General features: G+C 37.7%; 3 protein-coding genes across 3 annotated transcripts; 2 read left to right on the forward strand and 1 right to left on the reverse strand.

Annotated features, from left to right (window-relative positions):
- LOC109834620 lies at window positions 19,778-36,325 on the forward strand. Its single transcript, XM_020402655.1, has 5 exons — window positions 19,778-19,826; window positions 21,096-22,167; window positions 30,188-30,495; window positions 32,446-32,782; window positions 35,904-36,325. Exons 1-4 carry the CDS (start codon window positions 19,778-19,780, stop codon window positions 32,757-32,759), a joined length of 1,743 nt encoding a protein of 580 aa, XP_020258244.1. The 3' UTR covers window positions 32,760-32,782; window positions 35,904-36,325.
- Window positions 37,632-41,103, forward strand: LOC109832975 (FRIGIDA-like protein 4a). The gene is made up of 3 exons (XM_020400496.1): window positions 37,632-38,577; window positions 39,897-40,072; window positions 40,283-41,103. The coding sequence occupies exons 1-3, from the start codon at window positions 37,716-37,718 to the stop codon at window positions 40,814-40,816; spliced, it is 1,572 nt and encodes a 523-aa protein (XP_020256085.1). The 5' UTR covers window positions 37,632-37,715; the 3' UTR covers window positions 40,817-41,103.
- Window positions 42,640-45,720, reverse strand: LOC109832976. The gene is made up of 4 exons (XM_020400498.1): window positions 45,525-45,720; window positions 45,211-45,444; window positions 45,056-45,131; window positions 42,640-42,948 (listed from the first exon to the last, which is right to left on the reverse strand). Exons 1-4 carry the CDS (start codon window positions 45,612-45,614, stop codon window positions 42,911-42,913), a joined length of 438 nt encoding a protein of 145 aa, XP_020256087.1. The 5' UTR covers window positions 45,615-45,720; the 3' UTR covers window positions 42,640-42,910.

Here is a 72,089-nt window from a genome sequence, read left to right on the forward strand (position 1 = left end):
TAAAGGGCCCAAATCCGGGTTGGAGACACCCTAGGGTGTCTCCCAAAATCCAAGACACCCTAGGGTGTCTCCCAAAATCCGAGATACCCTAGGGTGTCTCCCAAAAGGCATAAATGATAGCTCAAGGTCCGAAAGAAGTCTCGGGGATGACAGAGCCCAACAGCAATCTCAACCTTATGGCGGGAAAGCAGACCATGAAAGAGGACGATGACCCGAGAGAGCAACTCTTTGTTCTTAAGTTGCAAGTGAAGACCAGTTTGGTTGATGCCATTGTTGATTCGGGTAGCGAGAAGAATTTGATATCTTGGCATTGGTGCAGAAGCTGGGTCTGAAGACGGTCAAGCATCCAAAGCCCTATCCATTGGGGTGGATTCAGAAGGAGGAGAAACTGAGTGTAGTTGATCAATGCACTGTCAGATTTGCCCTCCATGAGTCGTATATTGACGAGGTTACGTGCGACGTCGTTCCATTGGATGTTTGTCAGATTATACTGGGTAATCCTTACTTATGGGATAGATATGCGATCTACGAGAGGCGGGCTCAGAAGTACACCTTCACTAAGGATGGTGTAAAGTTCATATTTCGTTCGGCATCTCTTCCGAAGGAGACAAGTTTGGGGACGGTGGCGCGAGCGAAGAGACTAGTGAATGCAAGCAAGAAGTTTGTCTCGCTGTGCATTAGACTTCCAGAAAAGCCATCGACAAAGAATTACAACTTAGAGCGAACGGTGGCTATGATGAGGCGGGAAACGAAGGAGTCATTTCTCATTGGACGTCAAGGTCAGGTTCCTAGCAAGGCAAAGTGGTTCAACAGAGAAGGAGAGGTTCGCGAGTTCCCTCAGCTGAAGTTCTAACTTGAACGGGACTTCAAGTTCCTAAAGGGGGAACCCATGATATGGGTATATCTTCTCTTCGGGAGCTTAGCAATCCTCATGGGAGCTTGAGGATAGGTGATTCTCATGGTATCTTGAGAATAGTATAGAGGACTCGGGGACAGAGTTGTTGGAAGCAGCGAAGTCGAAGGATTCGTCGGAACACGAGAAAAACAGTTTTACTGTTTCACGATCGACCGCGAGTGTCACGGCGGTCGACCGCGAACGTGCACAGCTCTGAGGATTCGGTTGAACTGAGTCACGGTCGGTCGACCGCCAAAACCCTGTAACCCAGACTGCTCTCTGTCGTTGGTTACGGTCGACCGCGATGGGTTCGGTGGTCGACCGCCAAAACCATGTAACTTATTTAAGTCTCGGGTGTTGGCCGCGGTCGACCGCGCCTGGCTCTGCGGTCGACCGCGAGTCGGGTTTTGGGCCTGGGCTGGTTTTCCTGCACTGTTTAGAATTTCTATTTTGTATAAATAGAAACACGACTTTTCTAGGGAAAAAAGGGTAGATTACTCAGATTGTAATAAAAAAAGAGATCAGGGAGGTTGTTCTTTAATCTAGAGAGATTGTGAGAGAGAGAATTGTAATCCAATTGATTCTCATAATCTAGAGAAGATATTTTTCTTCGCCCAAATTATTATATTGTGTTCTTCTGTCGTTTTCTTCTCAACCCACTCTTGATAATTATGCGATCAAGAGTGCTCGTTCGGCGACTCGTACCAGCTTTGATCGTCAATCTGACTTGAGCGGTGCAAGTAGTGGGGACATATGTCCGTTGTTGGCAAATGGTCGTACTTTGGCCACTAAAAACATCGTAACACATTCCCATAGAAGACTCGGACGCCACTCTTCTCAAGTCCCTAAGGGCATGTTTGTTTGTACGGAAGTAACTGTGAAATAGCAGAAGTAGAGGAAGTAGAGGCTACTTCTGCTACTTCTTGGCAAAAATATATGTTTGTTTCTCTGTAAAAACTACTTCCGCTACTTCCTTAAATGATGATGTGGCGTCTACGTGGCACCTCTACTTCCTTGATATTTTTTCGTCTTCGAATGCACTGAAATACGGCGGAAGTTTATGTAAAGTGGGGTCCACGAGGAAAAAAAGATTCTCAAATATATAATTAGGAAGTGATTATTCTCATAACTGACTCCCTCACAACGGAGTATAACCCACATGATCTTTAATGTTCAGTCCCAGTGTCTCTATATTTGCTAAAACATTTAATGTTCAGTGCTTGCCTCAAATATATAAACGAATATTTTCAAATCAGAACTTTTTAACGATTTGGACACATTGATTGCCATTGTTAGTCAAATCCTTGCTTGTGTAGTTAGATATAAACAAATATGTTCAGTCCTCGTGTTTCTTTTACATTGTCCTGCTTTTGAATTATTTATGTTGTTTTACTCTTGATGTAAGCTTTCTAACTTTTAAGCACATCAACCCTCGAGCCATGTGGTGTGTTATAATACTTCCATTTACATTTCTATTTCAATGACAATCCAAACAAGAATAAAATAAAAGTAACATGAATTAATTAATTCCTAGTAATATTATCCAAACAAAAAAAAAATGAAGAGGAAAAAGTTTTACTTCCATTACTTTTAAAATATATGAAACAAACAAACAAAATGTTATTTCTGCTACTTTCTATTTCATAGTTTTGAAAGTTACTTCTGTAACCTATTTCTTATTTCCAATACATCCATTATCCAAACGAGCCCTAAGCTTCGTTGGCTCGATTGATGGAGTGCACTAACAAACAAGCGAGGGGGCATATCATGGCTAAAGCCCCAGTGACGCTCAAGTAAAAAGATTGAAATTGAAAGAACAAGCCGCCGTGGTAAGAGATTTTCGAGTTTGGTCATGAGTGACTCACAAATGATAGAGGTAAAAGTAGAACCATTCATCTCAATTGAGGCGTTATTATTATCTTCTTTTTTAGTATCCTTGTGTATATAACATATTAGCTTTGGGGAAAGGATTTGTATGCTGGATTGGACGTAGCAACTATTCAAAACATACTAGAGGGGAACAGTCGCTCCCCGATACTTCTTGCCGAGCGATCTTTCCTCCACGGTAATGATGATAATGTAAGGGCATGTGTTTATCAATTAACGTCGCGTGTCTGTAGGACATTGGACACGCTGAGAGTGTGATCGAGCGCCGCATGGATGAGAGCCATCGGGCTTTTAGGCGGAGGTCTCTAGGTTGCTTACTTGTGGACAATAATCAGAAAGAAATATTATCCATTGATCAATCGGTTATTCTTTGGTCGTCCTCTTGTACTCATTCGAAATTTGATTGTATAAATAAATTTGTTAACTTTGCGATTTAAAAGAGAGAAGAATCTACAATATACTTATAAAAGAGGATACGGTGATTTGAACTCTCACAATTATCGATGTCATATTATCACGTCATCTGTCGTCCCTTCGATTTTAGTTTAAGAGAGAAAATCATTACGATTAGTTGAGTCCATTGATCATGTTGAAAGACCAAAGTGTCCTTAGTAGGGCCCACCAATGTATTTGGTTGATCTTTATTATACCATACTCCCTTTAAAAAAGCACGAGTTCGGGAAACAATGGTTATAATTAAACAACTTATAACCATAATATAGAATGTATATTATGGTTGAACAATGGTTATAAAGAAATTTCCCCCCTTGTGAGCATAATATAGAATGTATGATATTGAAAAAGTTCAGGTTTTTGGTTCTTTGAAGGGAACGGTCTGAACATGGTTTTGTAACACAACAAACACGAGTAGAATTTCTTTTGATTAGTACATCGAAAAGGTTCACGTTGTTTGTTCTTTGAAGGGAATGGTCTCAGCATGGCTTTGCAACACAACAAACATGAGTAGAAATTCTTCCCACTTTTTTTATAGAATTCAGTTATAGATTAATACAACATAACTATAAAGAAATTTCACTTATGAGTTTAAATGTAATTTTTAATAATCTCAGTCTTTGGGGGGGAGGTAAATATCTATTTAGCCAAATAAAATATCTTCTTAACTAAATAGTTTAATATCCATAAATTATAGAATACTAATTAAATAAATATATTTGACAAATATTAATGAGCGCGTGAAGAGTCAATTTCAGATCTAGGCAATACACAAATTTTTTTTAGTGCGGGATTCTGCCAAAAAATATAGGTATTGAACCTTCGATGCTATTCTGTGCAATATAAGTTGTATGAATCACAATAATTTACAATTAACCAAAATAAGATAGATTGATCATCTATTATACCTCAAGACTTAAAAGCAAAAAGATGAGAACTTGTATAGAGGTTATTTGCAAAACTCCAACTCATATACATAATGCAATAGTATATGGTCAATATTTAGTTCGTATAGTTATGTGAGATTTAACAAAAATAAAATTATAACAAATAAAAAACATAAAATAATAGTTTTTTGATTTGTAACAAAGAAAGTTTTCTATAAGGGGTTGTTTGGTTCGTTTCCTTGATATAGAGAAATGCAATTCCATGTAAAGAAACACAAGTTTTGAGTTTTCCAAACTTTTCCAAGAAATAGATTGTTTTGCTTTGGTTCGCACATAAAAAATGGTAGGAAACCTATATATTTATTTTTCTTGTGTTTGGTTCGCATAGGAAAAAAATAAAAACTTTTGTAAACAAAGCAGAGAAGGAAACAAATCTGACGTGGCAGAGTTTTCATCAATTTCACTTGGTTGGGGAAGAAAAACGGAGAGGGAAAAAAATCTTACTTGGCGACGATTTCAGTAGAGTTTTTCATCTTCCATTCGAGCGAACCAAAGCGGCACAAAGAAATGGACGGAAACAAAAAAGCTGACGTGGAGGGCTAAAAATCTGACGTGGAGAGGTTTTCTGAGTTTTCCACCCCTTATAATAGCGAACCAAACAGCCCCTAAATATCTTTTTCATCCCAAAAAAGTGAGTGGTAATTTAGGAAAACGTGCGTAAATGTTACAAATAAAGTGTAGACATATAACGTGGCCTACATGTAAGGAGCTAAGTTTCCAAATCAATAAAGGAAAGAATATAAAATTATATTATCTCTGAATAAATCTTGTTGCTAAAATGCTTCTTAATATAATATCAGCAAGTTCCCAAATTTATTTATTACAAAATCAATCAGTTTCTAATTTCCTTCTCTAATCATAATTCCTCTTTTTCTCTCTTCTGCCACTCATTATCATGAAAAGCAATATTAAAAAGAAGAAGAAGAAAGGTATATGTTTTCTATTTCTGTTCAATCAAATAAACCCAAATTAAAATAATATCAAATATGAAGATTTACCTTGATAGACGGGAGAACCTGCATCAATCAAATCCTTAACCCTCTAAATACTACATAAAACTGAAGAAATTTAAAAAAAATCAATTTCCATAAAAACTAATTACGGTGCAAAACAAGTATCACCATTAAATCAAATACACAATATTTCTAAAGAATAATCATAAAAATAAAAAAGGAACATACATGTTGAAGGAGATGAAGTAACTATGAAAATTGTGTAATTTATTGGTTTATATATAGGCATGAGGTGTTGCGTGTGATAGGATAACAGTCATAATTAGAGTTCTCTTTGTACAAATATTTAAAATTTAAAAATTAGAATTTGATTAGGATTGTGTTTTATTGTTTATTTTGAATTTAGAGATGTTTATCAAGGTATGCATAAATATCCTTAGGGGGGGTTAGTCATCTAGAACTTAAAACTGGAACTGGGATAATTTGTGGGATAAATTTTTAAGGTGTAAGTCACATAGAACTGGGAAATGTGATATTTTTTTATAGTGTTAGTCAAGTAGAACTTTTGTAGAACTAGAACTGTATTATTTTTTTGGTGCGTTAGTCAAGTAGAATTCTACTAGAATTAGAATTGAGTTAATTGGTCATAATTATCCCACAAATTATACTACCTATATATATAACCATAAGTTCTCCTCTCTCAAATTATCCCACACATCGGAAAGAATACAATTGGGGAAAAAAGTGAAACGTCGTCTCCCTCCCTCTTGGTTAAAATTTCTCTGCCATGAAGTCAATCATCCGTTCATTTTTCTGTCTTTACTTTGTTTTTGTGATGATTAGATCTTTTATTATTATCTTCAAGATGTATTACTTTATTGATAACTTTTTGACGTTTAAATTACTTTATTATTATTTGTTTGCTCTAAGTTTTCTCTCCACAACAGTGGTTTAGGTTAAGAATATAGTGTTGGTGGGTTAGTGCTAAAAATATGCGGGCTATTTATGTTTTTTTTCTATAAGTTAGAAAGCAACTTTGCGATCACATTGATGATTAGATGTTGAATGGTTAATGGTGATATCCATTATTATTAAATCGGCTCAGTAAATTAATTGGGATATTTATAGTTCATCTGTCGATCATCTATTTAGCGGCCACGGATGATTCCTGTGTACATTTCATTTATTTGCTGATTTGGTTTCATCGATCATGATGAGATTGGTCCAAAGGGTTAATGGCTGAAAAATGTTTATTTTTCTTTCTTTATGATGTTATGAGATTTGAACTTTGATATTTATGATCCTCCACTAGAAGCTCCAGGAAATGTTGCTGATGTAGACGATGACTCCGATAAAGAAGACGAGTTACAGACTCAACGAACAGCCGTAGGAGTTTGAAGAAATTCTATGACAGATACCATGTGGGATAATAGAAGCCATGTGGGATGATGGAAGTCGAGTCACTCTAGGGATTTAGATTTTTATTTATTTATAAATTATTTTATTATTTGAGATGAATAGTGATGCTTTATTGTATTATATTTTATAGTTATCACTAGAATTTGCTTATCAATATTATATTATTTTTAATATACAATTATTAACAATAGTAATTTATACCCACCATTACCCCCACCAAATTATCCTACCAAATTATGCAACTTCATAATATTATCCATCATTATCCCACCAAATTATCCTACCAAATTATCCCACTTTAAGAATTACCCATCATTGTTCCACTAAATTATCCCAGTGTTAAAAAATTATCTCACTTTACCAATTATCCCAGTTCTACTTAAAAAGTTCTAGGTGACTATTCCCCCTTAATGATAAAAAACGTGGACTAATGAATAGTATATAACCACCATAATTCCCATAATTCTAATTGATCAAAAACTATAATACTAAAAATTATAATAATTATCTTTTTGTATTAACACCAAAAACGTGGCCTTATGAATAGTATATAACAACCATAACAAACTCAGGCGGACCAAACTAAAAATTATTAGAATTTGATTATGACTATGGTAGTTATATAATTTAAAAGTTAGAATTTGATTAGGATTAGGATAGTTCAAAGTTTGTAGTTATTTGATTAGGATTAGAATAAATCATTAAACACGATTTAAAAATTAGAATTTGATTAGTGATATGGTAGTTCAAACTCTATAGGGGTATTTTTGTCTACCAAAAGATTATCCCGAACTCGTGCTTTTAAATGGAGTATGATATGATATTATATGATTGGTGTTGTTGAAAATTCTTTTATGACTTCAATCTCGTAAGAATGCTTATCTCGTATTGTGGCCGAGTTGGTCAAGTTATCGTGCTGCTTACCTGTAATAAATAAAAGGGAGTAATTTATCTTTTAATTTTTGGGAGTATAGAAAGCAAATGAATGGCTCTAGTGCGCATAATCTTATTGCGACTTTCATAATTTTAAATTTGATCTAAATTTATTTTTATTTTTTTTATTTTTACATATACGCCTTTTGAACAAATGAATAAAATAAACCATGATTCATTATTTCCATTACCTTTATTGAAATTCAAGGACAAGATTTGGCGAGTTTTTTTTTATTCATCAACTTTTGATTCTATATATTGTACCGCTCTCATTATGTTGATAAATGGTTAGACATTTAGCATCTTAAAATATTTGTAAAATCCACTCCTTGGATTAATCTAAAAAATATATATCACATTGGAAAAAATCATTTGACATGAACTAAGGAATTTTAAGGTGTCGGTCCATTAAAAATTAGGCCTTCCAATCACTTAAGTTGTTGTTAGGCCTTTCAAATTACGAGGGTTATTGCAATTTGCTCCCCCTCTCAGTATCTTGTTTAATTTTACTAGTTGGATTGCACGTGCAATGCACGTAATAAATTTTTTTATTTATTATAACATGGTTATAAAAATTTGCAGTGAGGGGACGATAAACGTTCATGTGGTTGTATCCGGCAACTACTGTTCTTGCTACAATCTCCTTTTATGCAGCGAGGGGACGATAAATGTTTTGCTTTGCGTTTAGTATTTTTAGAGATAGTTGAGAAACCACAACAAAAGAGTAGGATTAGTTGAGAGTTTTTCTTGTTGCTGAAATAACCATTTCTTATGTAACCCAATGTTTTGATGCAAGGATTAAAGAGAACCTTTGTTGTTTCGTTCATTATTGATCATTGCACAGAGCTCAATACGTGCAGTGTTTTTTCTCCTGATTTGGCCCATGTTGCATCACATGGGAATGTAAAGCAAACTCTGAACAATCAGATTTGTTCAATAAGTAGACTGAAAGTTACAGTATATAACACATGCTTCTAAGAGTTTCGGATATCAAAATGAATACAACCTTTGATATAATACTTCTCTCTCCTGAATAAAAAAAAACATTAATTTGCCTGCATGAACCAATCGGATATCTTGAAGGAAAACCTAGGGTCGAAGTATTTTGACAATATGATTTCAATAGCATAACAAAAAGCAATAAATATGATTTGGCTTCTCATGTTTCTTACATTATTTCAGTCTATTTATAGGACAATGTAAGCTGACTGCACCGAGAAGATGCATACAAATATTTACACCATAATCATACTTAAATATTCTTTACAAAGGAATTGAGGTCTCATCAGCTAGGGTAGTCTAGATGATAAAGATCTCGCAATACATGACCTTGATCCCCTTTGTCAGTGTCTCTTCTTATCAAAGAATTTGCACAATGTCATGCGAAATTATAAATGCCATGAGAAATTATAAATAGCAAAAAAAAACTCGAGGAAGAGCGCAAAGCATCAAGGAAGTGTCCTTTGCTCAGGATGTTGTCGTCGATGGCATTTATTGTCAACAACGGAAGGAACTACATCAGAGACCTAGAATTGCCATCTAGGAATTTGACAATCCCAAGTAGAGCTCACAAGCATAGGGTAGTATGGATGCCAGCTACAGACTCTAATCACAGCGTTATGAAAGGCGAGTTTTGCAACTTGGTTTCCAGTCACCTGAAATAGTGTCAAGATAAACAAATGCCAAACATCATCTCATAACATTCTCATATATCATCACGTTGGTAGTCTATGAAGCTTAACAACTGCGTAACGTTTCCTTACCCACAATCTGAACTGGCTAACTTCTTAAACCCACATCAGTTCTTAATTACAGATTGGCCTCCAGTGCCATCACTCAATTACAGACAGACCCCATTGTAGTTGTATGGTTGAGGATAGACCCCCTTGTACTATCACTGAACTGTGGATAGACCCCTGAGTGAATTCTTTTTTACCCTCAGGAGGAATAGTTGTCACATAAAAAAAACAAATTTCTCTTATCTGATGGTAAAAGAGTAAAAAAGTCACTCAGAGGACCTATCTCCAATAATAGAACTACAAGGGATCTATGCGCAATTGGGCAATGGTACATTGTGTCTATCCATAATTAACCCAAAACAACATATCGTCTCAATATTAGTTTTTAGTATTAAAAAATTATAATAAAAGATACTAACTACGTTTAGTGAATCATAGTGTGAAGTTTTGGTAGTGTAACGAAATTTACCACATTTCAATACTTGGGAAAAGATTATCAACAGATTATCTGTGGAAGCCCAATCTCAATACACTTGGCAGCCTGGGCAAACAGAAGTATCAGCCAACTGTAACATATCTTCTACCACATCTTATGTAAATGATACAATAAACAATCTCAAAAGGTTCATAGAACAAACTTGTGAACAACAATGACAAGTTTGCAAATAGAAAAATAAGTTTCAAAAAACAAAATGATGCTTATACTGAGAAAGCCTAACTCATACAGGCCAAATCCGGATAAGGCAACTAAAGGAACTGCTGATAGTGGACTCACAAACCTGAATTGTACAAAAATAAACAAATAAATAAATGTCTATAAACAGAAAAATTGTAGGTTGGTATAAATGGAATGCATGCTAGAGATTCATAACTAACCTAGTGACATCACGCCAAAGGCCACTGAAGCCTACAATAATATGAAGTGTTGAAGCTACAATTAGAGCACCTTGTGTTCCTCGCATTATACGAAAGAATTTGTAGTACAAAATTAAATATATAATTTATCTTCAAAATATTAACATAACTCTCACTTCCTTTCATTAATTTAACAAAGTACAGAAGTACATACCACATCATAAATATAAACATGCTTGTCATGGGATCCCGTGTAAATATATCTCTGGCCAGTGCTGAAACATTAATGAAGATAAATACATAAATAATGCAAATTAAACGCACATCCTTCAGCTATAAAGTAATCAGTGTCTTTAAATCAGAGAAACATGCTCTATTGCTCCTTTACGTTCAAACTCAAACTTATAGCTGAATTATCACCATAAACCAAACTAACAAAAAACTACAGTCTGATTCCTCCTCAAATAATAATCTGTGTCCCCCCTCCCCCTAATCCACAAAACAAAATAAAACTGTAAACAGTGCAATGCTCAGAGCCGAGAACATAAAATTTACTGAACCCTAACAACGAATTTACTAACTCTTCCTTATGACTGATAATCAAATCTAATATCGACCATCTATGAGTGATGTTAACCAAGTGACAAGAAACATAAAAAAAATTTAAAGAGCCTAATACCTGTGCACAAGCTCAAAAATCTCTTCAAGTTTCTGCAAAACTAAAATATCAGTATCTTTGTTACACATCTTCTTCATGTGTACTCTATCATAAGAGTTTTTTGTTTAGAAAAGAAATTTGAAGAGCACATGCATGGAGCTCGATGCTTGGAACAAAATGAACCTCTAAACCACTTGAATCAGTTGTGTACCTCATACATGAGCTAATATAGATAAGGTAATCTTTCTTCAAACTCCAACTTAGTAAAGTCGACATCATGAGGGAAACTATCAGTAATAGAGCATTAAACACCATCATAAGCTATTTGACTAATTCATTAGGATAATAGTAAAGATTAAATATATGTACCTCCTAAATTCAGATCCATTTTGACAGTAACTGCATAAAGAGGCAGTACATGTGTCCTGACATCTGGATACCAGACAATATACTTTGAAGGAGCTTGCTGGTTATCTACACCAGAATCAAAATCTCTAGAACTTGGACCTGATTGTCAGGAGCCAGGAAGTATCATCTCTGTGCTTCCCAAGATTACATGACAGATCACCATATGCTTCAGCCCATCTTCACTAATTAGTGCGAAAATAAGGCTGCAAACTATTTAGCATGAACGTTAAGTTAATGAAAATACTAAAAGTCTGGAAAATTGTATTTGTGGGAATTCGAGGGATAAATAGAATTCAAGTATCTGTTTTATACATTAATTTGTCTATAATGAGATACTTATATTATACTGCGTGCAGAAACAAATATTAGTCATGTACTATGATGAAATTAACCTAATGAAAAATTATGGCAACAATCTACTGAACCTAACTTTAATGAAATGCTACTACAAAATACCTCAAAAACAGTATACACGTTAAAAAAATTAACAAACAAATGAAATTTTTGAATACCTTTTGAGAGCAGGAAGCTCTGGACAAAGATGCAGACCAAAGCCATAGAGTCCATGCCTGTGCTCCTCTAGATTAGGGCAAAATTAATAGTAACTTCTTCAAATCATAAATTAGGGCAAAATTAGAACAAAATGAGAGGACTGAAGAACAAAAAGGGCAGAGGGTGAATTGAACAGAACTAACGATTAGAGCTAGTTTTTTGTCTAGCGGAGTGAAGATCAAGAAGAAAACTTCTTCAAATCATAGGTAGAATTCGTTTTAAATTAAGAAATCATAGGTGATTTTTAGAAATACCTTCTCCAATGAAATTCCTTCCTGATACTAACCGATGTCAAAATTCTAAGAACTGAGGAGACGATGGCGGAGGTGTGACGTTGATGATTAGGGCAATAATACTCATCTTTGCAAATTGATGACTTAAAGATCGTGGGATGGCATAACCGATGAACTGAAGAGATGGGCTGAGGAGAAGGGTAACCGAGGAACTTGTGGGTGGAGAGAAAGGCGTAACCGATGGAAAATTTAGTGCTTCTGATTTCTGATGATGATGATGAAATTAGTTCTTTCTTATGTTTATATCCTTATCCGTGGGATGGCGTCACCGACGGTAGAATTCTGATTTTCAGAAAATTTAGTGCTTCTGATTTATCATCCATATCCTTTCCCTTCAATATTTTGTTCTTTCTTATGTTTATATAGAGTATGTGAAAGTTGTATTTTATTTAACTAATTGAGTACTTCTTATGTCGTATTCTTATGGTTTGATGATGTTCTTAAATTGCAATCATATACAATTTTCTTACACTGACTTTATTTGATTTAGGTATTACATTGTCTCTTATTTTAGTCAGGTGGATGTCATATAGCCCTTATATGATAGGTATTATATTTTCTTTGTTTTTTGACATTTCACTTTTATTTTACCAATTTCTTTGGAAAGTTATCAACCGTTTAAATATTGCTATAACTCGCACAAAATGTTCAAATATTATTTTCCCATGTTTACATTTTTCCAAACCTTTTATTTTTTCAATTTTTTTAAGTTTACCCATTTTGGTACTTTTTTGATATTTCAGTTTAATTTTGAATTTTTCTACCTTATAAATAATAAAATAACTCCCCTCATATTTTTGAATACCGTTTTTACACATTTACATTTTTCAAACTATATATGATCTTAAACCGATTCAAGTTTTCCAAACTTTCTAATTTTCCAAACTATATATGCAACTTAGGTTATATCATTTCTGACTACTTATATATTATTACTGATTTATTTTGCATTCTTTTGCTACATTAATTTTTGTATATTAAACAAATCCGTGCAACACACGGCCCCGAAACTAGTTAAGTGATTAAACACAGCGGAGGTCTATAACTAGAACCATAGAAAAAAAAGAGAGTTATATATAATATTCCTTTCAAATTCATTACTAGTTAACTAGAGCACTAGGATGCAAATAATCTTTTCCAAGGGACCTATGGCCGATTCAATGACTTGAGGATGTAATATCAATAAAACAAATCAAATTAGTACTTCTGATAGGGCTCTTTCCAATTTGTTATTAACACTCAATTTCTAGTGCAAACTTGTGACTAGGGATGAGCGCTCACCGCCAACACACGGCCCTTTCAAACACTTTTAAACTCTTATGCGACAGTGAGTTAATGATGCAACAACGTTGGTTGTGAGTACTGATCCACGTAACTAAGTTAAAAAGACCGCTTTTATGCTTGCCACGTCATTTATTCACTGCAACCTAAAAGCATTTATAAGGGGACACATCATCTAATGATTTCATGCTTGATCTTTTGATGACAATGACTATTAGCAAAGATTCAGTATTAATACCTTGTTATTATGAAAAAAAAAACTGCTCCCAACTAAATTTAATGGCTAAATTATCGAATTGGTATATATAGTTGCGCTTATGTACTAATAACATATATTTATTGTCTTCGACGATATTAAGGTATAAAAAGTGTTCACGCTTTGCGTTTCGACTCTTTTTGTATTGCAATTAATTCAGATTACAATAAAAAATATGATGAAACAAATAAAAAGTTTATATTCCTCGGTTCTTTTCTGTGTGCAGGTGGAACATCGATATTGCATTTCGTTGATGCACCAATTACGACGACAAGTCTTTTAATGTTGATAGGAGCTCAGTTGCTTGGAAGATAGCTCAATCTTCTCTTGGCACCTCTACTTAATTGAATTACAAATGCGATAATAGAAATCTCTCTTTGCGCGTAAGTTGATCTCTCTATGATCCTCTAGTCCCCTATTTTGTGTCAAAATGAGCAATCTTCTCTTCTTTTATAGGCTAAAAGAGAAAGTTAATGATCTTTAAATATGGACTAAGTGGCCATTAAAATAGGAGATGCTCACTTCAAAATAGTTGCCAAGAGGCTGTTTGGTGAGATTCGTTGGCTTAGATAAGTTCATTAAAGATGTGGCCGAAGTTCGCTGAAGACGTAGGCGAGGGTCGCTGAAAACATGGGCGAGGCTCGCCGAAAGACGTGGATGAATCTTCTTCGGAAGTGGATGACTTGGTCCTCTTGAGTTGCCATAAGCGAAGTTTGCTGACTGGCGAGCTTCGTCTGTGAGTTCGAATTTAACACATAATTCGACTCATGATTTGGTCGACTGATGACCCCTTTCGACTCGTCAAGGGGTGTGAATTGAGAGCCGACTCGCTCTTGACTTGGTTGGGTCGAGTTAAGATGGGCTACACAACGAGGTTCGCTTGTTTTGTTTAGGCGACCATTGTTACACATTGTTGTTGTGGCTCGGCTTTAGGCCCATCCGAAGTGTTTAGCCCATGAACGTTCAAGTTTTGGATCCAAACTAAACATTCACCTAGAAAAAAATAAGGGTTTTTTATTTCTAGGCCCATTTGTTTAGTCATCTTTACCTCTAAGCCCAATAACTATTCTTTGTAAAGGGTTTTTTATTTCTAGGCCCATTTGTTTAGTCATCTTTACCTCTAAGCCCAATAACTATTCTTTGTATTCTTAAACCCAAGTTTCTTTTTGTTTTTGCCTTTAAACCCAATTTCTAAAATACTGTATATACAACACTGGTATTCATACCCAAACATGATAAAAACCCTAAAATGCCCTTCAATACCCCCACTTAAACCAGACCCCCTCTCTCTCTCTCTCCTCATTTTCCTTCTTCCTCACGTCTTCGTCTTCCTCCTTCCTCAAGGCTTTGTCTTCCTCCTCCGATCCCACCTCTCATGCCCCCTCCAAGAAATCGAAGAAGAAAGGAAGAAAGGCCCATGATTTTAGTGCTTGATGTCTTGAAAAGGCCCACGACGGATCTCGAGGCAGCCGGACACACCTCCACCCTCTCCAACGAGACACTACAATTCTTCAACGATCAACAAGATGCTTGATGATTTTGGCTTCGGGATCTCTTTCGATGACGAGGAGGAGTGATTTCGTGTGAAATCTCATTTCTATATACTCGATTAGGGTTAGGGTCAGGGTCGGGGTTGGGGGGTTAGGGTTAGTTCATTGATGTTCTTTTGTGCTATCCCTTTTTGTTGAACTAAATCTAATTGTAGAATTGGTTTTATCAATTTATGAATGTATCGTTTCTGTTGAACTAAATCTAATTTGTACACAATAGATTTGCAAAGCAAGAGGTGTGAAATCTGGAGAATCTGGAATTTTGTACCTGTAAATTTTGCTTATAAAGAGTTGGAGAGTATGGAGCTTGCTTTGAAGATTGTGAAAGAGAAATTGCTGGGTAGAGTTAATGGAGTCAGTTATGCTATATGTACATTTTGAAGATTTGTGCAATTTTGAAGATTTGTAACATTTTGTAAAGTCTGGAGCTTGCCTTGAATATAATATCAGTTATATTATGTACATTTTGAAGATTTGTAACATTTTTGAAAGCCTGGAGCTTGCCTTGAATATATGATCAGTTATGCTATGTTTTTTGTGAAGATTTGTAACATTTTAAAAAGTCTAGAGCTTGCCTTGAATATATGATTAGTTATGCTAAGTATATTTTGAAGATTTGTGTAATTTTGGAGTTTGATTTGTAACATATTGTTTCAGATTGTAAGTTTTTGAAAGTAGATAATGAAAGTGTTGTTAGTGCAATATCGTTATTGTTTGTGCAATTTTGGAGTTTGTAAGACTGGAATTTTGTGCAATTTTGTGAGTGCTATTTTGTGGAATTTTGTGTAATTTTATGAGTGTTATTTTGTTCTTGTGCAATTTTGTGAGTGCAACCAAGTGTGATAAACTGCAGATCTCTTTGATTGTAAGTGTAGCGTGATAAATTCAAAGTGTAGCGTGATAACCTGTAAGTGTAGCGTGGTAGACTGTAAGTGTAGCGTGATAGACTGAAATTGTAGCGTGGTAGACTGTAAGTGTAGCATGGTAGACTGTACAGGATAACACGCTACACTTACAGGATAACCCGCTACACTTACAGGATAACCCGCTACACTTACAGGATAACCCGCTACACTTACAGTCTAACCCGCTACACTTACAGCATAACACGCTACACTTACAGCATAACACGCTACACTTACAGCATAACACGCTACACTTACAGTCTAACACGTTACACTTACAGCATAACACGCTACACTTACAGTCTAACACGCTACACTTACAGAATAACCCGCTACACTTACAGGATAACACGCTACACTTATAGTCTAACACGCTACACTTACAGGATAACCCGTTACACTTACAGCATAACACGCTATACTTACAGGATAACACGCTACACTTACAGCATAACCCGCTACACTTACAGGATAACACGCTACACTTACAGCATAACACGCTACACTTACAGGATAACACGCTACACTTACAGCATAACACGCTACACTTATCTGTAAATGCGCTACACTTACAGGATAACACGCTACACTTACAGGATAACACGCTACACTTACAGGATAACACGCTACACTTACAGCATAACACGCTTGTAAGTGTAGCGGGTTATGCTGTAAGTGTAGCGGGTTATGCTGTAAGTGTAGCGTGTTATCCTGTAAGTGTAGCGGGTTATTCTGTAAGTGTAGCGGGTTATTCTGTAAGTGTAGCGGGTTATTCTGTAAGTGTAGCGGGTTATTCTGTAAGTGTAGCGGGTTATTCTGTAAGTGTAGCGGGTTATTCTGTAAGTGTAGCGGGTTATTCTGTAAGTGTAGCGGGTTATTCTGTAAGTGTAGCGGGTTATTCTGTAAGTGTAGCGGGTTATTCTGTAAGTGTAGCGGGTTATTCTGTAAGTGTAGCGGGTTATTCTGTAAGTGTAGCGGGTTATTCTGTAAGTGTAGCGTGTTAGACTGTAAGTGTAGCGTGTTATGCTGTAAGTGTAGCAGATTATCCTGTAAGTGTAGCGTGTTATCCTGTAAGTGTAGCGTGTTATGCTGTAAGTGTAACGGGTTATCCTATAAGTGTAGCGTGTTAAACTGTAAGTGTAGCGTGTTAGACTGTAAGTGTAGCGTGTTATGCTGTAAGTGTAGCTTGTTAGCCTGTAAGTGTAGCAGGTTAGACCGTAAGTGTAGCGTGTTATGCTGTAAGTGTAGCGGGTTAGACTGTAAGTGTAGCGGGTTATCCTGTAAGTGTAGCGTGTTATCCTGTAAGTGTAGCGTGTTAGACTGTAAGTGTAGCGTGTTATGCTGTAAGTGTAGCGGGTTATCCTGTAAGTGTAGCGGGTTATCCTGTAAGTGTAGCGTGTTATCCTGTACAGTCTACCATGCTACACTTACAGTCTACCACGCTACACTTACAGTCTACCACGCTACAATTTTAGTCTATCACGCTACACTTACAGTCTACCACGCTACACTTACAGGTTATCACGCTACACTTTGAATTTATCACGCTACACTTACAATCAAAGAGATCTGCAGTTTATCACACTTGGTTGCACTCACAAAATTGCACAAGAACAAAATAACACTCATAAAATTACACAAAATTCCACAAAATAGCACTCACAAAATTGCACAAAATTCCAGTCTTACAAACTCCAAAATTGCACAAACAATAACGATATTGCACTAACAACACTTTCATTATCTACTTTCAAAAACTTACAATCTGAAACAATATGTTACAAATCAAACTCCAAAATTACACAAATCTTCAAAATATACTTAGCATAACTAATCATATATTCAAGGCAAGCTCTAGACTTTTTAAAATGTTACAAATCTTCACAAAAAACATAGCATAACTGATCATATATTCAAGGCAAGCTCCAGGCTTTCAAAAATGTTACAAATCTTCAAAATGTACATAATATAACTGATATTATATTCAAGGCAAGCTCCAGACTTTACAAAATGTTACAAATCTTCAAAATTGCACCTGTAAGTGTAGCTTGTTATGCTGTAAGTGTAGCGTGTTATCCTGTAAGTGTAGCGGGTTATGCTGTAAGTGTAGCGTGTTATCCTGTAAGTGTAGCGTGTTATGCTGTAAGTGTAGCGTGTTATCCTGTAAGTGTAGCGTGTTATCCTGTAAGTGTAGCGTGTTATCCTGTAAGTGTAGCGTGTTATGCTGTAAGTGTAGCGGGTTATCCTGTAAGTGTAGCGTGTTAGACTGTAAGTGTAGCGTGTTATGCTGTAAGTGTAGCGTGTTATCCTGTAAGTGTAGCGGGTTATGCTGTAAGTATAGCGTGTTATCCTGTAAGTGAAGTGTGTTATGCTGTAAGTGTAGCGGGTTATCCTGTAAGTGTAGCGTGTTATCCTGTAAGTGTAGCGGGTTATGCTGTAAGTATAGCGTGTTATCCTGTAAGTGAAGTGTGTTATGCTGTAAGTGTAGCGGGTTATCCTGTAAGTGTAGCGTGTTATCCTGTAAGTGTAGCGTGTTATGCTGTAAGTGTAGCGGGTTATCCTGTAAGTGTAGCGGGTTATCCTGTAAGTGTAGCGGGTTATCCTGTAAGTGTAGCGGGTTATCCTGTAAGTGTAGCGGGTTATCCTGTAAGTGTAGCGTGTTATCCTGTACAGTCTACCATGCTACACTTACAGTCTACCACGCTACAATTTCAGTCTATCACGCTACACTTACAGTCTACCACGCTACACTTACAGGTTATCACGCTACACTTTGAATTTATCACGCTACACTTACAATCAAAGAGATCTGCAGTTTATCACACTTGGTTGCACTCACAAAATTGCACAAGAACAAAATAACACTCATAAAATTACACAAAATTCCACAAAATAGCACTCACAAAATTGCACAAAATTCCAGTCTTACAAACTCCAAAATTGCACAAACAATAACGATATTGCACTAACAACACTTTCATTATCTACTTTCAAAAACTTACAATCTGAAACAATATGTTACAAATCAAACTCCAAAATTACACAAATCTTCAAAATATACTTAGCATAACTAATCATATATTCAAGGCAAGCTCTAGACTTTTTAAAATGTTACAAATCTTCACAAAAAACATAGCATAACTGATCATATATTCAAGGCAAGCTCCAGGCTTTCAAAAGTGTTACAAATCTTCAAAATGTACATAATATAACTGATATTATATTCAAGGCAAGCTCCAGACTTTACAAAATGTTACAAATCTTCAAAATTGCACAAATCTTCAAAATGTACATATAGCATAACTGACTCCATTAACTCTACCCAGCAATTTCTCTTTCACAATCTTCAAAGCAAGCTCCATACTCTCCAACTCTTTATAAGCAAAATTTACAGGTACAAAATTCCAGATTCTCCAGATTTCACACCTCTTGCTTTGCAAATCTATTGTGTACAAATTAGATTTAGTTCAACAGAAACGATACATTCATAAATTGATAAAACCAATTCTACAATTAGATTTAGTTCAACAAAAAGGGATAGCACAAAAGAACATCAATGAACTAACCCTAACCCCCCAACCCCGACCCCGACCCTAACCCTAATCGAGTATATAGAAATGAGATTTCACACGAAATCACTCCTCCTCGTCATCGAAAGAGATCCCGAAGCCAAAATCATCAAGCATCTTGTTGATCGTTGAAGAATTGTAGTGTCTCGTTGGAGAGGGTGGAGGTGTGTCCGGCTGCCTCGAGATCCGTCGTGGGCCTTTTCAAGACATCAAGCACTAAAATCATGAGCCTTTCTTCCTTTCTTCTTCGATTTCTTGGAGGTGGCATGAGAGGTGGGATCGGAGGAGGAAGACAAAGCCTTGAGGAAGGAGGAAGACGAAGACCTGAGGAAGAAGGAAAATGAGGAGAGAGAGAGAGGGGGTCTGGTTTAAGTGGGGGTATTGAAGGGTATTTTAGGGTTTTTATCATGTTTGGGTATGAATACCAGTGTTGTATATACAGTATTTTAGAAATTGGGTTTAAAGGCAAAAACAAAAAGAAACTTGGGTTTAAGAATACAAAGAATAGTTATTGGGCTTAGAGGTAAAGATGACTAAACAAATAGGCCTAGAAATAAAAAACCCAAAAACCCAAAAAATAAGCTTTAACCGTCTATACTTTGCTACTGAGGCCTTATCAGCCGCCGACAACGAGATTTGATACCCTAATAAAGGTTTTTTTATATACACCCTTTGGACCTCTCATATTTACACCCAAAATCACGATTAAACCAAAAAAAAAAATAAAAATAAAAAACACCTCTCCTCCTCTCCCCCCATCGCCCCCTCCCCCACCTCATCTTCTCACCCTCCTACTTCCTCTCCCTCTTCCACCACCTCCTCCCCTATCTCTGCTCCCCTCTTCACCTTCCTCTTTAGCTTGTTCGAGGTTGAAGCTTGACGTACGGGGATTGACCTCTCTAGAACTAGAAATAATCTTCTGATGATAAAGTTTTTGTGAATTCTCATTTCCTGAAATTTAGCTTACTCATTATTAAATTGATAGTTGGTGTTACTTTTTGGAACTTCTATGAATCTTAATAAAACTGTGCTGTCGCTGTCACCTCTTTTTCTGGAAAACAAGTTTAATTTGCTTTTCAGTATATGACCGTTCGTGCCCGTTTGTAGCTGCGTGCTGCCTACGTGGCAGCTGATAAAAACATGCATTTGTAAATTGGGCACATTGTATTTTTTGGCTGATAAATCCGCAGCCTCATGAATGCTCCGTTCGCTTGACCAAACATCTCGCTGCATATCTAGGGATGCTTTGTAGTTGTGTGCAGGGGGTGGGGAGGTTTTATTTTTCTTTTCAAAATTAAGATTTCCGGATAATAAATTTATAAATATGAAAGATTTGAGGATTATATATTATTTTTTTTGATTTAGCATTCAGATCTCATCGCCGGCAAGCCTTAAGGGCCAGATGTGAACACTTTTATACCTTAATTAATGTCGCCGGAAGCAATAAACATAGCTTTATACGTGACGCTGAATATACCAATTTGATAATTTACGCTAAAAACCAAATAGCGGTCTGTGATTGAGTTTAGCCCAAAAAAGCAGTCGATGCTCAAAACGCAAATATTAAAGCGCCTCCCTCCCAACATCGCCTACATTCTAGCTGCCCACCCCGAAACCCCAAATCCGATACTCATGAGTCCAAGATCCACCAGAAAAATCTCCTCCCTCCTCCTCATCAGCCCGCCAAAAGGCCGACGACCTCCCGAAAACCTAGGCCCCAAGTCCAGTCCCAAACCCTCAGCCCCATCGAAATCCAGCGATCCCGCCGCGCCCCTCTCTCCTCCTCTCTGCTTTCTCCGGCGACGTCGAACGGCTCAGAGCGCCGCCCCTTCGTCCTCCTCGACGGCAGCGTCACCTACTACTACGCCCTGCCCTCCGACCACCCCGTGGGCCCCACAGGGGAGGACGAGGACTACTGGTCCTACCTCGGGCTCGACGAGCAGGGGGCCCCGCCGCCGCCGGCGAAGAGGAAGGTTGGCGGTGGAGACGAGTACGCTCGGCTCAGAGAGAGCGTTAGGAGATACGGAAACCCTAATGCCGGGGGCGAAGATGGGTTGTGCGATTTGAGAAAGGCACGGGATTTGGGGAAGTTTGACTGGTGCAGAGAGAGCGTGAGGAGATATGGAAACCCTAATGTGGAGGGTGAAGATGGTGTGCGGGGTTTGGAAGAGTTTGATCGGTATAGAGAGAGTGTGAGGAGATATGGAAACCCTAACACAGATGATAGGATTGAATTTTCTTGGAGGGAGTTGAAGAGAGAAGAAATTGAAGATGGTTTGAACTCTTTAGGAAGGGCGCAAGCTTTGCGGGAGTATGATCGGTGTAGAGAGAGCGTGAAGAGATACGGAAACCCTGACGTAGAGCGTGAAGACAATTTGCGGGCTTCCGAAGAGTATGATGGGTATAGAGAAAGTGCGAGGAGATATTTTAACTCTACCACCAATGATAGGGTTGGATTTTCTTTGAGGGAGTCAAGGAGAGCAGAGGTTGAGGGGGGTGATATACAAGAAGCATTCTTGAAGTGTTCAAAGTTGATTAATGAGAGCTTGACGGAAAGGATGAAGTACTTGGAGGATGGTAAGAGTGTGTCTTTGAGGTGCATCATCTGTGGAAGGTATGATACGCAGTGAATTTCTTTGTATCGCTGTACTTATTTTTGTCTCATTGGATGTATTTATCTTATGTCTGTTTTCTATACTAACTTATTCACAGAGTGTGTGGCCTTATTTTGCAAATGACTAAATGGTAAGTCTGTTGGTAAATGGACTAAATAGGAGAAATTTCGTTAGATGATTGTAAACTCTTCCACCAGGGAAGCCCTCAGAAGAAACTTTGTTTGGAACTGCATGATTGTTTGTTTATTTGACCGGCTGGATGCTAATATAACTCGGATCCCCAAATTCATTAAAAGTTTACTATTTTTTGCTTCAGCAATATGCAAATACCTTCCTTTCTGGAGGGTTGTTATGAGGCCAAGCGAGCAGAACTCGTGATGGCATATCACTTTTTGATCAGCATTAATCTCCACTTCAGGTTGTTTTCCACCATGCCATACATTGCACTGCCTATGTACCATCCTTTTCTGGTAATACAAACTCCATATGTAGCCTAATGCTTTCCTTCTTAGACATATTTTCACGTTGAACTTTGTCCTATTTTCACCATTGGCATCAATATCATTGGATAACATTCCACCAACTTGCCTCTTTTTGAATGCTTTAGTACTTACCAAGTAAGCAGATAACATTTGTCACTCAACCCATATGTTTTTACCATTAATAAACTTTAATTTTATACTACTAGTATGGTGCACGTGCGTTGCACATGGACAACTTGTTTTATGCTATGAGATATATGAAAAAAGCTCCAACTTATATATTTATAACAAAATTAATCATAATAAAATTGAGCTAATCTCCATCTTAATATATGTTAATTTTGGATAATTTGCATTATTTTATTCATAATTTATAGCATTTTATTCATAATCGAATCAAAATATAATGCTATTCCACAATATTGTTTTCCTACAATGAATTGTAAAATAGTTATAAATGGCATAAGCTTAAATTCACATTGATGTTTTTGTTTTATGGAATTTTTTTGCATGAATTCTATAATCTATTGTGAAAATCAACTTACACTAAATTATAGCTAGCAAATAAACTATTTGAACGTAAACTATTGCCTTGATATATTTAGAATTCAATGTGTTATAATCGTTCACAATTTAGGAGCATGAAACAAAAAGTAGAATATATCTGTTATTTGTATATCAATCAAACAGTTTGAAATGTAATGCATGCAAGATAAAAATCATGTGAAACCTTTATTTTGATATAGTTTTCTATTAATGATGATTGATGATATTTCTGTAGTTCATTGATCTTTATGTGTAATTGCATGTGGTAGTAGTATAAGACTATACAAAATTACATGTAACCCCTTATAAGTATGGGTGCATTCGGTTCGGATACGGTTCAGATATGACCCTTACCATAACCATAACCACTTTTTGAAAACGGATACGGATACGGTTCGGATATTCATTGGTAAGAAAAAAGCATTACCATATCCGCATTAAACGGAAACATATATGATTCGGATATTAGAGGTTCGGATACGGTTTCGATACGGATACTAATCGGATATTTGGGAAATATATATGAATGTAATTTGACAAAAAATACATATGATTTAAATAACTCGCAAAGTAAGACAAGTAAGACAAGTTACCTCAAGACTTTGTTGCTATTTAGCATGACAAACCTCATAACACCATAGTAGGCCCTAAACAAAAAATAAAAAATATTAAATACCATAACTAAAATGTGATAATCAACAACTACAACTGACCTCACAAACTACAACTTATGAATCATTTGATGTCCATATGAAGTCATTCTCTCTTTGATTCATAGAGCCTGTGTCATTCTCATGGCAATAAAGTCACAATGTTAGTGACAAAAAAGCACGCAATAAGTCATAATCGCAAACACTCACTGACAGTCTGTTTCTTGATAAAGACCCGGTATTATGTTCATCTGTGATCAAGATTAACATCAAATAAAAAAACAACAACATAAGAACTAGAAAATGTAATATACAAGACAACTTGCACATTGTTACGTTGATTAGCAAGATATAAGGATAATTCACAATGAGCTCCTCGTCATGTTCTTCAGTGATCAAAGTAAACATATAGAAAATGCGTGCGAGACACTAAAAATAACAAACTATATGCATGTAACCGATGTACCATAATTTAATGCACGAGACAACTTCAATTATTAAATGTTGATTAATAATTAACCAAAAAAGGCGACATAAGAATAATTCACAATGATCCCATAATTTATGTGCTTCAGTGAATCCAAGCAAACATATCGAATATGGAGGATAAACGCTAAAATAGTAAACTACATGCATGTTTTCAATACAACATATTGATACTATCACCAAAAGCTATCAATACATACACTAATCAGTGAAACAAGAGCAGAACAATTAAGTAGAAAAAGTAGGCAATTATACCTGAATGGGAAGAAGACCCCGCTGCTTTCAACCACTGTGGAGCTAAAGTCGGCTCACCTCGATCCATAACAAGCACAGAAAAGCATCATCCATTCAACAAAAAGAAGAGAAACCCCACTTAAAGAACTGCCTCAAATCTACTCCTCTCCATTGTAAATAACTCAATGCCCACTAATTCTGTACAAATAGAAAAACCCGGAACCCGAGAAGATTTCAAGATCAAGAAAGGGGGGGGGGGAACAAACTCCAACAACTTCTAAACCCGGAACCCGAGAAGATTTCAAGATCAAGAAAGGGGGGGGGGGAACAAACTCCAACAACTTCTGCCTAAGTCTTTACGAAACCCTGCGAAAGTTTTCGGAAGAATCCCCAACTGGGTCCAAAAATCAATCGACAAAATTAGGGTTCAATTGGGTCTACGAATTCATAGCCGAACCCGAAGCAAATCAGGCGGCGGCCCCTCAACAGGCCATCATAATCAATCCAAACCCTAGAGAAAGAGAGAGCCACTAGGATGCGTCCATCACGGCAGAGATCCAAAAATTCGCGCAAAACCCAAATATAGAAACCCTAAAAGAGTTAAAGAAGCGATCGAAGGGGGAAAAACCCTAACCGGAGGTAGATCTCGACGCGGCGGAGGAGGCGAAGCTCGACGCGGAGGAGGAGCGGGAGGCAGATCTCGACGCGGAGGAGGAGGCGGAGCCCGACGCGGAGGATCGGAGGCGGAGATCGGGTTTATCGGAGGATCGGGTTGAGATTTTGAGCAGAGGGGCTTAGCTGCTTAGGGTTTGGGAATTAGGGAGGTTTTTTGAGTTTTAATTGGGTCGGGTTGTGGATTTTGAGTTTGACCCAACCCAATATGTGTTATAATTTATAAACCAGTTTTAATTGGGTCGGGTTGTGGATTTTGAGTTTGACCCAACCCAATATGTGTTATAATTTATAAACCAATGATATATATATATTGCCCATTTCAAATATCCGGATATCCGGACCGTATCCGAAATTTCGACCCGATAACCGTATCCGGATAAAAACTCTAAACCGTAACCGTTTTCGAAACTATATCCGACCGGTTTTATTTTTTTCTTACCATATCCGCTTTCCAAACGGATACGGTTGCGGTCGGTCCGGATAAATCCGGACCAGTTTGCACCCCTACTTATAAGGTTTACAATTCTCCCACCCCTCCCCCTCACCCCATAAAATTTAAAAAATTTCAACCCAACCTATCTCGAAACACTAAATAAATTAGTAGCAAATTGAATAAGCTCATTGAAAGCGTACTGAGTACATTCACATCGGGCAATATAGTTTTGTAATATTATATTTTTATTTTTAGGTAAATAGATACTTGTTTTATGCCCCTAAGAAAAATTCTCTAGATCCGCTACTGCATACAATCTAACCTTATTTATGCTAAATTAAGTCAACATGCTTCTATAGATAGGAACATAAGAGTTACATCTGTCATTCACCTTTCTAATTTATGGATAAATTTTCCTTCACAATGGCTGAAATTAATCCTTATCTCATTATTGTAAAACAGACAGATGGTTGAATTGGTCTATGAAGAAGGGGTAGAAGGAGGAATATGAAGATGAAATATGATTATGATATTGTTACTTTGATAATCCTTATAAGAAAAAATGAACATAAAATTTCACTCTTGCCTGAAAAGTTAAACTCTCATCACTTCGTTTGCATTCATTTTAATACAATGCAACAAAGAAAAAAATTCCTATAAATTCTTAACTACTAACGAAAACTTTTAATATTCCAGTGGAACTCTTAGTGTTCCAAACAGAATCACACCCTAAAATACAATATAACTCAATACCTCTCATTTAAAACCAATTTTAGTTAACATACTCCCAAAAAAGAATTAACCCTTTTCTTGAAGGTTAGAATCTTGATAACTTCATTTAGGTTGATTACAATACAATGCAACCAAAAAAAAATTTTTTTTTTTACTGTACGTTCACAATTAAATAGAACTCTTTGGGTTCAAAACAAAACTCAACAATTCAACCGCCCACGTTAAGTATCCTCCCACAAATAGCATCAACGATCCTGTCCCCAAATTACCTTTGCTCACCAGAAATAATTGTGAGATCTGATATAATCGACTTCGAATTAAATGTCAACTCCAAAAGCAATTCTTAATACACTTGAACGATCTATTCACCATCTCAACCAAGGCTTTGAATCGATCAATAATGCAAATTGGAGAAAATTTGGTAAGGTTTTGATACTAACTTATAATGGTATTACCAAGATGAATAAGTGTAGCATTTCTATATTAATATCTGTGTAATTATTGACAACTAAGAAATGAGGCATGAAGAAAGTGAAATAAAGTTTTGTTTAATAAAGAGTAGAAATTGGAAGGAGACATGCTTTCCGTGAAAAGGTTGGATGTTAAAGGTGCATGGTTAAGTTTGATTCTGCATTATTTGGTCATTAATTGGATAAGTAAAGGTATGGTAAATTAAGTTTAGAGTTTTGATAGTGAAGTTAGACTCTTGGAGCCCCACTTGGCTTAGTAACTATTATTGTATTAATAGGCATGTGAAGAGATAATAGATTAAATAAATAAATTAATTAAATAAATTAATTAAAGTAAAGTTAAAATTATCAAATTTGAGAGCGATAAAAAGGGTAATCAAAAGTTTTAACACCCCAATCCTCTTTTATATGTAGTATACATAGTTCTTCCAAAATGCTTGGTCTATTATTTTTGCAGGTATCCTTTCAATTTTTTTGAAGATCACATACAGTTTTCTGTGACTTTTAGAATGTATTATCAGGTGTTCTAGCAAGAAGTAAGTCTACTATAGATCTTTGTAGAAGAACTTTAACTCGGTCTTGGATATTCAAGGCAGGTTTACAGATATATATTTTTATCTTCAAATACAAAAAACTCACATACTGTGACATTTCACATGCCAAAACCTCACCTACCATGACAGGTTTTTACTTATATGACTTTTACTCTCTTACATGAACACAAAATGAAGGTTCATTCCTCTGCAGGTATTTGGTTCAGATTTGCTATGGAGGATTTATTAAGTTCTAGTTCACTGTAGCACCTTAAACTTTCGATGCTCCTTCTCAAAAGATCAATTGTATTCCACTGGATCCCCTTCCCACCCTTAAAAAAAAAACTTTCACCTAGAGCTAGCTCTACACGGTGATGCGGCTGGAAACATACAAATTCCAGTTCTTAAAATCCCCACACAGATTCCTCGTTGATTTGTTTATCACTCTTTTCCCTTTGTGACTGATCCTTTTCCTTTCCATCAACCTAGTTACTTAAGTTCATTATTCCTGTTGGGTGAGAAATTTAAGAGATTAGACAGTTGATTTACCTCTCCACTTTGCCTTTATTTAAAGTAGAAGACTAATCCAAATCCTAACTACATAAGGTAAGGAACTAAATAACTTTCTAAACATAACAAATTTTCTAAATAAAAATCCTCTCATTCCAAACCCCCCCCCCCCCAACAAAAAAAAAACCCGAGAGACGAAAGATAGGGTTTGCTTGTCATGAAGCACAACGTGGAGACCAAAAATACCTTTTAACTCATCTAGAGTGATTCGAATTAAATCTTAACAACTATGCCTAATGGGCTAATATCAGTCTAACTCATCAACAAAATTGAAATACAGTAGAACCTATGTTGCAAGGTGCGGATATGGACACGGATGTGGATAAGGGACACAACAAAATTTGTAAAACATAAGATACAGGGAGATGGCTATATATACATATTGAAATTAATAATTTATATGAAATTAAAACTGTTTCTTCATTTACATGTTATGAGAACTAAAATCCCTATAACGTTTTTATGTTTCTTTTATTTGAGTAGATTATAAGTTGAAAAACTTTTTGTTTTTAAACTAGATACCCTAACGACCCTTTAAATCATAATTATGAACTGGGTATGAGCTTAACCGAACCCGACCCAAGTCCAATGAGCTGCGGAAGTTTGAAGTGAAGTATAAAATATACATCCAAGAAGTGTTATCACAAGTGTTTTAAACTAAACATGCATTATATAATTGAGTAGACATATGAATAAATGTATGTATATATTCAAGAAGTGTCCGAGGAGTGTGAGACACGGACATGGATACAGGAGCCTAAATGAAGTATCCGGGTAACCTAAAATATAACAAACTGGTAATAAAAGAAAAATATTGAAAATGAAAAAAAAGTCTGATGCACTAAATAACGAAGATGTGACTCATTGATGGTTTTAAAAAGCAAGTCGGAGTCCTCTATGTAGAACAGCCCCATATATGATGCTTGCTGCTTGAGTACCAATATTTAGTTACCATAGTGTTTATTTGGCCTGGTTTGCCAGGGGAAAGAATGAGATTTTGATAACCAATTAACCATATGTATGATCTATGATAAGAGGAATGCTGGGGATTCTGTTTCTCTGGTATGGCTTTGTATCTATACATTTCTGTAATAAAAAAGTGGAGCTCAGTGTACAAAGATCCTGTTATGTGCAGGTCAGAAATTATTCCTCTCTTTAACAAGTTATTTATTTGCCATACGGATTTAATGTGTTAGTGCTTTTGTGGTTTATAGCTTATTGTTTCTTTCATGAATTTAATTGGCTATACTCCTTCAAGGCTTCAACAGCCTGTATGCACTGAACTGAATAATAGAAAATTTTAGACGTTATGGTAAAAATGAATGGTGGATTTGATTCTAATTAGATTCTCCACTTCTTGTCTCATAGGCTGCTGTGATTTCCTACAGCACATTCTATCGACTTTCCTCTTTATTTGGTCTCTTTCTAAGAGGAATGCAGGCCGGTGCTTGTTTGTTTGTTGTGGTATTAAAGTTACATAGGGAAAATTTTAAGCCTATCAGTTTCTGGTGGTAGAGACTCTGAGATTGCAGTTATGTATTTTTGCCTTTGGTAGAAATTTGACACCACTAGCAATGGTTTACTGTCAGTTAACACTTAACAGCTAGTCTTAAAGCTTTGTTATTCTTTTATGAAGCTTCCTGGGTATTTTACCTGCTACCATGAACCCATTTTGATAGGACAATGGTGGAGACAGAGGTTATTATTTCAGTTTGAAGCCACCTATCTCCATCATTTTCCTTCCAAGCCCAATTTAAGTATATAGTTAATGTTGCTACCTTATCGGATTCTACTCAATTGGTTGTTTTAGAAGTCTGAATCTCACATCCTGTATTAAGCATCCACTCTCAAGCAATATATCTGTGTAGTAATGAAATAACCAGGACACTTTCAGCTGGATGTTCTCCATTGATCAGGTTACAAACTGTGAAAATCACCTTCTTATATTTGTATCATATAAATGAGGGTAATATGTGTATCTGTTAAAAATTTCTCCAAATCCATTGTTTATGTTCCAGCAGTCTTTGATGTCATATAGACTAGGAGTTATGGTCTGGAATAGGTGATCGGATCACAACATTTCTTTTAATCAATAAATATGGGGACATGCTTTATTTTCTGTTGTCATGCGAGTCTCTGGTTCATTTTTTTGTTCAATTAGAAAGTTCTCTTTCCTGTTATTAAGTTACTCAACGTTCGAAATTACAGGACATCTAAATCTTTTTCCGGAGTGCATGACCTCATCATGCATGCATATACCTCAGAGATGTCTGAGCTCCGAGTAGACCATCTTGGGTTGCACAAGGCTTTATGTGTTCTTATGGGCTGGAATTATGCAAAGGCACCTGAGACCTCCAAGGCATATCAATTATTATCTGCTGACGAGGCTGCAGCAAATAAGGAAGATCTCATTGTATGGCCACCAACAGTGATTATTCATAACATAAATACTGGAAGGAGGAAAGATGGCCGCATGGATGGCATGAGCGACAAGGAGGTGGATATGAAACTTAAAGGTATTCCTTCATCATTTCTGTATTGGGTGTACCATTAGTATATGTTGGTTATACTGTCAAAGGTTCCAAGATACACAGATTGTTCCCTTATCATCAGTTAGAAGTTCGTTTTCACTAACCAGAATACATACTGGTCATCCAACTGGGTGAGCTACAACAGTCATGGCCTGATTTAAAATGCCCATGATGTCAATGTAAGGATGTGATTTGGTCCCTTACTGACTGACATCAATGTTCCTCATTTGTTCTATTGTAGAAATGCCGTTCCTTTTTGCGATCGCTAGGTGTTTGGGGCAAAGCGTCCTTAGAAACCTTTATTTTATTGTGTTGAGCAACATTTTTAAGCTGTATATTCACAAGGAAGCAACAAATCCATTGGATGCTACCGTTGAACTTTGGTGCCTTAGTGCCTTACACACAAGCGGAAAAGCAAACGCAGATAATTTCACACTGATGCATGGTTGTGTGCTATCAATATGTCTGATCTCAAATTCTATCAGCGGGAACATACATGTGTCAGAATATTTAAATTTAAAAGAAATTTTCTAAATAAACCCATTCAACTTTTTTTTTTTAAAAAAATCGACCCCTTCAGTTTTTTTTTACAAAAATCGTCTGACTTTCTTGCTACGTCAGCATCGTGGTGAGAAAGTGGGTCGATTTTTTTTAATTCGGTTCCTAAATAGTCGGGGTGGGGTTGCCAACCCCGACTATTTAGGAGGTTGCTAAACCCCAATTACAACCCTAAATCCTAACATTCTATGCACTAAATAGTCGGGGTTGGCAACCCCGACTATTTAGGAACCGGATTAAATAAAATGGGTCGATTTTTGTAAAAAAAAAAACTCAAGGGGGTCTTTTAAAAAAAAAATGTGAATGGGTTTGTTTAGAAAATTTCTTCTTAAATTTATAATCTGCTCTATCACATATGCTTTATGTAACATCAAAAGCGTTTAGACAACAACAAAAAAAAATCTTATAGGATGCTTTATGTAACATCAAAAGCGTTTAGACAACAACAAAAAAAAAATCTTATAGGATGCTTTATGTAACATCAAAAGCGTTTAGACAACAACAAAAAAAAAAATCTTATAGTTCACCACCTTGGAGATATTGTCCATAATAGGGGGTCTGTATACTTCCGTCTTCATTCCCTATTATTTATAATGTCTGAAGGTTGCAAATCATAACTGCTTTGCGGAATATGATGTAGAAGTTAAATGCTTGTAATTTGAACCATTGTACGCTAGGAGCAAGATTTTTCAAAATTTATAGTGGTTAACTCAACTGAAATGATAGCTCTAAACAGGAACTGAATGAAGGCAAATGATTTACTGAGATGTAAGACTTTGTTGGTTATGTAGCGATATTTTGCAATGTATGGTTTAGAATCATTGTTAGCACCATCAAACCTTGCCAAATAAATTCTATGTAAGACCAGTTTCTTATGAATAGCTGTCCTGACTTCAACCTACACTATGAGTTGGTAGCAAATTTCTAGCTACATAATGGTAAGAAAGATAGGGCTATATCTAGGATTTTGATAGCAAGTGAGCTGTATATTCTATATTTGGTCATGTGGCTTAAACTCTTGCAACCAAGAAATCTGAATCCAAGTTTTTCCTGACCAGGACAGAGTGTATAGATGACATAGTGATATAAATATAATTGATAAAGGGTCCTCATTTCTCTGAGCCAATACATTGGTCAGTTGGCCAGTGAAGTAGAGGATAAGGTATTTAATAATTCTGCTATGTTGTTACCTCATAAATTTAGTTGCTTGAATCTCCAGTATTGAACCCTACTTAATCCTTGTCAATTGTAGAACTGAGCTCATAAATTTATTTATGGATAGCGCATTTATTTATGAACTTTTTAAATCATACTTTGGCTACTTGTGCCTAGGCATTTAGTAACTGAACCAAGTAATTTCCCCTTTTCCTTCTCTAGAACTCGGCTTTGCTGGTGGCAAATCTAAGTCATTATATGGGAAAAAGGGTCACTTGGGTATTGCAGCAGTTAAATTTGCAAGCAGCCCAGCTGGTTTGGAGGAGGCAGAATGCCTTGCAGAATACTTCAAGAAGAACAATCGCGGGCGCAAAGATTGGACCCAAATGGAAACTTCACATAATGATAGTGATGACAAGAAGACGGATGAGAAGAAGAACATCTTTTATGGGTACCTTGCGACTGCTGCTGATCTTGATAAGGTTGATATTGACACGAGGAAGAAAGCCGCCATCAGGAGTAGAAGGGAAATTTGATCCGTAGATTGATGTTCACAGAGGTATGCTTTCTCTTTCTTTCCCAAGTTTTATGTAGAGAAAAAGCCCATGTGAAAATGAACATAAATTACTTATTTTACCCATTGGATAATTTTATTGTTAAATTGCACATAGACCCCCAGTAGTGTTGTTGTTTTTAACTTCATATGGTTTTCTTGTAAATTAGAAATTTTAATTTTGGTTTAGTTTTTTTATGAGGGAAAAATGAAAAGGCGAGTCAAAAAATCCTTCTTTTTCTTTGAACTCTCCCCAATCCGAAATCTTTCCTTTCACTATTAGGGGTAGGTAACCTCTTCCTTGTCTTTGTTTCTAGCATTCTATCTCATCGTATCACATTCTATTCTATGATATTTGAGAAAAATCGTCAATACCTCGGCGTAGATCCTGGGTAATCCCTTGTAAATAGCCCGGGGCTATTTACAACTAGCCAATTAAAAATTGTCAGATGACGTACTAGCAGTGCATCAAAGATCCAGTCATTGATTCCCCGATAGGAAAAAAACATTGAACTTAAAATCTTTTTTGGAGATATTCATTTTCCTGGAGAGACGGATAAGATATCCAGACACAACAATATTTTGATACCACCAGGGCAGGAATGGAAAAAGGAAAAAAATTCAAAGGAATAAAAAAATGGAAAAATTGGATCTATGTCCAATGGATCACACATACAAAAAAATGTATTTTGTTTTGGTTCAGCACGTAGTCACATGAAATAGCTGATGGGATAAATTTAGCAGAACTTTTCCCGCATAATCTCTTGCCAGAAGAAGATAATGTCCAACTTAGAGTTGTCAATTATATCCTTTATGAAAATGGAAAGTCAATTTGAGGAATTTATCACACAAATATTCAATTAGTTTGGACTTGCTTAGTCTTGAATTGGGACCATGAAGAAAAGGATTCTATAGAAGATGCTTATGCTTCCTTTGTTCAGGTAAGGGCAAATGATCTGATTCGCGATTTCATCAGAATAGAGTGAGTCAAAGTGTACTATTTTATATATTGGAAAAAGGTACCATACGGCAGGTTCGGGATTGATTCCAACTAATGGATTAGGTCGCACCAATATCAATCCTTTTTATTCCAAAACGAGGATTCCATTAGTTACACAACATCAAGGAACTATTGATATGTTATGGAATCGAAATAAGGAGTGCTAGTCTTTGAGAATTTTGTCATCATTCAATTATTTTCGAGTTGGTCCATGCAGTGGTTCGAAATACAACAATGTGGCTAAGGAATCGAATCCCATAACTCCAATTACGGATTTGTTGGGCCCTTTAGGTACTGTTATAGCTAAAAATAATGAATTTTTATTCATCTTACCATTTAATTACTCATAATTAGATCTTATTAAACAAATATTGGCTATTTGACAATTTTAAACAGACTTTCCAAGTATTGGAAGTACTTAAATATGATTTAATAGATGAAAATAGGAGAATTTTAAATCTCTGTCCGTGCAATAATATCATTTTGAATCCATTCCATTTAAATTGATGCTTTCTACATCACAATTATTGTGAAGAGACATTGACGATAATTAGCATTAGACAATTTCTTTGCAAAAATGCATGTCTAGTTAAATATGGACCACACATAAAAAATCTGGCCAAATTTTAATTGTTCATTTTGACTCCTTAATTATAAGGTCAGCTAAGCTCTATTTGGCCACTCCAGGAGCGCTTGTTCATGGACATTATGGACAAACCCTTTCTGAAAGAGATACATTAGTTATATTTATATATAAAAAATCCTGATTTGGTGACATAACACAAGGTCTTCCAAAAGTAAAACAAATCTTAGAAGTGTTTTCAATCGGTTCAATATTGATGAACCATGAAAGGAGAGTTGAAGGTTGGAACGAACGTATACTAATAATTCTTGGAATTTCTTGGGGATTCTTAATTGGTGCCGAGCTAACCATAGCCCGAAGTCATATCTCTTTGGTTACTAAGATCCAAAATGTTTATCGATTCCGGGGGTCCAGATCCATAATAAACATATAGAGATTATTGTACGACACGTAACATCAAAAGTGTTGATTTCCGAAGATGGAATGTCTAATGTTTCTTTACCTGAAGAATTAATTGGATTGTTGTGAGCGCCGAGCGGAACGAGCGGGGTGTGCTTTAGACGAAGCAATCTGTTATCGGGCAATTTTATTGGGAATAATGAGGGCATCTCTGAATACTCAAAAGTTTCATATCCGAAGCAAGTTTTCAAGAAACTGTTAGAGTTTTAGCAAAAAACTACGACGTCGTATTGATTGGTTGAAGGATCTGAAAGAAAATGTTGTTCTGGGGGAATTATCCTTGTTGGTACTGGATTCAAAAAATTAGTGCAACGTTCAAGACAAGACAAAAAGATTCATTTGGAAATTAAAAAGAAAAATCTATTCAAGTTAGAAATGAGAGATATTTTGGTTCACCATAGAGAATTTTTTTGTTCTTGTGTCAACAATTTCCATAACACACCAGGAAAATCATTTACACAAATTCATAATTCCTAAAGAGAGATTTTTTTTTTTTACTTTCTAGCTATTGGTTTGCTAATAAACAAAATTAATAAAGTTTAACGTTAGTACCTCAAATCTTTTCTTTGAAAATATGTTATATTACCCTTATTGATAATAGCTAAAAATATCGGTCGTATGTTATTATTGCAATTCCCCTAGTGGTATGAGGATTTGATGTAATAGAATAAAGAAATGCATGTTAAATGTACCTATAATGGCGTTAATTATCAAAATCAAAATTTTCCCAAAATTTGGTTAACAGACGGTATTCAAATAGATATTTTATCCCCCACCCCCACCAAAAAAAAAAAAAAACCCCCAAAAAAAAAAAAAAAAAAAAGGGAAAAGACCCCACCCACCCCTGTTAACCTTTTACCCTGTCCTTTACCCTTAGATAGACTCGCTAATTTCATCCATGGACAATATCTTCCAAAATTCCACCTAGGGTAAAGTAGCCAAAAACCCAAGGAATTTATCTGCAACGATGAAACTACAGGTGCACTAAGATCAAAACAAAATCATTATATGGGTTCTACGTGCAGCTAACCCTTATTTTTATTTTGGTTGCTGATTCAATCAACTATTATCATCATCTCTTGCAGGTTTGGTGATTGGTGAGATCATTTTGAAGCCGCAATTTCTCTTTTTGGGAAGGATTGTCAACCGTCTTGGCCTTCAAGCTTTAATGGACCGGTATTTTGTGACTGAAGGTAATAATCGGGGTTTAAGTTAATGTAGATACTTACTGTATAATTTGGGACGGTGTCTGCGTGCTTGACAATACTCGAAAGCTTAAATTACATTGAATATTTTTTTTTAAAATTTTGTATTGTTGGGACAAAGGGGGTGAAATGACGAGTGATTGGTTTGCCAACTTGTTCGATAGCCGAGATGATGGCTACCAATGTATTAGATCTATTTAGTCTTCCCTCTATATCCTAATAATATATATAAAAAAAAACCTTAATTTTTTTTAGCATTGTAACATCTAGCAATCAAGGATTGTTTTTGAGTGTTCTCCCAAGTTTCAGGGCCATAAGAATAGAGACCATGGACATTGGTCAGATTGTTTGTTCTGTACACTTTGCTCGTTACTATGAACGCTATGGGTGTGCTTCATGTCTGGAAAAAGTACCGATATAACTGCTTTATTGCTAAGTTGGGTTTTCTGAGACTTTCGTATTCTCAAGTGATTTAATTCTAAATTCCTTGTCCTTAAGTTCATGGATTGGCATGGAGATGAGTGTAATTTTGGTAGTCAGTGATGAAAGAAGGTTAGTTTATGAAAGATCCAGTTTCACAATTGGATTACAGTCTTCATTCAAAGACATATAGAGTATGTGATTTAAGTAATCGATTAGCATGAAACTCCCTTCCCCTAAACACAATATTGTGACTTCGAGCTGATCGGTGGAGATAGGAATGCTAAAATAATAGGCTAAACAGCACTTAAATGCCTCATACTTTCACTGGTTTTGCACTTTTATATCCTCACTTTTTTTTTTCCGTAATACTTATATATACCCAAAGTAGTTTAAAATTGGCACGGTACTCTTAATCATGCAAATATTAAAATTTTCATAAATTTTCCTATATGATACTTCCAGGCTATAATCAATGAGCTTTTTCTAAGTATTGATATTAGTTAAATTTACTATTAAACTTATCAAAATTTTACTTTTAACTTATCTTAAATTCGCTTTCAATTAGAGTTAGGATAGATTTTTAATGATAAATTTAACAAATATCAATGTTCAGAAAGCTCTACAATTATCTTATATAAGTTTAACATAGAGAAATATTTGGATGAAAATATTGATGTATAGACATGTAAAATTTAAAACACTTAGCATATATAAATGCTATGAAAAACTGTATATAAATGCTATGGAAAAACGAGTGAGGGCACGTAAGCTCAGAGTGAGTGAGGTGCCGGCTATTTTTAGACGAAATAAAACTTCCGATTGCCGACTTTTAATCTTCCACTTTCAACAAAAGAAAATCCGTAGCAATTTTACGGCTCCGTTAAAACGAAACAATGGCCGGCGCCTACTTCCTCGTTTACAAACTGGGCCCTTATCGATCAAAGGGCCGAAAAGCCCAACATCGTGAACTTCATTATCCAATCGAACTTTATTTATTACCGAATGTAAAACAACCTGATCCTCTTCATTATCCTTCAAATTATCTAATCAAATTTAATCTGATTACACCCACCACCCTTTTGCCCTTTACAGTGAACATCCTCCGCGTGTCAAACTGCTATTCGTCCACCACCTGCCCGTACATTCCCTCCACTCTTTTCCCTCTGGCTACTTTTCTCTCCTCCCCCCCTTCCTCTTTCCTTTCCCTTTCTCGGGTTAGGGTTAGGGTTTCCTCCTCTACCCCTCTTCCTTCATCAAAATCAAACAACGATGGGGTCCGCGGCGGCGGCCTCCATTACGAACTCCATGATCCAAGAGAGCTTCAACGAGCTCGAGAAGCAGAGAGAGCTCATCGCCAACTGCACTCTACTGTGGAAAGAGCTCTCCGATCACTTCTCCTCCCTCGAGAAAGACCTCGAGATCAAGTCCCAAAACCTCCGATCCAAGCGCCAGACCCTCGATCTCTCCACTCAGCAAACCCTAGACTCTCTCTACCAGCGCGAGAAGTCGATCGACCACTCGGTCGACCTCGCCATCTCTAAGGTTGAAGAGCATCACAAAGCTGCAGTTATTGCTCTCGCTGCTGAGGCTGTTGAGGATGACGATCTCGTTTCGAAGGTCCGGTCTCTTTGTGCGAAAATGGATTCTGAGGGTTTCTTGAACCTTGTGATTTCTAAGAGGAAGGAGGTTGAGACGCTGAGAAATGAGCTTCCTTTGGCTTTTGAGAGCTGTATTGACCCGGCGAGGTTTGTTCTGGACGCGATTGCCGGGGTTTTTCCGGTGGATAGGAGGGCGGTGAAGTCGCCGGCGGATTTGGGGTGGGCTTGTGTGCTGATATTGGAGGCTTTGGTGTCGGCTTTGGCGGATCCGGGGTTGGGGACGAAGAGGCTGATGGTGACGAGGATTGTGAAGGAGAAGGCGAAGGAAATGGCTGATGAGTGGAAACAAGGGTTTGGAGGTGTTGAGAGCGCAAAGCCCACGGATGTTCATGCGTTCTTGCAGCATTTGGCGACGTTTGGTGTTGGGGCGAAGGAGGATAAGGGGTTCTATAGGAGGCTTATTATGAGCTTTGCTTGGAGAAGGCAGATGCCCAAGCTTGCGATTTCTTTGGGGCTTGAGGATCAAATTGCTGGTATAAAAGTTCAATCCTCTTTTCTGGGATGTTTTACTTGTTCTGTTTTTTCATGCTAAACTGCATATGATGTCTAGTAGTAGTAGAAGTAGTAGTACTGGTAAAAAATAAAATACAATAGTATTGGTTTAGCAGCACAAATTTTCTCATTAAGAGATTTATGATAAATTGATCATGATTGATTTGAAATCCTTGAGAAATTTGTGATGTAGTGGTTTAATGTGAGAACAGGGTTCACTGCGAGATGAGATGGGTGACTCTGAGATGCCTTTTAAAATCCTTGCCGAAAATATAAGCTGACATATTTTAAGTGATATTGCTCTGGGCTTAGTTGAAAGTAGGCAAAGTACAGTATACAATTTTCACTTTGCTCACTCACACGCCCATTGACATAATGAGATGTGTTTATAGTGCCAATTCACTCTTCAGTTTGAGAGAATTCTTCACAACCACTGATTCAGTCAATGATTTGATTTCTAAAAAGAGAACAAATTTCAAATACATTGGATTGTGACTCAATTTCAAACGAAGATCGTTCAGATTTATTTAGTTTTGAAGATCTGATTTAAAAGCTGAACTTTTGTTTCTTCTCAAAAACTGAACTAAAAGAGACTGCGGAATTCATAAAAATCAATTCTATTAAATGAAACTGATGAATGGTAAATACATCATAAATAACTTTTTTCTACTGTATATGTAAATTCATGCATCACTTGGTTCATGAGAGTTCTGCAGCCTTTTAGACTTTTAGGCAGGTGAGCTTGCGGTAAGGTCTCGTTGTTGCTATGTGCAGTGTGTTTTTGTTGAACTTTCTTGAGAGTTTCACACTAATTTGGTAGTGAATGTTACACTTCACCATACTTGATAACCATTTCTATGACCAACATGCCTACCTCTGCCATCCAAGATAGGATGCAGATTGGTAGATTATATGGTTAATCAAAATGTTTAAACATCATTATTGCACTAATTCATGAAACCGATGTTAAATTTCTTGTGTGAGTTCTTTGTCCTGCTGCTGTTGAAATGTTTGTGTATTTTGATATGCTTTCTTTTAAATTGCTATTTGCTTTGGTCACTTCTAGCGAGGATTTGGGGTCCATTATATGGATTTCCACCCTGACATCCTTTATGTTTTCTATGATTTTGCATTATTGCTTGAATCTTCTTGCTTGCAAATAGGTGTATGCCAGGACAGAGGCTGGCTCTGAAAGATCAGTGTCCTTCCCATTCTTGATTGATTAAGCAATGTTGTAATTGTTTAGATGCACTGCCTCAAGATAATCTGATGAGACGCTTACCCTTCCTTTGGTTTGCAGATATGATTCAAGAACTAATTAGCAAGGGACATCAGCTTGATGCTATTAATTTTGTCTATGAAGCTGGTCTTCAGGACAAGTTCCCCCCTGTTCCCCTGTTGAAATCTTTTCTGAAAGAGTCAAAGAAGGCATCGACTCCAGTTTCTGAGGACAGGAACAACTCTGGCCAAGCCACAGTAAGTCATTTGCTGTGTAAATCTGTTCAAAATAGATTGCTCAATGATGGGTACATCTTAGCAATTTGTCAAATTATCAATCTTGCCAAGTAATGATATGTTATATTATTTTCAGCAGTCAAAAACTGTGTGACTGGACTTCATGTTTGGTTTAGTATTTATTACAGGTAATCTGTACCTATAGTTTTCTAACACCTGCTTTTATCACAGAGCAACCCAAGCCGTAAGCAACAGTCAGCCCTTAGGGCTGTTATCAAATGCATTGAGGATCGCAAACTTGAAGCTGAATTTCCTGTAGAGCCTCTCCAGAAGCGACTCGAGAATATAGAGAAGGCCAAGGCCGAGAAGAAAAAGCCAGCTGGTGGCAATAGTCCTGTCAATGCTCCAGCCAACAAGAGAACCCGAGGCAACAATGTTGGCCCAATGCCTCCTGCTAAGGCTGGACGTCTGATAAATAACGCCTATGTTTCTTCGTTTCCAGCTGCTCCTACGTTTATACGATCACCAACTCACACCACATACTCAGCTCCTGTCCATCCTTATCCCTATGACAGGCCAGTTGCGCACGGTGTTTATGGGAATCGAAGCCCACCGGCTATTAGAGATCCTTATGCATATCCGACTGAAGAAGTTGCCCCTCCTGCTATTGGTGTAGCCTACTCATCTCCCCCTATGACTTATCCCCATTATGGAGCTTATGGTAATGGCTTGGCACCTGGATACCAGCAGGCTTATTATCGGTAGAAATTTCTGCGACTGGGGTCAGCGGTGACGTCTAATGAACTTATAATCGGTTTAATACCTATTTTGTAGTGACTGACTACAAAACTTAGGACTATGTGTGTGCTTATTAGTTTGCTTTAATCTAGTTCACGTATCCTTCTTTCCCTTGCGCTTGTAAATTTCTATGGGATGTTGTTTAATCTGCTGCTGAGCCTCCGGGATAAAATAGAGATGTTGAACTCTTGCATGATGTAATCAAAATCCAGCTTTACTTTAAAAATTACTTATGTACAGCTAATTAAACAATATCCTCCTTGTGCCTTTGGGGTGATCCTTTTTTGAGATTCTCAAGTTAGTGCTGCTTTTTATTTTTATTTATTGGCAGACCATACTTTGTTTTATGGAACATTTTCACATGCTGTGCAGGTTTCACTTTGATGTAGCCCAGTGCGTATAATCATGCTACCCACAGTATGGGGTGGTGTGCTGCTACTGAGGGATGCTCTTGTGTTAATAGTTCTCTTTTCTTGTTAGTAGTACAGCTGTTGGTGTTAGTTTGGGGTGTTAGGGGGCTGAGACACCTCACCTTGTGGTTGTCCCCTTCAGCACTTTTGTGGGGTCCACTTTTTGTTAGTGGCATCATTGAAGTGTTTGCTTTGCCCCCCCACCCCCACCCATAGCTGGTATTGTCACAGGCTGAAATTTGTTTCCTGCGCGGTCCAGCGTGACTTTCTTTGCGATGCTTTTGAATCTTGTTCCATGAGGCCGCGTGGGCGTCTGTCGGTAGGCTCTGTATTGGTTTTCCGTGCCCATACCATGTGCTTGCGATGTTGATGTGTGCGGGTTTCACCGCTCTCGTATACGGATGTCATCCAATCTGATCTTTTTTAAATGCACGTGCTTGTCGGTTGTCACTCAGCTAGTTTTTCTGGTTGAAATTGTTGCATTTTCCACAGACCAATTGTTGTAGACATGAGTTTGCGTGAGCCGTGGAGCTACGTAGTATCCGGTGGTGTCAATGGCACCATTAGAATCAGGATAGTAGAATTGTCAAATGGTATTGGCTGAAAGCAAGGCCTGTTCATTTACTTTTTCTTGATATTCCTTTTGGGCTTAAAACTGTTTGGGAGCTTGTTGCAATTATAGTATCATGTCTTAAGTGGAAGAATGCTGGGGTTTTTTTTTTTTTTTTTGATAATGAAGCCTACAGACTGAAACGGTCATTGTGGTCCTAATATTTGTAGATGTGCATGCACATTATGAAACAAGATGCGCATACAGGGTTCTTGCACTTTACGAACTCGAGAGGTAACGCTGGCGAACACATACATACGAATACGTTTCACACAGGAATGCATGAGACATCAAAATAGCATCCAGATATTGGAAATACGTTGTATGATGCCTCAAGCTCCTTCTATGTATTGTAGAGCAGTCTACGCGATGGATTCTTGGCTCGGCATTAAAGTATGGGTTTGGGTCATCAGAGATCCAAGACTTTTACTACACGGATTGACACATATTTGCATACAACAGTCGGAAAGGCGAGGCTTTTGCAGGCATATCTTTGATAACGCAGCAAACTGATGGGCAATACTAGCATTCTGCACTTGCTTTGCGAGATGGGACGTGTGTTTTTCTTTTCGCTCTTAATAGTTGAGATATTTTTGTAGCCACAAGAAGTTCCTTTGAATGTGAAGAATACATGTCACCTGGAAAATTGCTGATGGTATGCACTTTCATAGTATTTGAGAAATAAGATTTGGTGGCTTGAAGAGAGGGGAGGGGGGATTAAAAAGCAAAAAAATGGAAGGCATTTCTGCACTTCCTATTGAACTAAATCATACCAACAAACAACGTTCTTAGATACCAAATACAGTTCGTTTGACCGTGCAAACTTTACAGTGTAGATTTGACTTGTGTACATAAACTGAAAGGACAAAGATGCAAGGAAGCAACCAAAGTTGCAGAATATTAGAAGCAAAGAAACCAATATATTCTTCGTTTATACAAGATTTACACTAAAAGAGTTCACAGCAGACGCAATGGAGAATGACCCCCCACCCCACCCATTTATAATCACTCTTCTTTGCCCAGCTGTTGCTCTCTTGAGAACTATGGTGCTCCCCAGCTCCCAACTTCCAAGCCATTACCTAAACAGAATTAACAAAAATTATGTCAAGTCTAAATATAAAAAGAGTTAAGTATGAAAAGAGAAGAGGAATGTTAAATTCATCTATGTGCACTACACAGCAGGATGACCACGCACGAGCAAAAATAATGAAGTGAGGAGTCTGCAATATGATGATTTCATGCATTTAACTTGGTTTCTTTTAGTGTGTCTTTTAAGATGCACCGGTCACAGGTTAGATTATATGCAAGAGACCATGAAAACTCTTCAGATCAGTTGGCTAACTCTGCATATTTTTAAAGGGTTAAACAAATTGAACTTCAAGGTATCCAATCAGTTCAATTAACATAGTTTTTCCGTCCTTTATCTTTGTGATAAGTAATCTTAAATGACCACCGATTCGAAAAAAGCCTGCTCTTAGTTATATTGCATGGACACACATGTTCCTGTATGTGTCTCAAACGTATATCTACATCGACAAAAGCAAGATAACATGTGGATACCTTAACATCTATATCGGACCTTGAGCCAGCACGAGTAAGAAACTCTAGTATATATTTTCTGGTTTCAAGGCACTTTCCATGCTATATAGATCAACTTCTGCTAAGTCATCCTCCCGCTATGATTTGTTCTTTGATCCTATAATTTGGGAAAACATACCTTGCAACCCAAGTAGAAGATCATCGAATGCGATCCAAAATCCAACTCATCTAAAACAACTATAAAAGAAAAACAAATCTTTTTGAGATTTATTTCATGTGCATCATGTGAGAAATGGGAGATATTATTAGCAAGTTGGTTTCTATGGCCTACAATATATTGTAAATCGAACCAAGCAGCAATAGAAGGATACAACTATTTTGTCCAAGACAAATGATGTGGATATTTAAATTTAGAGATCCATATCATAGTTTTGTTCAGTATGCTATGGTAAAACAAGTCCATTTGTAAGATGTAGTACCATTGGAATGAACATCTTCCAATCATATCATTTTTAATTTTTACATATTTGCTTTTTGTTGTTGTTGTCGTCGTCATGACCATGCCTTTTTTTTTCCAATGTTTGTCAACAGTGTCAATTTAATGGTTGAAAAAGAAAACAAAATCCACTTTCCCCCAACTCTACGCCTTTCTTCTGCCTATCCCCACTAAAGACTGAACATGATCTATTTGCATTCTTTGTACTAAAAAAATCACCTACTATGCTACAACGTGATGTGCTTTAGCATTGGAGTAAAACTGAATCAACTTTTTGTCTCCTCAACTATTAATCAGTCCTTATAATACTGATCTCCACTAGTACCCTCTCCAACATGTCAATAACTGCCGGATGAGGTTGAATTCTAATGTGACGAAGTGCATCAGGAAAATCCAGCGATTATCAGTTCTTACTCCCCAACCGCTGCAAATGATCAGTTTAATTGAAAGTCTTCAAAGTTTGAATCCTAGAGTTTTATAATTTAAGCATAAGAAGTCTAATTCAAAAGATTGGCTTTAAATTTTTAATTTTACAATTATGTTGGTAGGTATCCATTAATTTTTTTAGTTGTGCTTTCCATGAAAGTAACCATCTCATCCCAATGTAATCCAAATATTGCCCGTCTCTTCGATTTCCATATCTTCTACCCCACCTTTCTAGCTTTCCAATCTAATCATCCAAAAATAGTAGTAATAATAATAGAGATCAATTTTCTACTGGACATAGAGACCAATTTCTTAAGGCTTGGGTGTGTACACTAACTCTATCGATATCGTTTGATTTTATTACCTATTCTTAATACATTAATCTTCATGCAGAGAGAAGATGTCATAATTTGTAATATTACATCCAAGCTGACCCCTCAATCTAATTTTACACCTATGAACTACTATTTTCAAGTAAGCAAGTTCCATCTTAGTACAATGCATCTAATTGAGAAAATAATAAACTGCCACAAAAACATAATCCTGTCCCTGTCAATCGTGTAAAAACTAAATGAAGCGTGCTTCCTAAATATACCATGATTATTTTTTCACAAAAAACTTTTATACAGAAAAATAAATGAGAACTATTAAAATATAAACAATCAACGGCACACACAAAAATCTTAAGAACGAAACTTTTTGGTGCATAGCTGAATACAACTCACCATCTGGATCAAAGAAGAACACTTGCTTCGTTTTTCCATCAGGCTGCGTCTTCTCAAACGTATTAATCCCTTTCTCCTGAAATTTCCCCCCAAAATAACTTGATGTCATACAAATCACGATCACCATCATCTAAAAAATTAATTAAAAAAACCACCTTCAGGGTTTTGACGAAATATTCATAATTGGAAACGCCAAAAGAGAGGTGATGACCCCTCGAGATCGCCTTAGGATCAATATCCCCCACCGGCTGAGGCGCGCTGTACGGGCTCTCTGGAAGCTTCGACCGTGGGTCCCGCTCGATCAGATGGAGGGCAAAAGGCGGGAGCTTGAGCCAAATAACCTCAAAGTCGCCGAATTTAGGCGTCTCAATCCTCTCAAACCCTAGAATCTACAAAAAAAGAGGGGGGGGGGGGTGAGAATTAGAGAGAATTGGAGGGTGTGATTGCAAATTTGAGGATAGAGAGGGACCTCTTCGTAAAAGGAAGCGAGGCGCTTCACATCTGCGGTCTCGCGAGCGATGTGGTTAAGGTGAACTCCGGCGGCGGCGGCGGCGGCCATTTGTCGTTTGTGATGGAGGAGATTGGAGAGGGTAAATTGTGAGTGGAGAGATGAGAGTGTGCGCTTATTGTTACCGATATTTCGCGCGATAGAAATCTGCACGCGTGGCCAATGGTACAAACTGTTTTTTTGTGATGTTAAAATTTAAGCAAATGTGAGAACTTCTCTATGAAAATTCTCACATGACAGTGGTATGCTAATTTAGAACATATTTAATTCTTTTTTTTTGGGTTATGCCTACTGTTAAACATATCAAATTCTAAGTTAAACCGATCCTAATTTCATTTTAAATAGAATTTTAATAGGTTTGATAATAAATTTAACAAATAGTAAAAATTTAGATGTTCAAAAAGTAGCATGCGAATGCGAGGAGAAATTCTCACATTGGTATAACCAAGCATACTAAAGTGTAGTTTTTAGAAAGTTTAGGGTATCTAAGTGCAGCCAAATATAACTACGGATATGTATAGCAAAATAGGTGAAGCCGTAGTGCATTTAAGTGAAATAAGCCATTTCCCTAAATAAATCAGGCTTTATTTTTAGCACTCAAAAATTTAATTATGCTTAAATACTCTATCGTTTACTCAATGTTGTACGTAAATATTCTCACTTGTAAAACTCTACACTAAATTGTCCTAAAGTTTCTAGATGTTTTATGTTGATATTCTCAGTTATGTAAACATGAGCATTCCCTCATGAAAATTCTCATGCAATACTCAAAAAGTTATAGAACATTTACACCTTACTTTTTGTTTAATCCTTTGTTAAATCTATCAAAATCATATTTTTAGTTCATTATAATTCTATCTTAAAATGTAATTTTGATATAACAATAAATTTAAGAAAATAAGGATCACATTACTCTATAAATATTATCACGTTGAGTGTCGCATGAGAATTATTGAAAGAGTATCAACGTGAAACATTTGAAAGAGAGTATGCAACTGGGTCAACCCAAAGTATATGCAAAAATACCCCTTCTCATAAGTCATAACCCTACTCCTATGCTAATGAGACAATTACCTTTCTATCGTCTCCATTCACCAACGCCCCCACCCCTTCAGCATAAACCCTACAATTGCTCTCGCTGAACCCATTCCTCTTTCTTTCTCGTTCCTCAAGGACTTATTTGGATTGTGGAGAATAAGAGAGAAGGAAAGTTAAGGGAACCATTCATTTTGTTTACAAACATTTAAGAGGTGAAGTTATTCACCCTAGTTCTTCTTAGTTCAAACTCTAATAACATAAAATTTGTTACCCCAAATTGAGATGTAACAAAGGGGAAGTAAACTCCATTTTCTTTCTTTCTCTTCCCTTAGGGCTTGTTTAGATCAAGGGTAATGTGAGTAAAGGGAAGGTAGGAGATACATTACTCTTATTCGGAAAGTCATTTGAATTAGTTAATAAGAGGGAAATTAAGGTAATGGAGGGGAGAAAACTTAGATTTCATTCTCCCCCAAATTGGGGTGTAATAGAGGGGAGGGGGGTAACTCTTAAAATAAAGGAATATTACACAAATACAATTTTTACCAAGATGACATTCAAAAGGGTAAAATAACATATAAGATATTTATGTAAAGTGCTATGGTGTTTTCAGTCGTCAAAGTATGGCCCTTTGCCAGCAACGGACAAGTGTCCCCCTACATGCACCGCTCAAACCAGATTGACGATCAGGGCAACTAATGATCACAACTTAGCCGACTTGCCGAGTCGACGTCTCTTTAGGCCGACTTGAAGGGTGGTACTTTTCGGCCCTCTTGTCGAAGACGACTCGCTACGAACCTACTCAACCAGTTATTCGACATCTCGCAAGGTCGACTCGAAAGGTGTTACTTCTTGACTAAGCTAAATGACGACTTCAGCCTCGAGCCTCTCTCGCTGACAACACGTCGGCGTCGCATTAAATGCTTGACAGACGCATCATACCTCTAGCCCCGATAGTTTTCATGACTCATCGGACCACGTCAGCACCGCCATGCCTCCAATCACTTCTCATTTAATGCTGAGGCAATCTCTACTCCACTCGCAAACCGACATGTGTAAAGTAGGTGCTGACGTAGCCGCTAGCCCATGCTTATTTACCACCATTCTGTGCTCGGCCAAAATGGCGGTTCTACCCTTTCAGCACCACTGTAAATAGAGGTACTGTTCTCAATAGAAAGAAGATCTTTTTTCGGAAAAGATTCTTTTTCCTAGCAATTTCTAAGCCATTTCCATGCTATTTTTCCAAGCAATACATGCTAATTATACTGCACTACACAGAAGAACCCACACAGTTCTTCATTTTTCCACTCAAGTTCATTAGCTGACTTGATCATTGGAGGTACAACGATGGAACTAAGCCCCGTCCTCTTACGAATTTCTATTTATGCATGCTGAAGCTACTAAACTCAAGAGCAGATATTCAGAAATGTGAACGACCCCCTAATCAATCTCACCCCATATATTTGACCGTTTGATTACTTAACCTCTACATAAAGCAATATATATTTTCTTACATTTCCTTTACGGCTTGTTTGGATTGAGAGGAATAAGGGAGAAGAGAAGTTAGGGGAACCATTCACCTTGTTTGAGAACATTTAGGAGGTGAAGTTATTCACCCTAGTTCCCCTTGGTTCACCTCTTAATAGTATAAAATTTGTTACCCTCCAAATTAGGGTGTAACCAAGAGGAAGGAAACTCCCTTCCCTTCTCTCACTTAGTTTTCCTTAACTTCCCTAACCCATTAAAATCCAAACACACCCTTGTAGGCGTCAAAAAATGCTGAGAGATATCCGAATACAGCTTAAAAAGGCAGAAGAACACAAGTATGGGCTGTCTCGCACGCGAGACAGGCTTGACTGTCTCGCTGGCGAGACAGACTTTTACTGTCTCGCCCACGCGAGACAGTCTTTACTGTCTCGCTGGCGAGACAGACTTTTACTGTCTCGCCCACGCGAGACAGTCTTTACTGTCTCGCGAAACGTGGGAAGACAGTTAAAACGAAAACTGCCTGACGGTTACTGTTTCCGAGACAGCATTTACTATCTCGCGGGCCGAGACAGCAAACACTGTCTCGCCCGCCGAGACAGCAAACACTGTCTCGACGGCCGAGACAGCAAATGCTGTCTCGCGAGACTGTTTTCCGCCAAGTGTTCCTATGGGCTATAAATACCCCCTGAATGCCATTTTGAAGAAGGGGCTAGAGAGGCTGATCATTTTGAGCACTTCAGAGCAATCCAGAGCAGAGAGAGCAGAGTTCTTGAGCTTACGGCCACTCCTTGATATTCAGGCTTTGACTTGATTTCAAGAAGAACGACTATCTTACTTCGATAAGATATCGTTTCAAGTTCTCACTTCGATAAACGAAGTCAGAATCATAAACCCCTCACGATTCAATCAGAATCTGTGATTTGGTGGTCCACGGGCTAACGCACCCCCGGCACAGGCAAAGATCCCACGCAAGCAGTGATCCAAACAACGATCCTACGTTTGTTTCCCAAGAGTTGTAATTTTCATTTTGTTGTGTAAAAGGAGTCTTATAAAAAGGCTATCGCTTTTTTTTTGAATTTATTGTAATCGACCGAAGATATAATGAATTCCACAGCAAAACCAACTTTTGACGAAAACAACCCTTACTTTATTAGACTTTGTAAACGGGATGAAACATATTCCTCAATAACATATAAGATGATATTCCCCTTACTTTCCTTTTAACTTAACTTATTATATGTTCTCTTAGGGCTTGTTTGGATTGAGGGGAATGAGGGTGAAGGGAAGTTAGGGGAACCATTCACCTCCATTCACCTTGTTTGGGAACACTTAGGAGGTGAAGTTAATTCACCTCCATTCACCTTGGTTCACCCCCTAATAGTATAAAAATTGTTACCCCCCAAATTGGGGTGTAACCAAGGGGAAGGGAATTCCCTTCCCTTCCCTTCCTTTCCCTTCCCTTCCCTTCACTCAGTTTCCCTTAACTTTTCTTCACCCCCTACGAATCCAAACAGGCCCTTAGAGTTTGTTTGGATTGAGAGGAATAAGGAAGAATAGAAGTTAGGGGAACCATTTACCTTATTTGGGAACATTTATTAGGAGGTGAAGTTATTCATCATAGTTCCCATTGGTTCAACCCTTAATAGTATAAAATTTGTTACCCCAAATTAGGGTATAACCAAAGCGAAGGGTACTCCTTTTCCTTTCCTTCCATTCTCTTACATAGTTTCCCAAACTTCCCTTATTAAACCCATTGAAATCCAAACACACCCTAACATTCCTGTAAGTGCAGACATCAAACTCATGATTCAAAATTTTCCAAGTTGTCTCTTCTCTCGTTTCAAGGGAGAAGGAAATCCAGGTGCTCATCGTCTTTAGCTCAACAAACATTATTAATTCTAGCTCCGCCCTCTCTTCCTTCTATTGTGAAGGAAAGAGATGAGTTCTTCAAATTCTAACGGTTCTCCTCAAAAACTCCCGAGTCTCTCCACCTCTTCGCCGAGGGGATCTCTCTCGATGGACCGCTCCCCAAATGGAGATCGAGGACCAGTGGGGCGGCCGCGATTCCCGCCAGAACTCTCACGATCTCGCCCTATCCAAAGGTTAGGGCTTTCAAAGCAACTAGGGCTAGGGTTTATCCTCCATCTGAATTCAAGATTTATGATCGTAACTTTGTGTGCTGTTTTTTTTCCTTTTCTTATTAGAGCCTCCTTATATTGATGACCTGGGAAAATGTATTGGACGAAAGCATGGAGCTTCCTTTCAACACCGAGACCGAGGATGGCAGCGTTGAGGGGGGGTATTGTCTTTTGTTCTGGTCGTATAAAATCCTAATTGAAACTATCAATCATTTTCCTTGGATAAGTGCACGAATCACGAAGTTCAATGATCGAAGAGTTGGCACCCCTCTAGGTGCACATTTAATGCTGTGGACAAATCCCCGCCAGATATCCTATTACCTTCGATCATAATCCATCCTAGTTTTTGAGAGTTATTGTGTATGCTTTTACGATCATACTTTATGTATATTGCACCCCTCTAGGTGCAATATACTTTATTGTATATTGCTAGCTTCATGTGCTTTTCTACTGGCTGTTTGTCTTCATGAAGATTTCTTTAAAGGAAATTATGAATCAATTGAAAAGCTAAGGAAATCGGCTCCTGTAGTGAATGCTGTTTCTCAATGCAAAAGGGTAATTTTATCCAACTATAATCTATGATCAGTTCTACTGTGGATACGTGTGATTAGTGACATTTTTATGTTCATAACTTAGAAGTGCTTCATAAAGTTTAGCCTTTACTAAATTGAATGGCAGCAAAAGATTCATAATGCAAATTTTATATATGGCATGTTTATAACAGTTTTTTTTATTGTATAAATGTCTTTCTAGTGCTAGATTAGCAAAATTGCAGGCTAAGAGTTTGTTTCTCTATATCAATATATTTTCCTGACCTGGTTTATTAGGTTTTTTTGGGCCTTATTAGCATATTTATTGCTCATCTTAGAAATGGCGAAGTCTTATATGCTGATACAGTACAAGTTTTATAGTTTAACCTTTCTTGTCACTGCGTTACACAACTTCTTACACACACACACACACACACACACACACACACATTCTTGAACCTGCTCTTGTGCAGTAGTTTTGTTTATACTTCAGACGTGGCATAGTAGACTACAAATACATGCACATTTTTTACATATGAGGATTCTCAGGCTCCACGCGATTGATACACAAGCATTTGGGAATAGAAATTCAAAGATTGAAACTGATGTTTCAATACCTTTCAGTCATTTGATGTCTAATAGCAGCAAATGGTCATGATTCAACTTTACTTATTTTCATACTGTTCTATTAGCATATCCTGTGCAACAGGTGAGGAATTGCCTATAATCTTAACAAGCCGACAACAAAATTAATTACTCAAGTATTTTCTAGCCAAATATGTATGGTCAAAGAATGTTAAGTTGTTAGCTGCCTTTTTCTAACAAAATGAATAAAGGCGATAACCCAGTCTTGAAACTAGAACCTCCTGCGTATTGAGAGCGGCCAGTCCTCAGTATCGTTTGATGTGTACAAAATGCTGTGGGAAGTAAAAAGTATGCTAAGTTATTTGAGTGAGATTTTTGGATATTGCTTATAAACATCATGGTCAAGTAGTTGGTTGGTCTTTTAGCTACTTGATTTACCCAGGCACCTCTTTCATGAGCCATCACCCACATTCTCATTGTAACTTAGATGGTTTCCATCATAACAAGGGCACGGATAAAGCAAAATATATTTTGAATCTCAAACTGCCTGAGAAAAATGAGGTAGAACCTTATGTGCTCAATGATAATAGTTTGCATACTAATCGGTTGAATCTTGTGGTAGTCTGCAGTCAAGAACTTTAGTTACTTTTAACGTGCATCCATGTGACATAAGTTTATAGATATACTCCTATAGGTTCTAGAAACCTGTACTCACAGGAACCTGTGTGAACTGTAAATTTAAGACTATAAGGTTAAAAAAAAGGATGCATGTTTTCATCTTATAGAAAGAGTGGTGTACCAAAACCATGAGCCCAGTAGGGTGAGCTTGGTGGGAATCACCATCATCTTCTTGTCAAGATGGAGTTAAAATTTTAAATTCATGAAGTTTACATGCTCATAGGAGCAACCCTCGACTTCCCTTCAAGCAAGTGTCAAGATGAAGAAAGATGATGATGTTATTGCAGATAAGAAATGGGCATTTCCAAGCCACATAAGCCAAACAGCCTGATGTACTCATACTCACATTTTACCCTATCCTGTTTGTTTCCTACAACTGCAAATAGGCTAGCATGCAACCCTCACTTTCAGTAAACAGTTGAATAATAAGATTTTTCCCTTATCCTGTTTGTTTCCTACAACTGCAAATAGGCTAGTGTGCAACCCTCACTTTCAGTTAACAGTCGAATAATAAGATTTTCCATTGCTTTTGCCATTATAATTGCAGGGGCGTTATTAGATTTCTCTACTATGAATTTTTTTTTCAGAATTTCAAATAAATTATTTCTTTTACGAGCATTGATTAGTGTAGAGATGTGTAATGCATGTAATACGACCCAATCCCATTGTTGCACTAGTAAGTTGTATAAGCTAGCAAGACAACTTACAACCACGGTAGCACAACAAAATGGCTTATCACAACTGAATGCAATTGGACCTCTTTTTCATAAGTGCAGCAGCTTTTTGCGGTAAAAATAAATTGACCTTTGGTGGAGGAGAATTCATGAACTTTACAGAGCGAGAGATCATTGTGTGATTATGTGGAAACTTAGATGGTGTAAGATAGTGCTAGGCATTAACACTGACAGATTTAATTTCAAGTAGCTGATGGGTCTATATCTTTTCTGGAATGGTCTGTTACATAATATAGGGGCATAAGTTAAAGTTGTCTCCAAAGGAAAATGAGGCTTGGTGCCAATTCCAAAGTCGGTAATGAAATGCAACCGAGCATCTAGGAGATACTGTCCTCCACCAATCTGAGTTATCGAGCTTCATAACTAGAGATGAGTAGCTGACCAGTTTAGATGCAAAGTAATCTTACCGCATGATTATATCTGATCTTTGTTATCTAATTTATTTTCCTCCAGAATGTGAATTTTTTGCTGAAGAGATCATTTAAACTGAACTTCTTGATTCGTATCTTTGCATATGATGTTTTGGAATTTTTGTTAACTACGACCAGTTTTAATGTCAAGTCTGTCTCTGCATTGCAGATGAGTAGATGACCAGTTTTAATGTCGAGTCTGTCTTGCAATAAGATGGTCATCTTTTTTTGGTTTAGCGCGAGATGCTTTTTGATATCATCTACATAGTTATCATCAGCAGGAGCATAAAATCTATTAGAATGTAAACGTAATGATGGAAATAATTGGAGACTAGAATTCCATTAGTCATTCTTGCTTGTTTTTTCTTACCGTCTTTACTGATGTGTACCAGTGAATGTGAATAAGACGAAATTGAGTTTTGGTTTGAAAATCTTTTAGCACATTGAATACAAGATATGGACCTCATGATATTCATTTTCCAGAATGGCATATACTCATTAGGGATCATGTGTTGCTCTTTGGACTGTCTTTGGGACTTTTGGGGGGAATAGATCATTGGGAGGGACAAAGATGTGTACGTGGGAAGGTGAAGGAATGATGTTAGATATCGAAGAATGATCCCATCTGTAAGTCTGCCTGAGGATTTTTGTACACTGGAAAGAAGAAGAAGAAGACGACGAAGAAGAAGATGATGATGATGTTGGGGAAACCCCGATGCCGAGATCCAATACCAAATAGCCGAGAGAGAAGAGCAAACACACCAAATCAAAGCCACAAACAAGATACACCAGTTTTAACGTGGTTCGGCGAATGCCTACGTCCACGGGGCAAGGAAGGGGGAGTTTTCACTATTAGAAATCAAGGGGATACAACTAGGGTTACAAATCTCATCAAAACTCATAACAAATCACTCTTGATCTCTCCCAAATGCACCAACAATAGAAGCCCACAAAACCCCTCTCAATGGTTGCTAAAACCCTCTTGCCTTAACTCTAAAAACGTGACTTTGTGTATTTATAACAAACCCAAACGAAACGGGTTTGGAAACAGACCCAACCCAATAACCGCATCGCGGTCGACCGCCACAGTCGACCGCACCAACTCCAGAGACTTACTTACGCGGTCGACTGTCACGGTCGACCGCCAACTCCCAGAAGCTCAGAAACGATCTGTGCACGAATGCGGTCGACCGCCAGAATCCCACGGTCGACCACCAGACTCTCAAAAACACACTCATGCATGTCCAAGCGGTCTTCTCCATACGCTCGTTATTTCTACAATTCTCCACATCGGCGAACGTTTTTTCTCAAAACTGAGCCGACACTGACCACACCAAAATGCCTCACTTGTTGCGTCCAGTACGCCATGACAACAAACTCATGACAACGGACTCTATCCACAACAAGTCGAGACCCATATGGGAGTGCGAACACTCACCCAAAACAACAGTGTCTACTCATCAAATCGGCTGCATCAAAACTGACTGCCTACGTATCCTCTTACCCAAGGAATCAAGCCTTCACGTAGTTCACCCAAATGACCTCCAAAGACCCTCAATCTAAAAGAAGAGTTCTCAACTCTTCACCAACATCAACACCCAATCTGTGGCTGATAGCATCACCAATGATCCCAAACTGACACGATCCAAACACCTCCACTTGAGGTGACCCAATGGTCATATCCAAGCTACATCCATCAGCTGCACTCGAATCTACCAACTCATCATCCGCATCCGAATCCAAATGACTCCCACGCTGTGTCACCTCGGCTGAAATCCCAAACAATACAGAATGACCTAGAGTATGTGGAGTAATCTCTATCCAATATGGAGTAGCATCACTCTCCATCCGTTGTGATATCCCACTGATCTGATTAACACTCTCCACTTGCCGAGAGTCCAAAGTGACATACATGTTCAGAACAGAATCAGAAGCTCCTAACTGATAGCCAAATGAGCCTCTGAATCCCAAATGCGCAATCGGATCCAATCTCACATCCACGGTGTGACTAAGTGCTGGGTAACCAAATATCCGACGCCAACTAAAATCTGAAGCAGCTCCACCAGATCCAAAATCACTACACGCAGCAGTTGACAACCTATGTATAAGATGACCCAAACATGCCGAAGCCCGAATACCAAATCCAATGCTCGATAACCAATGCCGATCCTCCTCCAGAAAGGAACAGCTCACCAAATCCGCCATCCCATCTCGTTGCCCCACTGTCTCCTCTCCTACGAAATGTCTCCAACTGCCATGAGCTCGGCACAAATACAAGAAAGAACCCTTATTAGAACTAGTACGATAGGTAACATTTCTGCCAATACATCTCCTCCAACTGTTGCGGACTACTAGGGCTTCATACTAACAGGACTTGGTTGTAACCCATAAATACCTAGTACAATCCTCAACATAGAAAACAAAATACCGATTACCTCCCAATGATGCATCCTTGGAAGGCCCCCCAATGCCTGATTGAACACTTCTAATAAGACTCCTCGATCGATGGATAAAAGTGTCAAACTCCATCTCGGTCTTCTCGCTCATCCCAATGTGCTCAAAGGACTTTAATCTACAGGTCATAGCACTCCTCAACAATCTATGCACGTCATAACCAATCATATATCCCAGCAACAAACAATGCCACAGTCTAACCAAAGAAGTCATCAGCTCTCTATCAATCACCGTGCTCCCAAGCAAATAATACAAGTTGTTCCTTCTGACGCCCTTCATCACAATTATGAACCCCAATATGATCTTCAAGCGTGCATCTGTCAAGATCACCCTATAGCCTGCTGCATCCAATACCCCAAGTGAAATGATGTTCTTCTTCAATTGAGGAATGTATCTTACTTCAACCAACTCCCGAATCACTTATCCGAATCCGAACGGTACCGATACCGTCAATAGGGTATTTGTGATCATTACCCATGAGCACAACATCCCCCTCTTTTTAACTCCTGAAAACTGGAGAACCAATCCCTCCTAGGACATATGCGGTAAGTAGCACCTGAATCCAACATCTACTCGGTGGAGTCAGCAACACCAACTGACGGAAGAGCTGGGCACGAATAGCCCGAAGAATCCGAATCTGAAATATCGTCACTAGCCTTGGCAACATTCAACTCTGAAGCTTGAATAGCTTTACCCTTATTCTTTCCGGCTTGTAATTTTGGGCATTCGGCTTTTTAATGTCCATCATCTCTACAAAAGGCACACTGATTTCTACCAACTGCAGGATATGCCCCTCTAGACTGCGACCTTCTACCACAGTTTGGACTCTTAGCTCTTGCGACCAATGCCCCTGCTACCGGCTCAATGGAAGTCTCCTTGTCCTTCTTACGAAGTTGATAATTCACAAGTATCGTGGTGACCTAACTATACGAAAGAGATACATTCTCATTAATAAGAGTAAGGACGAATGTTTCATATTTCTCGTCGAGCAAGGAACTCAACAATAGCAACACCTTGTCCTCATCTTCAATCATGACATCTACATTCGTCAAATCCGTAAGAAGTTTCATGTAGTGGTTCATGTGATCACTAATGGATGTCTCCTTCTTCAATTGGAAGCGATAAAGCCTCCTTTTCAAATGCAAGCGATTTTCGAAATCTTCTTAGCCGAAGTCTCATTCATCACATCATATTTTAGATCTTGAGTGAGACAAGACCTAATCACATCACACGTCGTTCTTTTTATTTTCTTCCAAACCTTCTCATTAATGTCGTCCGGTTTCCCATCCAACTCTAACGTTTCTTCCAAATTTTATGCATTTAGCGCATCCAAGACTTCACATCTCCAAAGTCTAAAATTATTTGTGCCATCGAACTTCTCCACATCTATCTTCATTGAATGGATACTCAAACTTTGGAAGGTCTTCACACTAGAAGAACCCTCCCCACCTTTATCTTTCCCGGCCATATATCTCAAAGCACCCAATAACAATTACGGAACAAACAAGAAATAGATCCAACTTGAAAAGATAGAAACTTTACCACAAAGATCCTACCTTTAACACCAACCGAAGCTCTAGATAAACTTCCGAACTGATCTACTCCTCCAAAAAAACTCAAGCGTTGCCCGGAGCTCTGATACCACTTGTTGTGGAAACCCCGATGCCGAGATCCAATACCAAATAGCCGAGAGAGGAGCAAACACACCAAATCAATGCCACAAACAAGATACACCAGTTTTAACGTGGTTCGGCGAATGCCTACGTCCACGGGGCAAGGAAGGGTGAGTTTTTACTTTTAGAAATCAAGGGGATACAACTAGGGTTACAAATCTCACCAAAACCCACAACAAATCACTCTTGATCTCTCTCAAATGCTCCAACAATAGAAGCTCACAAAACCCCTCTCAATGGCTGCTAAAATCCTCTTGCCTTAACCTTAAAAATGTGACTTTGGGTATTTACAACAAACCCAAACGAAACGGATCTGGAAACAGACCCAACCCAATAACCGCATCGTGGTCGACTGCCACGGTCGACCGTCACGGTCGATCGCCCCAACTCCAGAGACTTCTGGCCACGGGCGCGGTCGACCGTGGTGGTCAACAGCAACAACTCCAGAGACTCACGCCACGGTCGACCGCCAACTCCCAGAAGCTCAGAAATGATCTGTGCACGAATGCGGTCGACCGCCAGAATCCCGCGGTCAACCGCCAAACTCTCAAAAGGCGGTCTTCTCCATACGCTCGCCATTTCTAAAGAAGAAGAAGAAATGCCATGATAGTTATGTTAAATAACATATTTGGCTTTTATTGCCCTTTTTGGGAAATACTGAGATATGTACCTTATGCAGAATGACATGGACATGGAGAGATCTAGTAAAAAATTACAGATGAAAGAAAAAGAAATAGAGCGAAATTCAGTTTTACTGGAAAAGATGCAGTCCGTATTAGTTTTCTACAGTGTATCATTATCTGTGTTTTTTAACGGTTGTATCCTGGTGTTTTGTCTAGCTTTAGTTGTATTCTTATTAGGCTACGCAGCTCAGAAAAGCTGATGAAAATGTTCTGTTCGTTGTGCAGGTGATAAATGATGAGGATGATAGCTCAGATGAAGAGGCGTCGGACATGATGCTGGATGAACGTACGTGTCATGCTTGAAACTCGTGCAAACAATTTAAAACAAAAAGAAATGCCCTATGAAGAGGGATGCTCGGTTGTTGCCTCAAGGCGAAACAAGGGCAAGAAGTAAGAGGATAAAAGAATTTTCCTGGAGACTTAGTAATATTGTATTGTGAAGTCACCATCCTTTTATTTTCATTTCATTATCTGGTTGCATCTCTGACTTCAGTAAATTTATTGTCATCGGATCTACTTTTTTTTTTTTTTTTTTTTTTTTTTTTTATCGGATCTACTTTTTTTTTTTTTTTTTTTTATCTTCTTCGAAGTATTCTGTTACACCAAAAATTTTGTAGCTGACTGTGTTAACGATACAAGCATCAGAGGATATGAGAGAATCTTCCTGGTATCTCCATGCCACATATTGAGACGATAATTGAAAACTTGTTCTTTTTATTAAATTTCTCCTCTTATTCCTTTCTCATAATTAAGGGTCTTATTCGTGAGAGTAGTGAAGAATAAGGATACAGTTTGGACTTAACTTTAGGTGCCCATGTCTTACTTTCTTCCTTCTTGTTGGCTTCTTTCATTGAAACTGCCAAATTGGACATTGATGCTTCTGTTCCTTTTATCGAACTTTTCCATCAACTTCTGTTCGGATAAGATTTGGATCCTTTCAAATTTGATGGTAATTGGAGAGTTCTTCAATTCCTCCCATCATTGCCATGCCTTTCAAATTCAAGGGAAAATATTAAGTCATGATCCTCCAAAACCACTATGGTCTTGAAAACTACTATTTTTTAAAAACCACAATTCTTTAAAAACCACTATCACAATAGTGGAAACCCGCGCAATTACTAACTACTTGGGGAGGATATAAATCGTTCGGACAACGAGATGGTTAATCAAGCATCTCAATCTTTTCGAGTGGCCTCGCCTCGCTACAAACTTTCTATAATTAGCACATACGAGCTTCATTGTCCTTTTGCAAGGAGGAAGCTTCCTATGGCTGAACGAAGGAGAGAGGATGCTGCTGACAATGACCGAGGGATAACTTGAGGGGACCTCTTATTCTCAAACAAGGTTCTATTTCGGCGCATCTTTGGATGGACGAGAATTTGTACCCTTCTGAAAGTTGAGGCATAAATCACGGTTCGTTTCATCGCTCTATAATGATGTGATAATTTTGTTACTCTACTTTCATGAATAATGCATGATGAAAGCATGTACCTGGGTCCTTGATGACCGCACAGAACCGTACAAATTCCGTTTTCTATTTCTTCTTTCCGTGCTCTTTCCCACTTCGTTATTATATTTCGAAGATAATCAAGTCCTCGAATTATTTGAACATTCTGGCATTACTCTTGGTTTGTTATTACACACCAGTACATGCTATTGTCTACTGGCCCGCTGGAAGAATAATCTTTGGATCGGTGAGTTAATCCTTAATTGTCTCGGTGCAAATACAATTTGGACCGTTAAAAAGTAGTGGAAAGATGACTAATTTTACTCCAAACTATTAATTTTTTAGTGGATGGTTGCGATACATTTTAAATCTATCACTCATCGTACGCCTTGTATTGTATTCATTCATAAATTACACTGAAAGGGGAAAAAAAAACATAATCATCCACCAGATAATCAATGATTGTGATTAAGTAGTGGTCCATTAACCACTTTTTTTTAATAGTGAAGAGGACCCGAGTAGTAATCTGGAGTGTTCATTTCAGAAGGCCGGTGTAAACTCCTTTCCATGCTTCATTCGGTTTAAATCCTTTTGAATAAAAGGTAGATTAATTCTAGGCAACACAAAAATCATTTGTGGCAGGATTTATTTTCCAGTAAAGAATTTAATAATAAACATTTTTAAGACACTCGTTAAGCAGGAGAGAGATAGAGAAATGCGATGAAGAGTGGGGGGAGAAAGACAAAGCCATAGAGAAGTGAGAGAGAACGGGTCTAGTGTTCCTCATTAATTCTTTCTAATAACTTCAACAAAACCTTTTCAGGACAATCTTACTTATCTAGAGGACAGAAGTTTAAGACCCGTCTTGACCACCCAATAGAAGAGGTTTGTGGATGGACTTAAGATGGAGATAAAACAAAACTGCTCCATAGAAAAAGAGACCCCTGAATATGACATAAAGCTTCACAAGAAAAAAAAAAAGGCTAAATGGCACTTAAATTATTGTTTCACCATGTTTATATTTAAATATCTTAAGTTGTAAAAAATAGCATATAAAAACTTAGAATATGTTAAGCACCGTCAAAAAATTCATTATGACAATAATACCACTCCGTAGAAATTAATAAAAAGACGGAGGGTAGTTATAGTGGTAAATATGAATGTGGTCAATACAATTTCAAAAATGTTATGTGCTAATCATATGAGAATATTCTTAGCAATATTTCCTCGTGCAACCAACGGAAGGAACTAACATGCATGCCAGTTTTTAAGGTATTAAAACACTATTTTTTTACAACTTAAGGTATTAAACCGCTACTTGTTATAACTTAGGATATTTAATTAGAAAGGTGATGAAACAATATCATATTAATTAAGTGCCATTTAGCCAAAAAAAAAAAAAAAAATCTTTATCGCAGCAATATATACAGGAACCTACGGAACACGCTATCATCTGCAACGGACTCCCTCTTCAGACTAACTGTACGTGGTACATGAAAACTAGTTATTCACTCACGTTTAAATGAAGAACAATGTCTAAATTCTCATTCCCTGTCATCTTTCTCTATTTCTAACTTTTGCGATCGATGGTTCAACTTCAAGTTCCTTGTTCATAATTTTTAAGCATCATCCGGCGTAAGCTTGGTTTTTATTTGCTACAAAAGTTGGAAGAGTAAGAAAGCAAAACGTCGAGCATGTGGCGAAATCAAAGTAGAGTTCTAACGAACTTTTGCGATCGATGATTCAAAATCAAAAGTGTGTTCGAGGAGGGGATACGGAGCATGCAAATAAGCTATTTCACACTTTAGCGGACACGAGTGACATTAGTTCTTCTTCTGTTGACGGACGAGCAGCGTATATGCTGCAAGACATTGTCATGTGGGACTCTGATTTCGTTCGTCTGTCCTTTTTTACGTTGTTTTGTAACGTATCATAGGAGTATTATGTATTGTGGCTCCTGATTTTGCACTCTTCTTTGTCCTCTGTTCATTTCGTCACTTTCTCTTGTATCTTATCATTTTATTTTGCTTTGACATGCCTCTGCCTTTGCCTTTCTTTTGATGTTTCGTTAAATTCTTATTAATGACAGGGTTTATCTTTACCCACCGTCCTTTCTCCAAAAAAAAAAAAAAAAAAAAAAAAAATGTTTCTAAACTCAAGACTGACATCTATCTACTCATATCTCATACAGCCAGAACAAGTGATGCAAGCAAACCAGTCAAAGCATTTGTCCTTCAGATTCTTTTTTTAGAGACGTGACTAGTATCACCAAAAAAAAAAAAAAAAAAAAAAAGAACTGTTTCTAAACTCAAGACTGACATCTATCTACTCATATCTCATACAGCCAGAACAAGTGATGCAAGCAAACCAGTCAAAGCATTTGTCCTTCAGATTCTTTTTTTAGAGACGTGACTAGTATCACCGCTTGCGAGAAGCTTCCTATAGCCTGAGCGAAGGAAAACGATGGCTGCATATATAACAAGATGAGATAAACTTGAGTTGGATATCTCATTCTCAAGCTGTGGCTCTATTTCATCTTAAGCTGTAAACGTATTTCATTATAAGTGATTATTTTTTTCCCCCATTTCTCTGCAGTTCCATCAATCATAGAATTGCAATCATCTTAGGGGGTGTTTGGTTCAATTTCTACAAATTATAGGAAACGTTTTCCACCCAAATTATGTTTTTCTTGTATTTCTTAAAAAAGTTATAGGAAAAGTTTTGAAAAGTTAAAAAGTACCAATTTTCTTGTTTTTTTACTTTGCTTGTTTGGTTCAAAACAAGAAAATAACACATAACTTTATAGAAAATAACAAGAATTCCTATAATTTGTAAAAATTGAACCAAACACCCCCTAAATTTATAGAAAATTGTCAACTGATGTCAGATTTCTGGGTGATTTCCGCTCATTTTAAGAGGAAATTGATTTCTATAAATTTTAGTATTTTTTTTACTTTACAGAAACCAATTTTTTTGAACCAAACACAGTTTACGAAAATCTACGAAAAACATTTAATTACAGAATTACAATTGTCAGATATTTTGAGAAAACTTTTCTACAAAATTGTGCAACCAAACACCCCCTACTAATACCAACATATTCCTTGCTCTAGGTGCTAAATTCCTGTATGTCATTGATGTCCACTTCCATGACTTAGGCATGCGTGCACGTCCCTTCTCAGTCCTTGACAAGAAAGAGCCATACAAAAAATTGAGTTTTGCTACAAGGACCCAAAATATGGGACCAATAGAGGGGACAAGTGAGGTGCCCCCCTCCTATTGGATAGTGAGTTGACCATCATTAATGATGACCAACCCATTATCCAATAGGAGGGGGAAACTTCACTTGTCCCCTCTATTGGTCCCATATTTTAGGTCCTTGAAGAATTTTTCCAAAAAATTTGCTGCTTTACCTTCCTTCTCAGCTCTTTGCCATACCAATGTCATAATTCGGCCTATAATGTGTAATCATTATTCCAGGCGTATTATTTCACATCGAACAAATGCAACCAGCACAAGGCACTACCTATGAGCTTGGATCTTGTATTATTGCTCGATAAATATGTAATCATGTATAGTTGCCTGGTTGCTTTTCTGGCATTTTGCGAGACACTCATTACTCCGAAACAATCTTTCCTTCAATTGTCTCTCTCAAAATTGCAACAAAAACAGAAAATTTCGTCAACTAAAGATCACCATTCCAAGCAAACATTGAACAGACTGCAAACTCTCCTTATAAGCTTCAACCATAGAGACACAACTCTGCCACAGGTTTTTGTAGCACAAAACTTGTCCTACATTCACAAAAGGGTGAGTGGCGAGTAGCAACAGCTAGTCATCTTAATACACATGGAAGGAATGAACAACACTTCTCAAGAAATACAACAAATACAAAGGTGCATATGTTCTCCACACCAATATCCACTCTGATTCCTTTGCGCAACTAATATTTTATGTCACGAAAATAAGTTCGAAAAAATTCAATTAGCGAAGGGTAAAAGCAGAAAAATTACACACATACGTCACGACCAAATAGTATAAACGGTTTGTGGAATATTTGGATAGAGATATTTAAGAAAATAGCTTCATCGGAAAAAAAAAAGGAAAAGGAAAAGAAAGCTTGCATATGAAGGTTGTCATCATAGGGACAACTTTCATCGCCTTGACAATTAAAATTTTCATAAACGAAGCGCCAAACTCTATATGTCAAATAATATATCTATAAACTAGCGTCATAAGCACAAAAGATTTAAGCCCAAGGGTCAGAAAAAACATGCTAGAAAAAAGAAAGTCAAGCATGCGAGGTTGACATCAGAGGACGGCCTTTATTGTGATGACAATCACAATTTTCATTAAACAAAGTGCTAACTCAAGATGGCAACTAGCATGATTGGCACAAATGGATTGAGCCAATGAGTTCGAAACAACATATGCTGTCATAAAAATGATAAAGAAGATGCTTCTACCAAAAAGGTATGCGCCTTGCTGAAAAAAATAACAGGAATCAACCATCAAAAAGAGAATTGGGACTGAGAGTGTAACACCACCTAAAAAATAAAGGCATATACATACGTTTAAAAATTGCACATTTTTAATCACATAATCATCTAATGTAATTTGCTGCTAAAGTAGGGCATAAGTTACACAAAAACTATACGGAAAGAATAGTGATAATTTTAAAAACAAGAAGTTGTGCCATATCCACTCCATATCACACTTCTTTAAACATTAACACCGACTGAAAATGAAGTTTAAACAAACAAACAAACAAACAAGTCATAACATGAAAAAAGATGGAAAAAAAAAACACTCAAATGGAACAAACTGTACCCACGGGCGACAATAACCATGTGTGTGACCTTTCAAATTTTGATAAGCAAAGCTAAATCATAATTAGATACCATCAAATTGAAGGGACTAATACGAGATATCAACAGATGCATGTCAGACTATGAATCTTTTAAACATTGGAAAAAAAATTAGAAATGATTAAACAAATAATGGCTCAACAGCCCAAAGAAGAATACCCGCCATCGAAAAAGTTTAGGTCCCAACATTATTCAGTAATGTATCCCATAGACTAAAAGAACATAGCATCTATCCAATATAAGGTTTTCCTATCCTAACCAAAGATAGTTCAAAGAACCAGAACACACACACATCTTATCAAAACTAAAATGAATACAACTTAAACATTATTGCTATCATCAAACCTACAAAGCAAGCATATAATATGAGAAGAAGCATTGCTACCAATCACTTCATCATTCTATAATTCCCATACAAAAGCAATTCTATAATTCCTATACCAAAGCAACTATACTAGAGTAATCAAAATATGCAAGTTAAAATGCCAAATTATCAATAGTGACAATATGAAAGTTAAAAAGTGTCAAAACTAATTGAAACAATCACCATAGCAGAGGGTCATATAGACAAAATAGAAACTTATTCATATCATAGAAAAACAGAGCAAACATACAATAACCAGTTCATGCCTTGATAAGCAACGAAATTGAAAATTTTACTGTACAAGCACGAGTCGCCCAACTCCAAACTCCTCCCTCTCCTCTTCTTCTTCATCTTCAGCCCCCTTCGGCACGACCACGATCAGCTCCCCATCGACATACTCAGCAGTCGCCAGCCTCGGCCTCGTCTCGTTCGGCAACCTAAACCTCCACCGATCCAACTCCATTTCCTCTTCAAGATCCTCTCCCCCGTCTCTAATCACCACCTTCAATACCCCGGGGTAGATCTCGATCGCGTGGGCCCTGACGCCCGCGTCGAGGTCATCGGTGGCGGCGGTGAAGGTGAAGGCGGTGGGCCCCTCCTCGACCGCCACGTAGGCGTCCTAGGGTTAGGGTTTGCGTTGTAGCGGAAGGTGATGTTGCGCTTCTTGGGAACTGGGTGGACCCTCATGGCGGTGGATAGAAACCCTAACCCTAAATTTGGAGCGCTAGCCCTAACTGAATTTATCGTAAAGCGAAGAATTTTGGCGAAAATTTCAGAAAAATACACTTGAAATCGAACTTTTGGAAAAGATCCAGAAAATTTAGGCGAAATCTTTGGGGTAACAAAAAAAAAAGAAAAACTCACCCAAGAATTAGAAACGGTAAAAATCTATGCGGTCGCGAGAAACCCCTGACCCTAATTCTAACAATCTGAAAGAAATCGAAGAAGAATAGAGAAAAAAAATCTTTCCTTTTTTCTTCGCCTTTTTCTTGGACGTAATTTGGTTCCGACAACGAGGGTATTTTTGGGAGAAAACAGGATCGGGAGAGGCCGTTACGGGTCCGCTCGACGATAACGTTTTCGGCGATGAAGCCATCTCTCCTCGGTATTAAAGAGGGATGGGTCCAATAAAGGCCCTTAGATTTAATAGAAAATTATCAGATATGCCACTGGATATTATTGTGGGGGGTACAAGGTACCGCGCTTGGATCCAACGGATCAGATGGGCTTGTTTTGGTGTCGAGGACGGTCTCGATTAGTCACGTGATTAAGGGCCTCTAGCACGTGACAGATCGCATCATTAGGGAAAAGGTGAAGATGGGCCCAGACCATGCTTTGCGGGCCCCAATCTAGAGTTAGGGCTATGGCCCGAAGTTCCGTTGAGATCCGTACATCATTTATTTCACTCCCTTAGCTGGTCACCTAAAAAGGCCCCTAAGCCTAATGGTCTCAATTGGGCCTAATTGCTGGCCCAAAAAACTGGATCTTGTAGTGCTTCGCGCGCGATCGCTTCTCTGCTGTTGTTCCTGTGATCAGCCCCGTCGAATCTCGGAGGTATTTGAATTTCTTCTTTCTTGCATCTCTTTAGCAAATAATTTCGGTTTTTTTTTTTTTGCTTGAATTGAAATAAGATACCCCTAACTAGGGTTTTAGTTTGGAGCCATGCATAAAACCCTAATAGCTATAGAAAAATGTCTCTCGATACCTCTCGGTTCTTTGAATAATTAATCATTTTTCAGTTGCTCAGTAATCTGATTTGAAAAATTTTAAGCGACTTATGATGAAAATAGAATGTTGGTATATCTAGTAGTCTGGGGGTACGTTCGTCTATTGGTTCTTCTTGTACTTCAAATGTCTAAACTTTAGATTATAAAGAATGTAAATGTTAGGCTATTTTCTCTGGACATTACGTAAACATTTTATCTTTAATTCTTGATTCTGATAGTTGACGGCAACAAATTTGCATCTTTCAAGGATGAATTATCTTGTACTTTTGATCCATTAAAAGAGATGAGAAACAAATAGCAAACATATCGCCTTGTTGCAGTTTAGGGTCCTAAAGGTAACCAGGTTTGCTAAAGACCATTTCTGTAACTAATCTAAATTTCAGACTCAATGTCACGGACCAATGCTATCCGCACTGTGCCAAGGATGGATACCACTCTCAATCTGTCAAGTATGGATACAAACCTGTCAAGTGGGAATGGACACACAAGTTGAAGGGTTGTTGTGCAAGATTGGAGGCCTAGGGGGTAATCTGCAAGTGCTTGTAACTACTGGGGTCTTAAATAATGTCCAGCTTAAGCTTAGCAAAACTGTTTCTGTTCGATTCTGTTATGTTCGTTAGTTCCTGTGCACGTGCACGAACAGTGCACTTTTGTGTTTTCTTTGTTTTTCTTTGAGAGGAATCAGGAATGCAATGTAAAAGATCATTTCTTATGAATGAAATTGAGCTTTCCTCTTCTCCTCAGTTCTAATCTCTGCTCATCTCCTCTCCTCACTCTCTCTATTGTTCTTTTCTTCTTGTGTATCATTTCCTTGAATCTTGCAGATTTACCATGGCTAGGAACAACTCCACCAGGGTGAATCGAGGCTCTAGAGCCTCACAATTGGTATCAGAGCACTTGGAAGCTGAAGCTACTGTTGCGGATGGTTCAATGGCGGACCAAGAGGAAATTCTTGGGGAAGAGATGAGTCAAGATGAGAGGTTTGCTCGAGTGGAAGGTGCTCTCACTCAACAGCAGTCCTTCAGCTACACAATTGAGAGAGATCTCTTCTCAATTACAAGAGCTCAAGAATTCTCAAAACCTGGACAAGGGGCCAACAGGCTCTGGAGTGAGAAGTGAACAAGAAATCTTGAGTTCAGGTTTGAGAGGGAATCATGGAATTCCTGGTTCTGGTTTTAGGGATCCAGTTCAAGAAATCAACCGATCAAGCTCTCGAGTAAGAAGTGAACAAGAAATCTTGAGTTCAGGTTTGAGAAGGAATCATGGAATTCTTGGTCCTGGTTATAGGGATCCAGTTCAAGAAATCAATCGACCAACACAAAGGAGGTTTGATTTCTCTGGTGACCATTCATCACCTTATAATTTTGGTAATTCCATGACTCAAAAGAATTTTTTCTTCAATAATCAAAAGTTGGTTCAACCTAAATCCTTGAGATTGGATTTCCCCTCTTTTCTGGTAGTGAGAATGTGGTAGCATGGCTAGAACAAACTGAACAAATTTTCGATTATTATGACATCAAGAATGATGAGTGGGTCAAGGTTTGTTCATTTTATTTGAGAGATGAAGCCTTACAATGGTATAGATGGCTTATTAGAAATCTTGAGGATTACAACCAATGAGATGTGTTTAGAGATGAATTAATCATCAGATTTGGCCATAGTGAGCTTTCAAGACCTTATGATGCTTTTTCCACCATGAAACAAACCTCAACAATTAGAGAATATTTGGAAAGATTTGAACAGACATTGAGTTTGTTAGATGACCAGCCATCAAAGAGACACATTCTTGAAAGATTCATAGGAGGGCTTAAAGAAGAATTAAGGTATGAGGTGGCAGCTACTAGGCCACCCTCCTTGAAGGGGGCAGTTTCTTTGGCTAAACTGTTTGAGGATAAACAAAAGAATGAGAAAAGACCCAAGAGAGGTTGGAATTCTTCAAATTCAGGAGGTTCTTCATCTACTTTTACCCATGATACCAATGTAAAGGAAAGCCACCGTTATCCTACCCAATTTAAGAAAATCACCCCTGAAGAAATACAAAGGAGGTGAAGCTAGAATTTGTGTTTTACTTGTGATGAGAAATGGCACATGGGGCATCAATGCAAGGAGAAGAAATTATTCATACTAGAGGGAATTTTAGAAGGGGGGTGGAATAATGGTGTAGATGATGTTGAAGAAGATCAAACAGGTTCTATGGCCTTAGAATTAACTAAGAGCCTAGTAAAAGGGGCTCCCTCCATTTCAGTACAGGCCTTGAGTGGAATCACTGCCTCCCATACCATCAGAATAGTGGGTTATTACAAAAACCAAGCAGTCAGTATACTAATTGATTCTGGATCAACACATAACTTCATCAATACCAAATTAGTTAAAAGACTGGGGCCGACAGTAACTGAATCAAAAAATTTTGATGTATTGGTGGCTAGTGGGGAATTGATTAAAGGGGCTGGAGTTTGTCAAGAGGTGCCATTGGACTGCCAAGATGTGAAGATTCAGGTTAATTTGTTGGTCATGCCTATGGGAGGTAGTCAAATTGTACTGGGGGCTGATTGGATGAAGACCTTGGAGGACATTACACTGAACTTTAAGAAACTGCAGGTTACATTTGTAAGTGAGGGAATTAAAAGGGTCTTACAAGGTGTCATTCCAGGTGAAACACAATTGGTAAATGAGAAAACCATTGTTAAGAATTTCAGGGAGCAAGAAGAAGGTTATTTGATTCAGTTGTGTAGTGTAAACTTGCAAGAATCATCAACTGAGCTGAACTCAGGAGAGATGCCTGAAGACATGCACAAACTCATACAGGAATTTGAAATAATTTTCCAGGAGCTCTCTCAGCTTCCCCCTACCAGGAAGATAGATCATAAAATTCCTTTAGAGGAAGGTACCAAACCTATTTGTATCAGGCCATATAGACATGCCTATTTTTTAAAAGAGGAGATTGAAAATCAAATTGAAGAAATGCTCCAGAAGGGTGTCATTAGACCCAGCAATAGCTCATTCTCATCACCAGTGGTTATGGTGAAGAAATCTGATGGTAGTTGGAGGATGTGCATAGACTACAGGTCTTTAAATAAGTCCACAATTAAGGATAAATTCCCTATTCCTGTCATAGATGAACTATTAGATGAACTTCATGGAACAAAATTCTTCACTAAACTTGACTTGAAATCTGGTTATCATCAGATTAGGATGTATGAGCATGATATACCAAAAACTGCCTTCAGAACACATCATGGACATTTTGAATTCCTGGTAATGCCTTTTGGTTTAACAAATGCTCCCTCAACTTTTCAAGTTCTTATGAACAACATCTTCAAACAGTTCCTCAGAAAATCTATATTGGTTTTTTTATGACATCTTGATATATAGTAAGGAATAGCAGGAACATTTGATTCATTTGAGACAAGTATTTGAGCTCATGAAGGCACACAAATTGGTGGTAAAAATGTCCAAATGCAGCTTTGGGAAGAAACAAGTGGAGTACTTGGGGCATATAGTATCACAGGAAGGGATTGGTGTAGATCCTCTTAAGATTAATGCTATTGTTGAATGGCCTATACCTAAGACTTTGAAAGGGCTAAGAGGTTTTCTAGGCTTGGCGGGGTATTACAGAAAGTTTATTAAAGGGTTTGGTGTGATAGCTCAACCTTTAACAAATCTTTTGAAAAAAAGAGCTTTTAATTGGTCTACAGGTGCTGAAGATGCTTTCAATTCCCTGAAACATGCCTTGACTCATCCACCAGTCCTGGCAATGCCTGATTTTAGTATGACTTTTGTCATTGAATGTGATGCTTGTGACTCTGGTATTGGGGCTGTATTAATGCAGAATCAGAGGCCTATAGCATATTTCAGTTTTGCTTTGAAAGGGAGAAATATCAGCCTCTCAACCTATGAGAAAGAACTCCTGGCAATCATCTTATCTACAAAGAAATGGCAGCAATACTTACTAGGGGGGAGTTTTATAATTAGAACTGATCATCAAAGCCTCAAATACTTACTTGAACAAAGAATACATACAGGTATTCAGAATAAATGGCTTGCCAAGTTGCATGGGTATGACTACACTATGAAGTACAAACCTGGGAGATTAAACAAGCCTGCTGATGGATTATCAAGGATACATGAAGATGTAGAAGAAGTTTCAACAGAGACTACTGAAGTTTCAGCTATTTCCACTATACAAAGTGATTGGTTGGAAGAGGTTAAGCTTATGTGCTCTACAGATATATACTTCAAGGAGCTGGATGAAAAGTTACAAGCAGGGCTACTACCACTTGGAGATTATTGCTGGAAGGAAGGAGTGTACTATTATAAGGGCAAAATATCGATTAGCCCTAATGCACAACATTTGAAAACTTCTCTTCTCAGGGAACACCATAATAGCCCTTCTGCTGGTCACTATGGTATTACAAGAACATTACACAGGTTAAGGAGAGCTTTCTATTGGAAGGGCATGAAGAGAGAGGTACAAAAGTATGTTCAAGCCTGTGATGTGTGCCAAAGAGCTAAAGGGGAGAATGTGGCCTCCCCAGGACTCCTTCAACCCTTGCCAGTTCCAGATTTTATTTGGGAAGAATTATCAATGAACTTCATTACTAGCTTACCTAAGAGTGGAAACAAATCCACCATTCTGGTAGTAGTTGATAGATTGACCAAATATGCTCATTTCTTTGCTCTCTCAGACCCATATACTGCTCAGTCAGTGGCTCAAGTATTTTTTGAAGGTGTGTTTAAGCTTCATGGCATGCCTAAGTCCATTGTAAGTGACAGAGATCCTCTATTTACAAGTTCATTCTGGAGGGAATTGTTCAAATTGCAAGGTAGCCAACTCAGGTTCAGTTTTGCCTATCATCCTCAATCTGATGGGCAAACTGAAATTACAAATAAGAATTTAGAAGTCTATCTCAGGTGTTTTTGTTGCCATAAGCCTAGAGAATGGTGTCAATGGCTACCTCTGGCAGAGTTCTGGTACAATACAACTTGGAAGGTATCTACTCAATGTACTCCCTTTGAAGCTCTGTATGGTAGACCCCCTCCCTCTTTGCTCTCCTACATTCCTAAAAGTTGTAAAGTTCAAGCAGTGGATGAGGCTCTTTTTTCCAGAGATATAGCCCTGGAATTTCTAAAGGACAGCTTACAAAGGGCAGCTGATAACATGAAGAAGTTTGCTGACTTACACAGGAGTCCCAGGAGCTTCAATGTTGGTGACTGGGTATTCCTCAAGCTTCAACCCTATAGACAAATTAGTGTTTCTTCACATAAGCCTCATAAACTCTCTCCTAAGTACTATGGACCTTATCAAATTCTGGAAAAAATAGGAGAAGTTGCTTACAAGGTGGCCTTAGCAGAACAAGCTAAGATACATCCGGTTTTTCATGTATCTCAGCTAAAACAAAGGGTTGGAAATGATGTGGTTCTTCAAGTTGATTTTCCTAACTATGTAGAGGAGATAATTGATGAACCAGAGGAAATTTTGGATAGAAGATCAGTCATGAAGGGCAATCGATTGATATCGCAGGTTCTCATCAAATGGAAGCAACGCACACACTTGGATTCTACCTGGGAGCCTTACTGGGAGTTGGTTAAAAGATTTTCCACATTTGACCTTGAGGCAAGGTCCAAATTAAGGGGAGAGAATTTGCCAGGGACCAATGCTATCATGGTGTTCTAGCGATGGATGGAAGGTTTTGTCAAATGTTTTTGAAGCTG

This window comes from Asparagus officinalis, chromosome 3 (genome assembly GCF_001876935.1).
Source record: "Asparagus officinalis chromosome 3, Aspof.V1, whole genome shotgun sequence".
Classification (NCBI taxonomy): Eukaryota; Viridiplantae; Streptophyta; class Magnoliopsida; order Asparagales; family Asparagaceae; genus Asparagus; species Asparagus officinalis.

Bases quoted from the DNA above. Each gene is read 5' to 3' on its own strand.
- LOC109834620 (XM_020402655.1), top strand. From the start codon at position 19,778: ATGAGCCTTTCTTCCTTTCTTCTTCGATTTCTTGGAGGTGGCATGAGA. The intron at 22,168-30,187 runs GTATGATACGCA...TCGAAATTACAG, and splicing joins AGGTGCATCATCTGTGGAAG to GACATCTAAATCTTTTTCCG. The intron at 30,496-32,445 runs GTATTCCTTCAT...TTCCTTCTCTAG, and splicing joins GGTGGATATGAAACTTAAAG to AACTCGGCTTTGCTGGTGGC.
- LOC109832976 (XM_020400498.1), bottom strand. From the start codon at position 45,614: ATGGCCGCCGCCGCCGCCGCCGGAGTTCACCTTAACCACATCGCTCGC. The intron at 45,445-45,524 runs GTCCCTCTCTAT...CTTTTTTTGTAG, and splicing joins TCGCTTCCTTTTACGAAGAG to ATTCTAGGGTTTGAGAGGAT. The intron at 42,949-45,055 runs GTGAGTTGTATT...AATTCTGTTTAG, and splicing joins GTTCTTCTTTGATCCAGATG to GTAATGGCTTGGAAGTTGGG.
- LOC109832975 (XM_020400496.1), top strand. From the start codon at position 37,716: ATGGGGTCCGCGGCGGCGGCCTCCATTACGAACTCCATGATCCAAGAG. The intron at 38,578-39,896 runs GTATAAAAGTTC...TTTGGTTTGCAG, and splicing joins GCTTGAGGATCAAATTGCTG to ATATGATTCAAGAACTAATT. The intron at 40,073-40,282 runs GTAAGTCATTTG...CTTTTATCACAG, and splicing joins ACAACTCTGGCCAAGCCACA to AGCAACCCAAGCCGTAAGCA.